Genomic DNA, 72,089 nt, shown 5'->3' on the forward strand with positions numbered 1-72,089 from the left:
GAATCCATCTAGCTACTAACTATGGACCCGAAGGTATGATATAAAGTACTCATACTTCATCGGAGGGGCTATGATGATGTAGAAGCCCTCCGTGATGACGGCCCTCTCCGGCGGAGCTCCGGAACAGGCCCCAAGATGGGATCTCGTGGATACAAAAAGTTGCGGCGGTGGAATTAGGTTTTTGGCTCCGTCTCTGTTCGTTTGGGGGTACGTAGGTATATATAGGAGGAAGGAGTACATCGGTGGAGCATCGAGGGGCCCACAAGGCAGGGGCGCGCCCTAGGGGGGCGCCGCCACCCTCGTGACCGCCTATCTGATGCCTTGGCGTAGGGTCCAAGTCGCCTGGATCACGTTCAATGAGAAAATCACGTTTCCGAAGGTTTCATTCCGTTTGGACTCCGTTTGATATTCCGTTTCTTCGAAACACTGAAATAGGCAAAAAAACAGCAATTCTGGAGTGGGCCTCCGGTTAATAGGTTAGTCCCAAAAATAATATAAAAGTGGAAAATAAAGCCCAATATAGTCCAAAACAGTAGATAATATAGCTTGGAGCAACCAAAAATTATAGATACGTTGGAGACGTATCATGCGGGCATGAAATATTGGATTTGCGGACAAGTATGTAGCACCAAGGTTGTCGCACCACAGACAAGGTCTTTCTTTGAGAGGAACTGTAACGCCCTCGAGGCGGCTATATCTCCCACGTGTCGAAGCACGACTTAGAGGCATAACTGCATTGAAAGCAATGTCGCAAGTGAGGTAATCTTCACACAACCCATGTAATACATAAGGGAAAGAGATACATAGTTGGCTTACACTCGCCACTTCACACAATTACATGAATAAAGCATTACATCATCTGAATACAATCAAGGCCCGGCTACGGAGCCAAAATAAAAGAAGACTACCCCAAATGCTACACAGATCCCCGATCGACCCCAACTGGGCTCCACTATTGATCAACTGGAACGAACAACACAAAGGACAAGATCTTCATCGAGCTCCTCCTTGAGCTTGGTTGCATCACCTGCTCGGCTCAACGGCACCTGCAAGCTGGTTTTGGAAGTAACTGTGAGTCACAGGGACTCAGCAATCTCACACCCTCGCGATCAAGACTATTTAAGCTTATAGGTAAGGTAAAAGGTATGAGGTGGAGCTGCAGCAAGCGACTAGCATATATGGTGGCTAACATACGCAAATGAGAGCGAGAAGAGAAGGAAAAAGGACGATCGAACAACTATGATCAAGAAGGGATCCTAGAACAACCTACGTCAAGCATTACTCCAACACCGTGTTCACTTCCCGGACCCCGCCGAGAAGAGACCATCACGGTAACACACGCGGTTTATGTATTTTAATTAAGATAAACTTTAGGTTTTCTACAACCGGACATTAACAAATTCCCATCTTCCCATAACCGCGAGCACGGCTTTCGAAAGTTCAATCCCTGCAGGGGTGTCCCAACTTAGCCCATTACAAGCTCTCACGGTCAACGAAGGATATTCCTTCTAGCGGGAAGACCCGATCAGGCTCGGAATCCCGGTTACAAGACATTTCGACAATGGTAAAACAAGACCAGCAAAGCCACCCAGATGTGCCAACAAATCCCGATAGGAGCTGCACACATCTCGTACTCAGGGCACACCGAATGAGCAAGACGTCGGGTGGGCCAGCCCAGAGTTTCCCCTGGTAGTTCCGAACATCACTCAGTTGGACCAACACTTAGAGAAGCACTGGCCCGGGGGGTTAAAATAAAGATGACCCTTGAGCCGGCCGACTCAAGGGAAAGAAAAAGGCTAGGTGGCAAATGGTAAAACCAATGTTGGGCCTTGCTGGAGGAGTTTTATTCAATGTGAACTGTCAAGGGGTTCCCATTATAACCAAACCGCGTACGGAACGCAAAATCCGGGAACATAACACCGACATGACGGAAACTAGGGCGGCAAGAGTGGAACAAAACACCAGGCATAAGGCCGAGCCTCCCACCCTTTACCAAGTATATAGATGCATTAATTAAGTAAAAGATATTGTGATATCCCAACAAAATATCCATGTTCCAAACATGGAACAAGCTCTAATCTTCACCTCCAACTAACAATGCTATAAGAGGGGCTGAGCAAAGCGATAACATAGCCAAACAACGGTTTGCTAGGACAAGGTGGGTTAGAGGCTTGGCTCAACAACATGGGAGACATGATAAGCAAGTGGTAGGTATCTCAGCATAGGCGTAGCAAAAGAGCGAGCAACTAGCAAGCAAAGATAGAAGTGATTTCGAGGGTATGGTCATCTTGCCTGGAATCCCGCAAGGAAGAAGAACGAGTCCATGAAGAAGACAAACAGACGAAGTTGAACGAATCCTCACAAACACGACGTTATCGGAACTAACCCGAAGAAGCAACACCGGAAAGGAGCAAACAACATAGTAAACAACCATCACTTGAACATGGCATGATGCACAATCAAGTATGATGCATGTACGGTATAATGAAGCATGGCATGGCAAAGTGCACAAAGCTCAATATGCAACTCTGTTGCATAGTGACGAAACACCACGTGACTTATTTAGTTCAATCTTGTTTATGTACTCAACAATATTAAATGTTGTTATCATGGCAAGAGGTGAAGCATAAGTAAAACTACCCATCTAGTCAAGTTTAAATGAGGCCGAAAGCAACGAACAACAATTCCGGTAAATCCCCATATGCATATATTAGGTTTGGTGCTGTTCTGCCCTAAACACAATTTTAGAGTTATTAAACATCCAAAACAAGTACACCATGTTAAACTAGGCATTTTTCTACCCCATTTACATATAAAGTTTGTTAGGTTTGGAGCTACGGTTATTTAGTTACGAAATAAATCATTTTAGCAAGTTAATTAAGCAAGTTTAAACAAACAACATCTTAAGCATTTTAAACATAGATGAAAGTTGGATATTATTAAACTAGACAGAATTTTAGATAAGTTTCATATATAAAGTTTTTACATGTGATGCTTAGTTTGTGAGATATTAAATGTATGAACATGAGGGTCTTTTCTGTAAAACTGACACCCTCTGGAAAAAGCTAAAATCACAGATCTGAAAAAAACAAATGGGCCAAATCTGGTGCAAGTGTGGGCCAACTGGAAAAAAACAAAAGGGACCTTGCTGGGGGGCGTCTCACCATGGCCAAGGGCCAGTTCGGGTGAGAGGACAGGCTTTAGCTGGGACTGGGAGAGGCCGCTGGGTCAACGCGAGGTGCAGCGGAGGCGCTGACTGCATGCGCTCTGTGCATCTCTGAAGAAAACGGTAGCAGCAGGTCGAGGCAGCCCGGCAGGGGACAGGCGCGGCGGCAGCTGGTCTCCGGTGACACTGCGCGGAGCCCTAGAGGTGGGGAGGAACTGCAGGGCCATGGCAGGGAGAATTCAGACAAGAGGCAGGGACAGAGAGAGAGAGAGAGAGCCAGAGTGAGAGCGAGAGGAGGCGAGGCGACCTGGATGCAGAGGAGGCACAGGGAACTTGGTGGCCGGCGGCGGGTCTTGCGGCGGCGCAAAATCCGGCCGGTGCCTGTCGTATCCGGCGCGGAGGAGGATGGGAATGGATTCCCTGTGGACCGAGGCAGGTCAGGGACGACAACAGAGGAGCTCCGGGGCCATGAAGAGGATGCAGGGCGCCATGAGGACGGGCGCGGGGACCTGGCGTCCATGGCGGAGGCAGCGGCGCTGGAGGGTCCTGGTTCAGACGAAGCAAGGCAGCAGCGGCGACGGGCAAAGCTGCAGAACTTGGCGCGGCGAAGGAGAAGGCTCTTGCTCCAACGAGAACGAGGTGGAAGCAGGGTCAGGCGACTTTCGGGAGGCTCGGCGGCTTCGCGTCCATGGTGGCTTCCTGTAGAGAGAGGGGAGAGGGAGTTGATGGAGAGGAGTGAGGACGGGGGAGAAGAGAAAAGAGGGAGCACGGGGAGCAGGGAGAGGCGATGGCCTGGCGGTGGTGCTCGTCTCCGGCGACTGGGAGCTGCTGCTCCAGCTGCTTGCAGGTGAGGAGGCCCGCAGGAGATCGGGTGCCGTGGTGATCTGCTCCCCGGCGAGCTCGGCGAGGTAGAGGGGATCCACGGGCGCGTGGGGACTGCAGTGGTTGGTCGGGGATGCAAATCGAGAAGGGGGTTAGGTCGGCCGGGTGGAGTGGATGGATTGGATCGGGGATCCCGAGGAAGATGCGGCGGCGGCTGAAGGGACAAGTCCCTAGATTTTAGGGTTGCTGATTTATATAGTAGGTGGGTTAGGTTAGGGGCTAATCCGGTCCCTCCGATCGTAATCGGACGGTCGGGAAAAATAGGCTAGGGAGCCCAAATGAGAAAAGGGAGATGTTTTGTAGATGTTTGGGGATGATCCGGACACGACGGTGACGACTGCTCGGGTCGGGTCCGGGACAATTTTTGGACGCGCGCGCGAGGAGGGCCTTGGGCTGACGAGAGAGGTTAGGTAGGACCTAGCGGTAGGTAGTGGGCTGTGTAGACGGTCTCGAGCTGAGAGAAGAGAAGAGAGGGAGGCCCGGCGACTGTTTTCGGAGACCGAAAACGTCCGACGAGTGTCCGGCTATAATGCCACTATAGTTGAACGGTTGGGCTATCAAACGAACTCCGAATGCGATGAAACTTGACAGGCGGTCTTTCTACACTAAAATAAGACCACACGTCAACTCTCATCCCATTCCGAGAACATTTTCTGGCCACTTATAAAATACTATTTCAGACATGCCGCGGGCGCGTGCAAGTGTGTTTGGGCTCATAACGGACAACGGAAGGAACTGGGGAAACCCGAACGGATGCAAGTTTTGAAAACATGATGATGCAATGCACATGATGACATGATATGAGATGCATGACACGCAAGCAATGACAAGGCAACAACAACGAATAACTGGACGACACCTGGCACATCGGTCTCGGGGCGTTACAGGAACACCAAGTTCTTTGAGCAAGGCCTCCACCCAAATTAGCTCAGTGGTGGCATTAGCCAGAGCTTTATATTCTGCTTCAGTACTAGATCGAGATATTGTTGCTTGCTTGCGAGCACTCCAAGAAATGAGGTTAGGACCAAAAAAAGTATAGAAAAACCACCTGTAGAGCGTCGGTCATCAAGACATCCTGCCCAATCCACATTGGAGAAGTCACTAAGAAGGGTAGAAGGGGCCTTTTCAAATGTGAGGCCAACTGACAAGGTGCCCTTAACATATCTCAAAATTCTTTTGGCTGCTATCCACTGAGTTGTTGTAGGTGCATGAAGAAATTGACAAACTTTATTGACTGAAAAGATAGATCAGGCCGTGTGAGGGTTAAATATTGCAAAGCGCCAATAATACTTCTATAGTGTGTAGTATCATCAGGACCAAGAGGTGTGTCATCTGTAAGTGACAATTTTTCTGAAGAAGATAATGGTGTAGGACATGGTGTACAATTATTCATGCCCACTCTTTTAAGCAAGTCAGCGGCATATTTTTCTTGTGTTAAGACCAATGTACCATGAACTTTCTTAACTTCCATGCCCAAAAAGAAGTGAAGATCACCTAAATCTTTGAGAGCAAAATCTTGGCTTAAATCTTTTAATAGAGCAGAGATCACCTGGTTTGAGGAACTGGTCACAATAATATCATCCACATATATCAACATAAAAATAGTGATGCTTGACTTGTTGTAGAGAAACAAGGATGTATCTGCTTTGGATGATATAAAGCCAAGACTGTGAAGTTTAGAGCTAAGCCAAGAGTACCATGCACGAGGAGCTTGTTTTAAACCATAGAGAGCTTTGTCAAGTCTGCAAACATGATGTGGAGCTCGAGGATCTTCAAAACCAGGAGGTTGTTTCATATAGACTTCCTTTTCCAGAACACCATGTAAAAACGCTTCTTCACGTCTAGCTGTCGTAAGCTCCAACCACGAGAGATTGAAATAGCCAACACAAGACATATAGTAGCTGCTTTGACAACAGGACTAAAAGTTTCCTCATAGTCAATACCATAACGCTGTTTGAAACCTTTTGCAACAAGGCGGGCTTTATACCTATCAACTGTACCATCTGACTTTTTCTTGATGCGGTAGACCCATTTGCAATCAATCAAGTTCTTGTTAGAACTAGAGGGTACAAGGTGCCAAGTTTTATTATGCATACGTGCCTGATATTCTTCTTTCATAACATGATGCCAATTTTTATCACGAATTGCCTCAGAAAGATTTTGTGGTTCTCCTGTAATAGTAAGCATTCCATAACGAACAGTACCATCGGTAAATATTCTTGGTTGGCGTATACCTTTTTTTATACGGGTGCAAGCAGCAATAGGAAGGTCTTGTGTAGCAACTGGAGGCGTTGCAGGGCTCGGTGGCGCAGAAGATCCTGTTAGGCTGCTGTTGTCGGACACCGAATCAGATCCGCTTGGAGCAAGGGATCCAGGTGTAGCAGTGTGGCCACCACGTGATGTAGAAGATCCGAAGGAGGGAGAACCCCAAGGTGTCATGTCTGATGACATGGAGACACTTGATTCACGTGCAGAGGAACGCATGGGCGAGCGGGACGCGGTCGGCCCATTGGATGCCGGGTGACGCGACGTGGCATCGCTGGACATATCAATCTGCTGCAGGGAGAATGTTTGCTCCTGATCTGAGGCAGAACCCAGAGCAGAATCATCATGAGGATCGTCAGGAGGCTGAAAAATGCTAGATGCACCCAACTCTTGGTCAATTTCTGAGTATGTTTGATCATTTCCTGTATTTTCATCACTGGGTTCTTTTGTATTTGTATCAGCGGATGCCTCAGACATTGTGAGCTGTGGATGGTTAGCAACAGTAGGAACAACAAACATATGGTCATTATTAGTGTGCACCCCCTCATTACCGGATGGACTGTTATGAGGTAATAAAAGGATTTCCTCACGAAGACGTGAACCAGCATTAGGATGAAGAAGAGCAAAGGGAAAAACATTCTCATCAAACACAACATCACGTGAGATGTAGACACGACCACTAGATATATCAAGACATTTGACCCCTTTATGTCGAGGACTGTAGCCTAAGAAAACACATCGCATGGAGCGAAACGAGAGTTTTCGTTTGTTATAAGGGCGAAGGTTTGGCCAACATGCACACCCAAACACACGAAGAGGTTCATAGTTGGGTTTGACATGGAGTAGAACTTCCGTAGGACTCATGTGATTGAGTATCTTGGTAGGGAGCAAATTAATGAGATATGTGGCGGTGAGAAAAGCTTCATCCCAAAATTTAAGAGGCATGCATGCATGAGAAACTAAGGCAAGGCCAACCTCAACAATATGTCGATGTTTACGTTCAGCTGAACTGAAAGTGCGTTATATCGACTAGAGGGGGGTGAATAGGCGATTTTATGAAAGTCTTCAAAACATGGAAGTTATGAAGACAAACAGTAGAGATATGCCTATCACTATGCAGCGAAAGTTAGATTACACTAGGCAAGCCATGGTCAAGTATTCAATAGAGTGAAAGCACAATGACAAGTAGCTGCAGTGTAATAAGGATCAGGTAGGAAGAAGTTATGAAGCCAAACAAATCATACAGTTACGTTGTGAAGACAAAAGATATAGCAAGCATGCAATGGCTTCACAATGAGTAACAGTAAGTAAAAGGAAGTGAAGATGAAACCAGTGACTCTTTGAAGACAATGATGTGTTGGACCAGTTCTAGTTGCTGTGACAACTGTACGTCTGGTTGGAGCGGCTAGGTATTTAAACCTTAGGACACCCAGTCCTGAACACGCAGCTCAGGACACCAAGTCCTCACCATATTATCCTTGAGCTAAGGTCACATAGTCCTCGCCCAATCACTCTGGTAAGTCTTCAAGGTAGACTCCCAAACCTTCACAGACTTCGTTCACTGGCAACCCACAATGTCTCTTGGATGCTCTAAACGCGACGCCTAACCGTCTGGAGGATGCACAGTCCTCAAGTGAAATAAGTCTTCAGATCACTCAGACAAGAAGACTTAAGTGATGCCCAATTTACTCTGGCTCTGGGTGGTTAGGGCTTTATCCTCGCAAGGAATTCTCTCTCTCAAAGGCTTCGAGGTGGGTTGCTCTCAAACGACAAAAGCCGTGCACTGAAATCTGAGCAGCCAACCGTTTATGGTTGTAGGGGGTGGGCTATTTATAGCCACTTGGCAACCCGACCTGATTTGTCCGAAATGACCCTGGGTCACTAAGGAACTGACACGTGTCTCAACGGTCAGATTTCAAACTCTCATGGCAACTTTACTTGGGCTACAAGCAAAGCTGACTTGTCCGGCTCTGGACAAGATTCACTCTCATTGTCTTCACTCGAAGACATAGGTTTTTGGTTTAGGCATCACTTCAGTCATTCTAACTGGTTCTCCTGGACCCCACTTAACAGTACGGTGGTTCCTATGACTCAACACAAAGGAAAAGAACTACAAAAGATCTAAGTCTTCGAGCTCCATAGGCTTCATAACGTGTCTTTTTTTGTCATAGTCTTCAATGTGAATATCTTCATATACCACCTTTGACTTCAATGTCTTCATACATTTTTAGGGGTCATCTCTGGTAGTAAAACCGAATCAATGAGGGACTTCTACCTATGTTATCCTACAATTCTCACAAACACATTAGTCCCTCAACTAGGTTTGTCGTCAATACTCCAAAACCAACTAGGGGTGGCACTAGATGCACTTACAATCTCCCCCTTTTTGGTGATTGATGACAAACTAGTTGAAGTTTTCAACGGGGAATATAGTCTGTGAAATTGTAAAGGATAAGGAATTGTCTTCATAAGTTGCAAGGGCTCCCCTGAAGATGTGTATACAAGTTAATTTACTTTTGGAATGCAAATGCACATGGCAGGTTGTACTTGTGGAGATCCACTTCAGCTTATGATGACAATCCACTATGCATGTGAAGATATATGAAGATAATGACATGCATAATGGAAAATGGACGTCTGCAGAATGAGATAAGTGCGGAATTCATCGTCGCACATGCAGAATTTATCTTCACAAAGCAGGGTGGCAAACAAGTAGCAGACAACCATCTGGTTTAAGTGCTACAACTCATAAGAACCAAATGTAGAACAAGAGTTGTAAGCACGAAGCAAAATATAACAAAACATAAAGCACCCGCCCATATGGACCCGCTTGAAGACTATCAACCCATATGCTTCTCCCCCTTTTGTCAGCAAGGAACAAAAAGGTTTGAAGACATAGAGTGTCTACTCGTTCTCAGGAGCAGCAGGGTCGTTGGAGGTGTTTGGCGGTGCAGAAGAGCTTGGAGGTGCTGAAGCAGGTGGCGGTGAGGTAGCATCGTCTTCTTCATCAATGATTCTGGCAGTGACTGTGGCAGCAGATGAAGAAAACTCAGAGTCTTCAAGTGATGGTGTGCTTCGCATCACAGCCCTTCTAGGAGGTGTGGTGTCAAACTTGAATCGCTTAGTGAAGCCATCCTCTTCAAGTTCAGCTTCAGTACATATCATTGATAGCCCTTTCCATGTGCGGCGACAGGTTTCATGGGCAACGAAAGCGTTCTTGGTGGCAAGATTTTGGATGCGATTGACATCCACCAAGAGGCTCTTCATTTGTCTCTTCAACCAGTCATGATGCCTATCCTGCTTTTGATGAAGGGCCACAAGAAGCTCTCGGTCATTGAGAACACGAGCGCGCTTCTTGGGTCTTGAAGCAGTTGCACTGTCAGTGGCTTCAATTGAAGCAGGGTGTGGCGCACGTGTAGTGCCAGCCAAAGGATACACCCTGGAGATGGCTTCAACACCTTCATCGTTCTGAGTGAAGCTCTGGTGTTCTGCATTCTGAAGACTCAAAGGTTGCTTGGCAGGCTCAGGATATATAGCTTCAGCAGAGGTATCCACATCTGGCAAGAAGATCCGATGGTTGCGGGCTGAGGGCTGATATGAGATCGCAGAGTGAAGCTTGATCAGTCTCATTACCCAAGGAGCATAGAACTTCAAACCAAGTAGATCTGAGCCTGATGCAGCTAGTTGGCGTATGAAGAAGTCCTGTGCGTTGAAGCATTTGCCATGAAGGATACAAAACAGCAGAGTCTTCATTGCACCCTCGATCTTGGCATTTGGAGAGTGCCCTTTGATAGGCCAGAGAGTCCGCCGGATAATGTGATAGATGGTTCTGGGCAGGTACTCAAAGTCTTCAACAAAGAACTCTGTTGGATAAGGAGCATCGTGGGGCAATGGCTTCATCATTGAGAGCATCTAACTCATATTCGGTCCAGGCCTCTGGAATATGCTCTCAAGAGCTTCAGTGTGTAGTGGACAGCCTTCCTCGAAGAATTCGCCAGGAGTGGGCAGGCCGGTGAGCTCAATGATATCAAATGCATTGGCTTCGTGATGGACATTGCCGGTCATCCACTCCAGGGCCCAAGTCTTCGGATCTCTGTTGTATCCTTTGATGTGGAGGGTGGCATAGAATTGCAGCAGAAGCTCTTCATTCCAGTGCTCTTCATCGGTTACAAACTTCAGCAGACCCACTTGCTTGAAGCAATCCAATGCTTCCTCTAAACAGGGCAGACCAGCAAGGGCTTCAATATCAAGGCGCTTGTGCGGGAAGATGCGACCTTGGTTGTATAGGATGCATGAATAGTAGCTGCACTGAGGATAGCTCCAGAACCTATCTGATGAAATCCTTTCCCTTGAATAGGGGTTCTTGGAGCTGTTGAAGAACGTATTATCTGCCTTGAAGCTATTGATGTTAAAGGAGCCAGGTGCTGATGCAGGACCTGGGAACCTCGGCAGCCTTGGGACTGGCTTCTGGACATAGGGCCTGTGCTCAACATGGTAATCAAATTGAGGACCTACAGCAGACTCAGGAACAGAAGTGTCTGGATCAGTAGCTTCGCTGTCTGCAGAAGCTTTTGGTGGGGAGGGCTCCACATTGGCTTCAGTGTTGGTTGTGGCAGCCTCAGTATTTTCAGCCTCCGCTTGACTAGCTGGAGGGTCGGTCACAAGCATGTTCTCCTGGAGAACTGCTTCTTGGTGGAGCAGAGGAGTGGGATCTTGTGGTACTTCTTCATTTTCTTCGGCTGATGCAGCCGTAATGTCTTCAGCATAGACTTGAGGCCTCGGACCTTTGCGAAGCCTGCGGAACGCAGACGACGCCTGTGGGGTTGGAAAGGGCTGGGCCTCAAAGTCTTCTTCCTCTTGAGGGCGATCCGCCGATGACACATCTTGTGCAATTGGCGTCAAAGGACGACCAATGCTGATGAGTTCGCTGTGTTCATACTGAGGAAGGGCTGCATCATCTTGTACATTGTCCTGATGACCAATGTCTTCAGCAGCGATGGGGTCGGCTGCTGGTATGTCTTCAGCTTCAGGAGCCTCTGTGGAAGCAGGCTCATGAACTATCAGTTGTCGTTCTGCGTCGGGATGGACGACAGAGAGGGGTTCAACCATCAAGGGCTCTGTGGGAGCAGCCCGAGCTTTCTTGATCTTTCGCTTCTTCTGAGTGGGAGCAGAAGGAGAGGCTTCAGTATGTTTCCGCTTCCTAGCTTCAGCCTCTGCAATTCGCATCTTCTTGAGCTCTGAAGCGGTTGACCGGCTCTTTGGCTTCGAGCCAGTCGTTGCAGTTGGGAAGGCAATTGGAACTGCTTCTTGCCTTGGTGCCTCTGGTTCAGCCATAGAAGGCTTCTTCTTCTTCTTCTTCGCGGCCATCCTGGGGTCGATGCCGGGACGCCCAAGTGCCTTGCGCTTCTCGGCCTCATTGTAGGCCTGCACACATCTGTCTGCCAGAGACTTCATTCACTCCCGCGAACCTTGAGCTTCTGCATGCTTCTTCAGAAAGTTTTCCTTTAGTTCGTGCATCATGACCTTGAAGCTCTTCACTTCTTGCACGCTGAGCTTGGCCATAAGCTTCTTGAACTGAGCCTTTTCATGATCAATTTTCTTCTTCAGTTCAAAAATGCGCTGGGCAATTGCAAGTTCTGAAGCAATAGCGCCTTGGAAGGCGACGCTGAGGCCAACGGGCAGCTGCAGATCTTCGAAGCTGATGTTTAGTGTGGCAAACCATTCGTCGAGGAAGTTGTGGATGATGGCGACATCAAAGAGAGGTAAATTGTTGAAGATTTCAGCTTCTTCTTTGCTCTTGATGAGCTGCTCGAGAGCGTCATCTCCAAGATCTTCATCACTTGACAGATCAATGGCTTCGCTGCGCAGAATGGCAGCAGCTGTGAGCTCTTTGCCGGTGTGTGGCTGAGGCATCTTGGCCTTCTGGGGCTTGGAGACGCGGGATACGTCTTCAGTCTGCACACTGTCTTCAAGAGGTGTAGTTGCCAATGGCTTCGCCCTTGAGATTTTTGATGAAGGGGCCGGCTTTGAAGCTTTTGGCTTCTTCTGCTGTTTTGGCTTCGGTACAACAGGAGCTTCATCAGACCCAGAGTCAGCTGGAGGGTCATTCACGGCAGTCCCTTGGACTAAGATGCGGGTGATGAGGCCCTCAAGGTTGGCATACGGACCAATGATATTGGGTTCTGCGTCGCGTGTGCCATCTGCCCTTGGTGCGGAGGGACCAGGGTTGAAGTCTAACCCCAACTTCTTCTTGTTCTGCTTCGCTGATTGTTGGGCAAACTGAAAGTTGCGCTTGAACAGATTGTCATCACGACACCAGAGTAGTGACGACGGATGTGCATCATCAGGCTGTGGCCCACGAACCATGCATGGATAGAAGCTTTGGGCAATAGCTTCATCTCTGGACCTGGGTACAAGGTTCTTGTATAAGATGTCTCCCCACGGTCTTTTGATGGCACTTTTCTCAGCATACTCTTGGGTTGTGAAGCGGTATTTGAACCATTGTTCTGCCCAGTAGCGTCGAATCCATTGGATTCGGGTCTTGTGCTGCCCATAATTCTCTTCAGGATCTGTTTTATACATTTCTGCCAGGTCTTCAGGCAGATCTTTGGAAGTTCCTCCACGTCGCTGTCTGCCCCCCTTCCTTGCTGCTGCTTCTGAAGCCATAAACTTTAACTTGAAAGGCTTCAAAACTTTCAAAGGCTTCAAAGGCTTTCTTTTGCTGGACCAACAGGAACTGGCTTCAGGAGAATTTATGTGATGCTGTAGGAATTCCGCAAATGAATGCAGACTATGAGAACCGAAGGATTCTCCCATGGACATGTACCTGTGACAGCATTAAGGTGCGAGGGAAGGGGAAGAGGTCATATGCATTCTCAGAAGGTTTTGAAGATTAATCAGTTTAGAAGACATTGACCTCATCGTGCGAAGACATTCACTCATCGATAAGAAGTTGGTTCCAGATTTGTACGAACCCACAGATCAGTACAAGTGAGGAATCTAACTACTTCATGAAGCACAAGTGAACATACTAGGCATGTTATGAGATGCAGATTGAGAGATCTAACTTGTGTGAAGAGAAACTTCTTATGGTAGAAAGTGACAGAACCATGAGATCAAAAGGGGCTGTAAAAAGAAGTTTTATTTACCACACTTGGAACTGCTAGACGGAGTGGGAGATGACGCCGAGCAGTTCAATCCTCCGTGCCCTAACTTGGCGACGGAAGACACCTGCGGCAACGGCGGAGAGGACGATGTCCGCGATCGGCGTGTAGACGGCGTCGGAGAAGTTGCGGCAGCGAAGCACTTCGTCGCCGGCGTCGTCGAGAGCTAGCGGTGGCACTAGGGTTCGTGCGAGGGTGGAAGAAGGAGATAATGACCGCAGTAAGTGTGAATTTATAGGCACAGGGGCGGCACTGTGCTGTTACACAGGTGCCCCTGGCGATTCGCATCTGAGGAACGCGTGGCCAGTTTGCTGAAGTTTGGGGTTTGTTCCACATCCCACGCACGCCTGGATTGTCAGGCGGTCGTTCCTGCTTCTCCGGATTTTATGTGGAGGAATGAGCATTGAAAACGGACTTTATGGTTATCTCTATATCTTCTGCTGACAAGGACGCAGTGAAGACATTCGACAGTTTCAATAGAATGCATATGACTTAGAGAGATAGAGTTTGAGATAGAAAGCATAGAGAAGTTTGGGGTCCAATCACATTCACTTAGTTCAAAAGATTCAACATGAAGACATAGCTATAAGTGAATGCTGTAGAGGACAGAACACTAGTATATATATATATATATATATATATATATATATATATATATACAATCAACATAGTGAAGATAATCATGAAGACATGTTGAGTTCGAAGCCAAACCAAATGTGAAGACATTGCAAGGTAACCACCATGAGAGAAATACTTCAGAATAGAACGTTTGGTGGTGGCGTTACCCACCGTATAGGAAGTATTAGACCCAGACACGGCGCACAATTATCGTGGCGCTCCGAAGTCAAATTCCATATTAATGTATTCACACTTAGAATGTATGTCTTCATTGATTGAAGATATACTTCACTTCGTGTGTTGCACATCTAAGTCATCAACATGCATAAGGGTTAGGATGTGTGCCTGATCACAGGACATTTGAGGATTCCAGGATATTTAGCTCACACCGTAACTTGCAAAACCTCTTCTCATCCATGGGCTTGGTGAAGATATCTGCCAATTGCTCTTCAGTGTTGACGTGTATGATATCAATGTCTTCCTTCACAACATGATCTCTGAGAAAGTGATGACTAATTTCAATGTGCTTTGTCTTCGAGTGCTGAACTGGGTTGTTGGCAATCTTGATGGCGCTTTCGTTGTCGCAGTAAAGTGGCACTTGCTTCAGATGAATGCCATAGTCCTTGAGTGTTTGCTTCATCCACAGAAGCTGAGCGCAGCAAGATCCGGCAGCAATGTATTCAGATTCAGCAGTGGAGAGAGATACACAGTTCTGCTTCTTTGAAGACCAACATACAAGTGATCGTCCCAGAAAGTGACATGTGCCTGATGTAGACTTGCGATCAACTTTGTCACCAGCATAATCAGCATCCGAGAATCCAACCAAATCAAACTCTGAGCCCTTTGGATACCATAATCCTAGAGTTGGGGTGTGAGCCAAATATCGAAGAATTCGCTTCACAGCTAAGTGATGCGACTCCTTTGGTGCCGCTTGAAATCGAGCACACATGCAAACACTAAGCATAATATCTGGCCTAGATGCACATAGATAAAGTAAAGAACCAATCATGGAGCGGTATACCTTTTGATCGAACTCTTTACCATTGTCGTCAGGACCCAGATGATGTTTGGTTGGCATTGGTGTTGTGAAGCCTTTGCAGTCTTGCATACCGAACTTCTTCAGGCAATCTTTGAGATACTTCTCTTGAGATATGAAGATGCCATTGCGTTGTTGTCGTATTTGAAGACCAAGGAAGAACTTCAGCTCCCCCATCATGGACATCTGATATTGCTCTTGCATCATATATCCAAACTCTTCACTGTACTTCTGATTTGTGCAGCCGAAGATAATGTCATCCACATATATTTGGCACACAAATAGTTCACCATCATATGTCTTCGTGAAAAGAGTGGGATCTAGGGAACCAGGTATGAAGCCTTTGCTCTTAAGGAAGTATTTGAGTGTGTCATACCAGGCCCTAGGGGCTTGTTTGAGGCCATACAACGCCTTGTTGAGCTTGTATACCATGTCAGGATGTTTTGGATTTTCAAAGCCAGGCGGTTGTGCAACATACACTTCTTCTTCAATCTTGCCATTGAGAAAGGCACTCTTCACATCCATTTGATATAGAAGTATGTTATGATGATTTGCATAGGCCAGCAGTATGCGTATGGCTTCAAGCCTAGCCACAGGAGCAAATGTTTCATCGAAGTCAATGCCTTCCACTTGAGTATATCCTTGAGCAATGAGACGAGCTTTGTTTCTCACAACTTGACCATGCTCATCTTGCTTGTTGCGGTATATCCATTTGGTGCCTATTATGTTGTGCTTCCGTGGATCAGGACGCTTAACCAGTTCCCATACATTATTCAGCTCAAACTGTTGAAGCTCTTCTTGCATAGCTTGAATCCATTCAGGTTCCATGAAGGCTTCTTCAACTTTCTTGGGTTCTGATATTGAGACGAATGCGAAGTGCCCACAGAAATTTGCTAGCTGAGTTGCCCTTGAACGAGTGAGTGGACCTGGTGCATTGATGCTATCAATTATTCTTTCAATCTGCACTTCATTGGCAACGCGAGGATGTACAGGGCGAAGACTTTGCTCTTACTGATCTGTGTTGTCGTTGGGAGGAATGTCTTCAGGCTGAGCATTGTCTTCATGTGGGTCAGGTGCTGAGATGATAAGTTCTTCTTCAGGATGAGCTTCAGAAGGTATAATCTCTCCAATTCCCATAAGCTTGATTGATTCACTAGCTGGAACTTCATCTAGCACATTTGGCAGTTGCTCTCTTTGTGACCCATTGGTCTCATCGAACCGCACATCCACTGTTTCAACCACTTTGTAATGAAAGAGATTGAAGACTCTGTAGGAGTGCGAATCCTTTCCATATCCAAGCATAAAACCCTCATGTGCTTTTGGTGCAAACTTTGAGGTGTGGTGTGGGTCCTTGATCCAGCACCTTGCGCCAAATACTCTGAAATAACTGACATTTGGCTTCTTGCCAGTTAGGAGTTCATAAGATGTCTTGTTCATAAGCTTGTGAAGATAAACACGATTGATTGTATGGCATGCAGTGTCAATGGCTTCAGTCCAGAATTTTCTTGGAGTCTTGTATTCATCTAGCATCGTTCTGGCCATCTCAATGAGTGTTCTGTTCTTACGTTCGACGACTCCATTCTGCTGTGGCGTGTATGGAGCTGAGAATTCATGTGTGATTCCCAAGGTATCAAGATATGTATCAAGGCCAGTGTTCTTGAATTCAGTGCCATTGTCACTTCTGATGTGCTTTATCTTGGCGCCGTAATTGTTCATGGCTCGATTGGCGAAGCGTCTGAAGATATCCTGCACTTCAGTCTTGTAAAGGATTATGTGCACCCAAGTATATCTAGAGTAATCATCAACAATGACAAAGCCATAGAGGCAAGCAGTAGTAGTAAAAGTTGAGTAGTGGGTGGGACCAAAAAGATCCATGTGAAGCAGTTCGAAGGGTCGAGTAATGGTCATGATTGTCTTCGAGGGATGTTTTGCCCTCGTCATCTTCCCTGCTTCACAGGCACCGCATAAGTGATCTTTCTTGAACTTGACGCCCTCGATGCCTATGACATGCTTCTTCTTCGCAAGGGTGTGGAGGTTCCTCATGCCAGCATGCCCAAGCCTCCGATGCCAAAGCCAGCATTCTGAAGCTTTTGCAAGAAGACATACTGCAAGTTGTGGTCCTGCTGAGAAATCTACCACATACAGATCATCTTTTCGATACCCTTCAAACACTAGAGACTTGTCAGATTCCATTAGTACAAGACAACGATATTTTCCAAACATTACGATCATGTTCAAATCGCAGAGCATTGAGACAGACATTAAGTTGAAGCCAAGGGATTCAACAAGCATGACTTTATCCATGTGTTGATCCTTTGAGATTGCAACTCTACCTAGACCCAATACCTTACTTTTACCAGTGTCAGCAAATGTGATGTGGCTCTTGTCGGGTGGACGTAAGGTTGAGTTCATAAAAAGGCTTCTTTTGCCAGTCATGTGATTTGTACATCCACTGTCAATAATCCATTCTGAAGACTTTGAAGACGTTGGTGTCGTACCCTACAGTGCAGTTAGGGGGATAGGCTTCACGAAGAGAATTGTGAAGCAAAAACATTTGACGAACCAGTGGGTTATGAAAGCTTAGATCCAGATTAGGACTAATAGGGAGAGTAGCATGCGATTCAGGAACGAAGTACATAATGATGCCATTCGGGCATTTTATCTTGCGCCCTACAAGATTTTTAAGGTCCCCAGCAATAGCGTCAGAAGATTTTGGTTTTCTGCTGGAGACCTTTCCCTGCAAAAAAAGAGTTAAGCCTTCTTAACCACCCACATCTTCAAGGGTGGCTTAGAAGCAATAAGTCTAAGTGCAGCATCTGAGAATTTTGGCTTTGAAGCCTTAGCAAACAGTCTTGCAGGTGGACAATAGTACTCATAAGAATAAGCAGAATAATTTTTGGTCATATGAACATGACGGTTTGATGAACCGCTCTCATATTCATATGCCTGAGTATGGTTTCCCTGCAAAACATTTGCGTTAGTGTGACTCAGGTGAGTCCTCTGTTCGTATGAAGCCTTTGGACCGTATGAAGCCTTTGGTCTGAGGTTTGTCTTCTTCAAGTGAGGTGTCATGAAGACATTCACATGAAGATTTTCCAGACACTTTTTCGGAACCCAGATCTTCTTCATACGTGGTCCATTTCTGCAGTTAGTACCAATGTACCTGGCAAACACTTCACCATTCTGATTCTTAAACAGTATATAGTTTGCATCAAAGGATTCATCAATGATAATGGGGTTAGCACAAGTGAAGCCAGATAAATTGGATGGATCTGCTGAAGGTTCCTTTGCAGCAACCCACTTGGTTTTGGGGTACTGCTCAGGTTTCCAGTAAGAGCCATCTGCATTTATTTTCCTTACGAACCCAACACCCTCTTTCCTAGGGTTTCGGTTCAGAATCTGCTTCTTGAGGACATCACATAATGTCTGATGTCCTTTAAGACTTTTGTACATCCCTGTTTCAAGCAATGTCTTCAACCTAGCATTCTCATCAGCAATAGCAGTGGTATCCTCAACAGAGGGGTTAGTTACCACATCAACAGTTGAAGATATTGCAACAGCAGTAGCAGTGGAACATTCAGCAACAAAAGTAGCATTATCACGCTCAATGCATTTAAGACATGGTGGTTCAAATCCTTCCTGAGCGGAACTGATCTATTCGGCGCGAAGTGACTCGTTTTCCTTTTGAAGATCTTCATGAGCCGCTCTCAATTTCTCAAGTTCTTGCTTCCTTTGAAGATAATCATAGGAAAGCTTTACATGAGTTGTTGAGAGAGTATCAAGACGATCTTCAAGTTCCTGATACTTAACGTGAAGATTTTGTATGTCTTCAATTAAGGATTCAAATCGAGTCATTTCAGCACCCAACAGATCATCGCTTCTGTCTAACAGTTTTTGAATATGTTCCATGGCCTTTTGTTGTTCAGTTGCAATTTTAGCAAGTGTTTTGTAACTGGGTTTTGAATCACAATCAGAGTCATCGTCACTGGATGTTTGATAGCGAGTGGTGCGTGTGTTTACCTTGGCACCGCGTGCCATGAAGCAGTAGGTAGGAGTGGAGTCGTCCTTGTCATTCGCATCGGTGTCGGTGATGAAGTCATTGTCTTCAGTGTTGAAGATGGACTTGGCAACGTATGCTGTAGCCAGACTTGCAATGCCAGAATCAGACTCCTCCTCAGACTCCACCTCTGCCTCCTCAGACGCGGATTCCTCCTCAGAATCCATTTCCTTGCCAACAAACGCACGTGCCTTGCCAGATGAGCTCTTCTTGTGTGATGAAGACTTTGAGGAAGACTTGGAAGAAGACTTTGAGTATTTCTTCTTCTTCTTGTCGTCAGAGTCATATTCCTTGCTCTTCTTCTTCCTTCTGTTCTCATTGTCCCACTGTGGACACTCAGAGATGAAGTGTCTAGTTTTCTTGCACTTGTGGCATGTTTTCTTCTTGTAGTCATGAGCAGAAGCCTCATCATTCCTTGAGCTTGATCGTGAAGACTTTCTGAAGCCTTTCTTCTTGGTGAACTTTTGGAACTTCTTCACAAGCATTGCAAGTTCCCTTCCAATGTCTTCAGGATCATCAGAACTGCTGTCAGATTCTTCTTCAGATGAGGAAACAGCTTTTGCCTTCAAGGCACGAGTTTGCCCATAGTTTGGACCGTAGATATCTCTTTTCTTAGAAAGCTAAAACTCATGTGTGTTGAGCCTCTCAAGTATGTGAGATGGATCGAGTGTCTTGAAATCAGGACGTTCTTGAATCATCAGGGCTAGGATGTCAAACGAACTATCAAGTGATCTCAGCAGCGTCTTGACGACTTCATGTTTGGTGATCTCAGTAGCGCCGAGGGATTGAAGCTCATTTGTGATGTCAGTGAGTCTATCAAATGTGTGCTGGACATTCTCATTGTCATTTCGCTTGAAGCGGTTGAAGAGATTGCGAAGGACACTGATTCTTTGATCTCTCTGGGTTGAGATGCCTTCATTGACCTTGGAGAGCCAGTCCCAGACCAGCTTGGATGTCTTCAAGGCACTCACACGGCCATACTGTCCTTTGGTCAGATGACTGCAGATGATATTCTTGGCAGTAGAGTCCAGTTGAGTGAACTTCTTGACATCAGCAGCAGTGACACCTTCTCCAGCCTTGGGAACGCCGTTCTCGACGACATATCATAGGTCGATGTCAATGGCTTCAAGATGCATGCACATCTTATTCTTCCAGTAGGGATATTCAGTTCCATCGAAGACGGGGCACACAGTGGAGACTTTGATTATCCCTGCAGTCTACATAGCTAAAATTCCAGGTGGTTAAACCGAATCACACAGAACAAGGGAGCACCTTGCTCTGATACCAATTGAAAGTGCGTTATATCGACTAGAGGGGGGTGAATAGGCGATTTTTATGAAAGTCTTCAAAACGTGGAAGTTATGAAGACAAACAGTAGAGATATGCCTATCACTATGCAGCGGAAGTTAGATTACACTAGGCAAGCCATGGTCAAGTATTCAATAGAGTGAAAGCACAATGACAAGTAGCTGCAGTGTAATAAGGATCAGGTAGGAAGGAGTTATGAAGCCAAACAAATCATACAGTTACGTTGTGAAGACAAAAGATATAGCAAGCATGCAATGGCTTCACAATGAGTAACAGTAAGTAAAAGGAAGTGAAGATGAAACCAGTGACTCATTGAAGACAATGATGTGTTGGACCAGTTCTAGTTGCTGTGACAACTGTACGTCTGGTTGGAGCGGCTAGGTATTTAAACCTTAGGACACACAGTCCCAGACACCCAGTCCTGAACACGCAGCTCAGGACACCAAGTCCTCACCATATTATCCTTGAGCTAAGGTCACATAGTCCTCGCCCAATCACTCTGGTAAGTCTTCAAGGTAGACTCCCAAACCTTCACAGACTTCGTTCACTGGCAATCCATAATGTCTCTTGGATGCTCTGAACGCGACGCCTAACCGTCTGGAGGATGCACGGTCCTCAAGTGAAATAAGTCTTCAGATCACTCAGACAAGAAGACTTAAGTGATGCCCAATTTACTCTGGCTCTGGGTGGTTAGGGCTTTATCCTCGCAAGGAATTCTCTCTCTCAAAGGCTTCGAGGTGGGTTGCTCTCAAACGACAAAAGCCGTGCACTGAAATCTAAGCAGCCAACCGTTTATGGTTGTAGGGGGTGGGATATTTATAGCCACTTGGCAACCCGACCTGATTTGTCCGAAATGACCCTGGGTCACTAAGGAACTGACACGTGTCTCAACGGTCAGATTTCAAACTCTCATGGCAACTTTACTTGGGCTACAAGCAAAGCTGACTTGTCCGGCTCTGGACAAGATTCGCTCTCATTGTCTTCACTCAAAGACATAGGTTTTTGGTTTAGGCATCACTTCAGTCATTCTAACTGGTTCTCCTGGACCCCACTTAACAGTACGGTGGTTCCTATGACTCAACACAAAGGAAAAGAACTACGAAAGATCTAAGTCTTCGAGCTCCATAGGCTTCATAACGTGTCTTCTTTTGTCATAGTCTTCAACGTGAATATCTTCATATACCACCTTTGACTTCAATGTCTTCATACATTTTTAGGGGTCATCTCTGGTAGTAAAACCGAATCAATGAGGGACTTCTACCTGTGTTATCCTGCAATTCTCACAAACACATTAGTCCCTCAACTAGGTATGTCGTCAATACTCCAAAACCAACTAGGGGTGGCACTAGATGCACTTACATGAACCATTTTGTTGATGGACGTGAGGACATGACACATGATGTGTAATACCAACTTTTTGGAAGAAGGCATTGAGTTTTCCGTATTCACCACCCCAATCAGTTTGCATGGTAATTATTTTTCGACCAAATTTCCGTTCAACAAGTTGTTGGAAATTAAGAAAGACCTGATAAACATCAGAACGCTTCTTAAGAAAATATGTCCAAGTAAATTTGCTAAAATCATCAATAAAGCTCACATAATATAAGTGTTTCCCAACATAAGCTGGAGCAGGACCCCAAACACCAGAGAATATTTGTTCCAATGGAACAGTAGACACACTAGTAGAGATGGGATAGGGAAACTGATGGCTTTTAGCTTGCTGACATGGATCACATACATAAGGATTTATTTGTGGATCATAAGAGAGTTTATTCTTCCGAAGTACTTGTTGAACAATGAAAGAGGATGGATGCCCTAGACGATTATGCCATATGGATGAAGTGGGTTTGATGGTGACGAAGGCACACTTGGGAGACCTCGTGAACAAGGGCATAATCGGGTAGAGACCACCATGGCAAGGACCTTTAAACAGTGTGTCCTTCGTGACCCGATCCTTTATCAAAAAGAAGAAAGGATGAATTTCAAGAAATATATTGTTGTCTAAGGCAAGTTGATGAGCAGATAAAAGATTTTTGGATGCACTAGGAACATGCAAAATATTGTTAAGAGAAAGAGAATTATGAGAGGTGTGCAAAGTAGAATGACCAACGTGTGTTATTGCCATACCATTTCCATTTGCCGTATGGACTTCATCACGTCCATTGTAATTTTCCCGAGTGGTGAATTTGTGTAATTCTCTGGTGATGTGATTTGTTGCTCCTGTATCAACATACCAGTTTGTATCCACTCCATAAGATGCAAGATGCGCACCATTGTCTTCCGAGTGAGAGTCATCATCATCACCATTGTCAGAATACCTCCACCAACAATCACGTGCTGGGTGCCCATATTTTTTGCATATCTGACATGTAATATCCTGGCGAGGAGAAGGTATGCGACCACGGCCACGACCACGACCATGACCACCTCTCTGTGGATTACGACCGTGTGTTGGATGTGTCTGCTGCGGACGACCACGGTATTGCCCATATCCACCACGAGAGTTTTGCCGATAATTATTATTGAAGGAACGTCCTCATGTAGCAGCATTAATTAGCGGAAGACTGAAAATCCCCAACGGTTTGATCTGACTCGGCAAGCATTTGCTGCCTGTAATCATATGTCGTAAGCTGTGCACAAACATCAGCAAGAGTGGTGGTAGGAATAGTGTTAATAGAGGCAACCACAGAGTTATATTCTCCATCAAGACCACCAAGGATATACTCCTTCAGTTCATCATCATCAATTAGCCGACCAGCTGCAGCAAGTTCTGAAGCAAAACTTTTCATCAAAGCAATATATTTATCTGCAGGCATATCACGCTTCTTTGTATTCACAAGTTTTCCACGCAACATATTGATGCGTGCCTTGGATTGTGAGGCAAACGAGGCTTCAATTGTAGCCCAGATTTCAGCAGCATGTTCTAACGCAAAAAATTGAGCAAGAACATCCTTATTGATTTTGTGAGATAGCTCACCACTTGTTGATCCCTCTCAATCCAGGCTTCGTAGGCCGGATTCGACACAGTGGTCCTCGTGCTTTCAGCTTCAACCTCCAATGTTTTGCAGGTGCTGAATCGGAACCATCAAGTAGCCCCATGACCCGAGCACCGCGAAAGGCAGGAAGAACCTGCATTTTCCAGTAGATGTGATTTTCCCGAGAGAGTTTCTCCGAGGGAGGAGATCCCAGAAGCGCCGCCAGTGTTGAAGAGGAGGTCGCCATGGGGAAGGAGGGAGGGAATCGATCGATGATCTTGACCAGCGATCAGGTTTTTGGCGTGTGTGTTTGGCTAGATCAGATCGCTAGACCTCGGAAGAGGTGGCTCTGTTATGACCGGCCAGGTCTATGGCCACCGGGGGCCCACTGGGCAGGCTTAAGGCCCAAGTTATCTTAGTTTATTTTCAGATTTATGATTATATATACAAGTTGTAAGACTATTTTGAGGATTAAGCAATAAGACTATTCTATTGCCCGGCTCCCAGAGGAGCCGGAACCCTAAAACCCTAGCCCTCTCTCTCCTGCGCCGCCGCCGCCCAGCCGCAAGGACGGCGCCCACGCCCACGCCCAACTCCCTCCTTTCCCTACCACCTACGTCCCAGAGGAGCCCGAACCCTAGCTCCTAACACCTTAGTATCAGCCAGCTCTGGTTCGACCATGTCATCCTCACCACCATCGCCGTCGCTGCCCGTGACCACCACCGCCGCGTCAGCGCCCCTCGCCACGGGGTCGCTGGTCCTCCCATCCGCGCCGCTGGACCTCATCCCCGGCGCGTCAACCGGCCATCCGCCGGCCCCCATCACCACTACGCCGCCGTCGCCATCAACTCTACCAGCCCACTACACCCCGGAGGCCATGGCGGGGGTCCTCAATGACTTGGTCGTCGCGGTCCAGGGCATCCGGCTCTTCCTGGCCAGCCCGTACGGACCGCCACAGCCGCCCCCGCCGCCTGCGCCCTCCAGGCCGCCGACGCTCCCGTGGTACTCGGTGCCCGCCACGCTCACCGGCGGCTACCCGGCGCTACAGCAGCAGGCCGCTCAAGCGCCGGCTGGGCCACACTGGCCCGCGCCAGCACCCGCGGCATTGGCCGCGTCCGCCCCAACCCCGTGGCCGGTCTGGTCTGTCCCCGCCCCCTCCGCGCCGGCTGCACCGGCCCCCACGCCGTCTCCACCGCCTAGCGCCGGCCTGAGTCAGGGCCCTTCCGGGGGGCTTCCGATCCAGCAGGTGCGGTTTCCACCGTCGCCCTCTCCGATTCCGGCTTGGCTCACCGGAACGTCGCCACCGCCGGTCTACACAGAGGCCGGCGAACCGGCGGTGCCCACGCTACAGTTCGGCGCGCCGTCCTCGGCCCTTCGCATCGACGAACCGGTGGGCACTGGCGCATCGACTCCGACACCACCTCGCTTTGCCCGGATCGACTTTGCCACGTATGATGGCTCGGAGGACCCTCTTAACTGGTTAAACCAGTGTGATCAGTTCTTCCGGGGGCAGCGCACACCCGCGTCCGAGCGCACTTGGCTCGCGTCATACCACCTCCGGGGTGCCGCCCAGACATGGTACTACGCCCTCGAGCAGGACGAGGGCGGCATGCCCCCCTGGGATCGTTTCCGCGAGCTGTGTCTCCTTTGCTTCGGACCACCACGGCGCGGCAGCCGCTTGTCCGAGCTGGGCCGCCTACCCTTCACCTCCACGGTCCAGGATTTCGCCGACCGCTTCCAGGCTCTGGCGTGTCATGCACCGGGGGTGACGGCACTACAGCGGGCTGAGCTCTTCGTCGGCGGCCTTCCCGACCACATCCGCGTGGACGTCGAGATGAAGGGACCCCAGGACCTGCAGACGGCCATGTACTACGCTCGGGCGTTCGAGCAGCGTGCCCAGGCCTTAACACGGCCCGCACCACCTCGGGGGAGCCGAGTGCCTCCACGACCACCGCCGGCCGCACCAGCTTCTGCAGCCGCCTCACTGACGGCCACTCCGGCCGCGACGTGGCCCTTCCGGCGCCTCTTGCAGGCCGAGTAGCTCGAGCGCCGCCGCCTGGGGCTGTGCTTTAACTGTGATGCGCCCTATGCCCCGGGCCATGTCTGCCCGCGCCTCTTCTACTTGGAGACAGTCGACGAGACCGAGGACGCTGCCACCGACGATGGACTCGGTGACCCAGCCGCCGCCGAGGTCGCGCCGGCACCCACGCCTGCGCCGACTACGGCCCTTGTCGTCTCCCTCCACGTGTTGGCCAGCATCCGCAATGAGCGGACTATGCTTATTCCGTTCATGATCCACGACGAGACTCTGGTGGCTCTGTTAGACACGGGCTCTACACATAACTTCCTTCCGGAGGCTACTATGCGGCGCCTTGCCCTACAGCCGACGGGAGGGGAGCAGCTGCGGGTCACCGTCGCTAATGGCGACCACCTCCGATGCCATGCGCTCGCTCGGGACGTTCCCATTACTATCGGCGACGAGCACTTCACCATCACGTGTGCCGGCATCGACTTGGGCTGCTTCGACTTCATCCTCGGCGTCGACTTTTTGCGGACTCTCGATCCCATCCTTTGGGACTTCGACGCCCTGACGATGACCTTCTGGCGCCTCGGCCGCCGCATCCGGTGGGAGGGGGTTGGCGGCACCCCAGCGTCGCCCCCACTCCAGCTAGCCGCGGCCACCACGGAGGCCGAGCATCCGCTACTGGATCACCTCCTGCAGCAACACGGTGATCTTTTTGCTGAACCCCAGGGCCTTCCGCCAGCTTGGGTCTACGACCACCGTATTCATCTCCTGCCGGGCTTGGCTCCGGTGGCAGTACGGCCCTACCGGTACCCTCAGTTGCAGAAGGACGAGTTGGAGCGGCAGTGCGCCATCATGCTTGCCGCGGGCATTATCCGTATCTTTACATCACCCTTTACGGCGCCGGTCCTCCTCGTACGTAAGTCGGACGGCACTTGGCGCTTCTGCATCGACTACCGCGCCCTTAATGCTCTCACACTTAAGGATAAGTTTCCTATTCCGGTGGTCGATGAACTCCTGGATGAGCTACATGGTGCGCGTTTCTTCACCAAACTGGACCTCCGGTCGGGGTATCATCAGGTGCGCATGCATCCTGACGACATCGCCAAGACAGCGTTTCGGACCCATCACGGCCACTTCGAGTTCTTGGTGATGCCCTTTGGCCTCGCCAACGCCCCGGCGACATTTCAGGCCTTGATGAACGATGTCCTCCGGCCCTACTTACGTCGGTTTGTGCTCGTTTTCTTTGATGACATTCTTATCTACAGCGCCTCTTGGGCAGAGCACCTCCAGCATGTGGCCATCGTCTTCAATGAGCTTCGGGCGCATCATCTTCATCTTAAGAGCTCGAAGTGCTCGTTCGGGACACCTTTGGTCGCTTACCTCGGCCATGTCATCTCGGCCGAGGGTGTGGCCATGGACGCCGACAAGGTGGCGACCATCGCCGCCTGGCCCATTCCCCAGTCTCCGCGGGCTCTTCGCGGCTTCCTTGGTCTTGCCGGGTACTACCGGAAGTTCATCCGGGAGTTTGTCCTTATCACGGCCCCGCTCACGCGTCTCCTCCGCCGCGACGCCTTCTCTTGGGATACGCAGGCCACTTCAGCGTTCGAGGCCCTCAAGGGGGCCCTCACGATGGGACCCGTACTGCAGATGCCGGACTTCGACCTTCCCTTCACCGTCGACTGTGACGCTTCCGGTGTGGGGTTTGGTGCGGTCCTGCACCAGGGCGATGGACCCCTCGCCTTCTTCAGCCACCCCTTTGCTGCTCGCCATCTTAAATTGGCGGCATATGAGCGTGAGCTCATTGGGTTGGTGCAGGCAGTACGCCATTGGCGGCCCTATCTTTGGGGCCGTTCCTTCCGGATCCGCACGGACTACTACAGCCTCAAGTTCATGCTGGATCAGAGGCTCTCGACGGTTCCCCAGCACCAGTGGATCAGTAAACTCTTTGGCTTTGATTTTACCGTCGAGTACCGGCCAGGTCGCCTCAACACCGTCGCCGACGCCCTATCTCGGCGTGACGCCGATGTGGACGATGATGCGGCGGAAGGGGCTGCCTTCTGCATCATCATCGGGCCCTCTTTCGCCATCTACGCCGACATTCGCCGGGCGACCGCTGCCGCGGCCGACGCCCTCCTCCTGCAGCAGCAGCTGGCGGCGGGCGAGCTAGAGGAGCCGTGGCGTCTAGCCGACGGCCTGCTTCTCCACGGGCGCCGCGTCTTCGTTCCGGCCCACGACGATCTTCGTCAGCAGGTGCTGCGTCTCGCCCACTCGGCGGGCCATGAGGGCGTGCAGAAGACGCTCGATCGCCTCCGCGCCGACTTCTACATTCCAGGTGATCGTGCCCTGGTCCGCGACTGGGTACGGTCTTGTGTGACGTGCCAGCGCAACAAAACGGAGACCCTGCGACCAGCTGGTATGCTTCAGCCCTTGGAGGTCCCGTCTCAGGTTTGGGCGGACATCTCCATGGACTTCATCGAGGGCCTTCCCAAGGTGGGCGGCAAATCCATCATTCTCACGGTGGTCGACCGCTTCTCCAAGTATGCTCATTTCATCGCCCTTGGCCATCCATATTCAGTGGCATCTGTCGCGCGGGCCTTCTTCGATGGCATTGTCCGTCTCCACGGGTTCCCTTCTTCGATCGTCAGTGATCGGGATCCTGTATTCACGGGCCATGTATGGCGCGACCTCTTCCGACTGGCGTGCGTGAAGCTCCGCCTGAGTACCGCCTTCCACCCTCAGACAGACGGCCAGTCTGAGATCGTTAACAAGGTGATTTCCATGTATTTGCGTTGTGTTACAGGTGATCGCCCTCGCGCATGGGTGGACTAGCTCTCGTGGGCAGAGTACTGCTACAACACCTCTTACCACTCCGCCCTCCGTGCTACGCCCTTTGAGGTGGTGTATGGCCGGCCGCCCCACCGATTCTGCCGGTTGATCCGGCCTCGGCGCGGACCGAGGCAGCCGGGGCTCTTTTGAGGAGCCGTGATGAGATGCTCGCGGAGGTTCGGCAACGACTCCTCCAGGCCCAGCAATTGGCCAAACGATACTATGATGGCCACCATCGCGAGGCGGAGTTCGCGGTGGGTGATTGGGTCTGGCTGCGTCTACTTCATCGCTCTACGCAGTCGTTGGACCCACGCGCGAGGAAGAAGCTCGGTCCTCGCTATGCCGGTCCCTTTGCTATCCTGGAACGCATTGGCAAAGTGGCGTACCGTCTTCAGCTTCCGGCAGGCGCACGGATCCATGATGTCTTCCATGTCGGGCTGCTCAAGCCATTCCGCGACGTTCCACCCGCGGCACCGCCGGCGCTTCCGCCGCTCACGGACGGGCGTCTCCTTCCCGCACCGGAGAAGGCGCTGAAGGCTCCGCTGCGCCGAGGCTCCTGGTACGTGTTGATTCGGTGGGCTGGACTACCAGAGGAGGACGCTACTTGGGACCAATGCGAGGAGTTCCGCCAGCACTACCCCGACTTTCAGCTCGAGGACGAGCTGTTTGAGCAGGCGGGGAGAGATGTTATGACCGGCCAGGTCTATGGCCGCCGGGGGCCCACTGGGCAGGCTTAAGGCCCAAGTTATCTTAGTTTATTTTCAGATTTATGATTATATATACAAGTTATAAGACTATTTTGAGGATTAAGCAATAAGACTATTCTATTGCCCGACTCCCAGAGGAGCCGGAACCCTAAAACCCTAGCCCTCTCTCTCCTGCGCCGCCGCCGCCCAGCCGCAAGGACGGCGCCTCCCCGCCAGCCGCCGCGTTCTAGCCCACGCCCAACTCCCTCCTTTCCCTACCACCTACGTCCCAGAGGAGTCCGAACCCTAGCTCCTAACAGGCTCTGATTTCATGTGAAATTGCAGGAAACGGGATGCTTTCTCGGGTCCCGGTTGCGTGTTAATATAGATGGGAAGAGCCCCCATCGTGGCGTTACAAAGGAGACCGATCGTTGGTGTACTACACCATACGAAAGGTTCAGAAACAGACGCTAGGTTCAGTTACAAGAAGTCCAACACGGAGTTCTCTATCTGATTGGGCCGGCGTTTTCCCCACCTCAGGTGGTCTGTTCGCCTGGGGGCAAGCCCACAATGGCACTCGGCGGCGGCGGGTGGTGCGCCGGGGCACGCGCGGCGGCGACGCAACTGGCAGCGAGGCTCAGCGCGTGCGGCGGAAGCACGACGACCGACGATGCAGCGTGCAGCGCAGGCGTTGCGAGCGGCAGCACGGTGCTGCGTTGCGGCGTCACGGCGGACGGCGCCTCGTCGCGTGCCCGCGGTGATGCGGGACCGTTCGAATAGTTGGCCCGGGCATCGCGCGGTGGTTGCGACTTGCGAGTCGGTGCGCACGGGCATGGACATGCTTGCACGTTGAACACGTTTAGGCGACGTGAATGGCGCGACTGCAGCGCGTGCAAGCACGATCGCGATCTTTTGGTGGGGAAACGAGCTTCCATTAATCACAACTGGAGTCCTTCCTGATACGATCCACATACAAGAAAATCAGGAATGATCCTGATATGCACCCACTTCTCCAGCTACACGAAATCAATCATACATGATGTCCTACAGTCAAGTAAGGGGCACCGCCACCTCGCCTTGCTCGCCTCATCGCCGGCTATATAATAGTCGGCCTCTGGCCAAGACCCCCACCCCCAACCACAGCGAACAGAGTGAGATTTAGACAGAGAAAAGGCTACGGATACATACGGAGAGAAAATGCAGATTACTGGTAAGGTGAAGTGGTTCAACGAATCCAAGGGGTTCGGCTTCATCACCCCCGACGACGGCAGCAAGGACGTCTTCGTCCACTTCAGCGCAATCCATGGCAACGGCTTCAAGACCCTCGCCGAGGGCCAGCGTGTCGAATTCGAAATTCAAGACGGCCAAAAAGGCCCGTCCGCCGTCAATGTCAAGGCCCTAGAGCTAGAGGAGGATAAAAGGATTTCGAGCAAATTGTAAGAGGATGCTCCACCCATCCACATCGTGCGATGCGTGATATCCTATGCTGCGTTCGGAAGGATTTGCTATTGTTTGTATTCTCTTCTCACCTGTGCACTAAAATCTGTACCGTTTCTCCTTTTCTTTTTTACATCAAGCTACATGGGTTAACTACTGCTCTGTTCGGGCTTGCAAGGAATATGGTTTTTTGTTTGAGTCAAATGTTTTTTTTTACTTTAAATGAGTGTATACAACGAAATATTGATAATTACAGTACCAAATCAGTATCAATAGAATTATCATGAAATGTGTTTCTGTAACGTATTTGTTGGGTATTGTAAATTTTGATAATAACTATTTATATAAACCTGGTCCACTACTGTGGAAATTAGTCTCTTGATACCCCTCATTGCACACGGTGTTGACCAAACGGTATGCGCGACCGAGAGATTTTATAAGCAACTACATATGTAGCGATGAAAAATTTCAGTGGCCGTTATATGACAAATCAAGTTGTCCGAAGAAATTCCCCGCAAAAGAAAAGTTGTCCGAAGAAAATGATACCAAACCTCATCGAAGTTGGACACAGACTCTGTTGCCCTAGCACGCATGTATGCAACGTAGTAGGCAAGTTTTTTATATATACTAGACCATGAAGACGCGTTGCCGCGCCCGTCCCTGCATTGTAAATATAGGTTGACTTCGGCGTCTATTTGACATGTAAACTTTGCACCATACAGCCTCTTTGCAGTAACTTGTTTTCAACAATTTCTTGATCACCTTCATTAAGAAGAGATAAACACAAAGCATATACTCCCTCCGTCCTTAAAAGAGTATACTTTCAACTTTGTTGGAAAGTCAAATTTTATTATGTTTGACCGTATTTATACAATAATACATCAACATTTATGCCATCAAATTAGTAGAATTAGATTCATGACACGATATATTTTCATCATATACCTATTTGGTTTCATAAACATTGATAAATTTTTCCACAAACTCGGTCAAACTTAGAGATAGTTTAACCCTCCAACAAAGTTGGAAGTACAATCTTTCAAGGACAGCGGGAGTATGTTACAATAGTACTGCAGAAACATGAAACCAAAATGCAAGTCTCATAGCAATGAGTGTGGCACAAGATCCTAGGCATGCACAAACATAGTTATTTTATCATTGTCAAAGAATTTGAGACATAATTTCACAATGACAAGTGTATATATGAATTGGCCTCATAATTTCTTGTATTTATCTACATGTGTAACATCACTTCAGAAGAGACCAACAAAAGATACACCCAGGTTAAGCAGCTTTACTCAATAAAAAATACAAAAAGAGAAGACTCGACCGATGCATCTACTCTTACCAGCAGAAAAATGCAAAAAGAACATCTGTTTTAACCATGAGCCAGAAAGAAACGCATTCAGCATGTACCTATTCTTATTAGGAGGACAAACGAGGAAGAAATGATTATGTGAAGCATCTGTTCTTACCAGTAGCACAATTTTCCTTACCAATGTTGAATCGATGAAATCATCCCTTTTTGGTAGTGTATAATCTCAACAAGAACAAGAAGTGCATATACGTTCTCATGAATGGGCTACACTATAAGAAGTCATGAACAAGAAGTGTCAGAGCATTTGCACATGATATCAGGCAAAGAACAAATACAAGTGGTAATCTGATCAATTCAATCAGTTTTCAAGCACAGATTTATACATATAGAGCAAAACTAAACATCTAGCATCAACATCACTTACAGGTCGATGGATTTGCATCCACCGATAGCACTACTTCCAAATCTATTGATTTGCAACCGAAACAGAGAAATATCACACGCAAAATAAAAGAAGATAGAGATAGAAATAGATTATATCACCTTGGGAGGAATCATGGAAGATCCACGCAGCTCTTTCAACAAGCACCAAAAAACTGATATTTGTGTTGAAGAAGTAAATGATAAAAATTACCCCATGGCACCATTGTGTTTTTGGAGCTGTGATGTGCGATCCCTGGTTGCTCGATCATAACATAAGTTGGTTTATACATTCCCATGCTTAACTTTTTCTGAATTCACTTCTCTTCTGCAAATTGAGAAGAAACAGATTGATAGCTGATCAATGACAACATGCTTGAAAAAAAAATGGGATAAGAACCAATACTCTAAAAATAATAATGATCAGGCATCAATTTTTTTTCTACTATAAAGTGTAAAGCAGAACAACAATTTACCTTTAAAGGCATTGGTATATTTGTTTCATTGTTGCCATCGTGGTCATAGCAGAATCATATGGACCCGTGACATTGGCAAGCGATTTCTTCTAGAATTCATTGATTTCTTTCTCAATTATCAATCCATGCACAAGAGTCAACATGACCTGAGGGAAGAAATAGAAGCATAGGACTCACAAGCTCACAAGAAGAAAAAAAATTCAATGGAACCAGGGCACGAACCAATCTGTTACGCGATTCCTCAATAGTCCAAATAAAGGGTAGGTGAGATGTGTTTACCTACAGAAGATGAGATTCGTGAGGATGCATCACGCATGCGAATTCATCGGGGGAATAGGGCTCCTTCAGAAAAAGAAGGATCAATCCATGCATCAAGAATTTCTTCTACGTGGGCGGACTGTACAACAGTACAACTTTGTAGGCTAATCTGGTATGCCGATCGGGGGAATAGGGCTCCTTCAGAAAAAGAAGGATTAACCATGAGGGATGAAGACGACAACGCACGTCTAGGAGGACCGCTGAACTGCGAGGAATGAAGCCGACGGCGCACGCCGCCGCCTTGGGAAGAACCGAGGCAATGTGACGGAAAAGTCATGAGATGATAGAAAGCACGGAACGGGCATGTGTACTCTACTTTCCTGGACCTAACCTATGTTTCTCAGGACTAGTCAGCCCGATTAAGGACAGAATGCCTAGGTCCATCAGCGGAGCAGCAGCCCGTTTATGGTGGGTAAGTGGGGCGCGATGACGGAGCGAAAAACGCGCAGGCGCGGCCGAGGGAACGAACGGCAGATTTGTAGCGTCCATTAGCCTGATCCGACGGCAGAGGACGTCAAATTGCTGTGAAGGGGCGTGGGTAGCTCCGTTTTACTGTTTTGTAATGTGATGATGCCATTATCACAAAAGGATCAAAATTTCCAGCATTTAACAACCCCCCCGACCCCCACCCCCCCTTCCCACTCTCCTCAACTGAAATCCTTTGGGGCAACTAGCTTCCCGCTCAAAAAAAAAAACCAACTAGCTCCAACTAGCACCGCCATCATCCTTTGTGTTCACTCAGTATAAGTGACTATTCTTTTTTAGAGAAAAGACGCAGCCGAGTCCAAGAGGATTCGCACCTTGCCCGACTTTGAATTAACAAAACTATCAACCGGCTAGGATACAACTGCAACAAACAACCGTCAAGAGCAAATAGGAAACGGAAAGATACAAAGGCGCTGGAAAGCACCTAAGGCCTTGTACAATGCAAGGTGCTGAGGAGAGGTGCTTGAAGAAATAAACCAGGCTTTTCTTAAGCATCAATGCTTATTTGTACAGGGTAGATGCTTAATTAGGCGTCTCTTCTATAGAAATAGGCACTGGTGCTTCAGAGAAAACCCGGTTTATTTTTCTAAGCAGCTTCCTAAGCACCTAGCATTGTACAAGGCCTAACAAGGCCCCAAACGCTTCGCACAGGAAGGATATACAAAGAAACTAAGAGCTTAAAACGTCGAGGTCCTCTTCCACAGCAGAACCATAACAAGTAGCATGCCAACACTGGAGAAGAAATGAGTAAGCATCAACATGGCGTGCCATCACCAAACACTAAGGACCCCGGCGCAATCCGTCCATCCAAATCCATCTCTGAAGGAGGCCACAACCTCCTCGCCTGGATCGCAAGGCGTCGCACCGTCGGAAGTTCGGAAAGTTCCAAGGACATGGATGAATGCCACCGGGGGTCACTTAGAGAGGGTTAGCGCACACCGGATGCGCCGTCTTGGCACTCCAAGAGCAAGCAGAGGCCACGTTGCACATGGCGAGACCACGTCGGAGGAAAAGCACATGTTTGGACAAAGAAGAGCACACCAGTTGCCGCCTCGAACAAACCCAATAGTGCCCATCACCGCAAAGCTCCCAAGGCAGCGCCTTCAAGAAGGAAACGACGCAGAGCACCGCCGCCGCCCACCGCTGTTAGGATTTTCACCTGGGAGGCTCTGGGCAAGGAAGAGGTGGAGCAGACTTGGCCAACGTCTCCATGAAGAACTACGACACCCTCGGGCGTCATCGTCGTCACGGCCGGCCGAAGCCGACCAGGGATTTCTCCCAGTCTGGATTCCCACCACCAGCTCCCACCGCAACCCGGACGAAGGTCGACTAGCACGCCAGCGAGACCGATGTGCCAGGTGTCTTTCAGTTATTCGCTGTCGTTGCCATGTCATTTGCTTGCGTGTTGCATCTTGCCATGTCATCATCTGCATTGCATCGTCATGTTTTCAAAACTTGCATCCGTCCGAGTTCTCCTCGTTCCGTCCGTTGTCCGTTCTGAGCCCAGACACACTTGCACGCGCCAGCGGCATGTCCGAAATATTATTTTATAAGTGGCCGGAAAATGTTCTCGGAATGGGTTGAAAGTTGGCATGTGGTGTTGTTATGTTGTTAGTAGGTCGCCTGCCAAGTTTCATCGCATTCGGAGCTCGTTTGATAGCCCAGCCGTTAAACTATAGCGGCAATATAGCCGGTCTAACGTCGGACGTTTTCGGTCTCCGAAAACTGTTGCTGGGTCTCTCTCTCTCTCTCTTCTCTCCCGCAGCCCTCGGCCTTCTACACAGTCACAATCATCCCACCTAGGCCCACCTATCCCCCCTCCCGATCGGATCCATCGGTCGCGATCAGAGGCTCCGAAACCCATCCTAACCCGCCCTTGCCTCCGTGGCCTTTTGTCGGAATCCCTCTTTGCACAGTGCATCGAAACCCTTCGCAACCATGTCCGAAACTTCCCCGAACCCGAATCCGCACGGTCATGACCAGTGGGTCCGGAACAATCCCGAGTTATCCTAAACATCATCTGTTCTTTGTTTAGACCACCCGAAGCCGTTCGATCAAAATCTAGAGGCTCTAATCCCCTCTCTTTTTAGCCACCTACTATATATAGTGGGCAACCCCTAACAAAATCAGACCAAAACCCTAAATTTTAGGGAGATGTCCCATCCATCCTTCTCTGTCGCCGCCACCCCGTGTCTCATCTTCCACATCGGGATCCCCTCACTCAAATCTCCCTCGATCCCCTCGCCCAACCATCGAGCTGCTGTGTCCCGCACCCACAGCCTCGTGCGCCCGAGGCCTCGCCTCTTCCCGATCCCGCCTGAGTTCAGGGAGACGAGCTCCTCCCAAGGCAAGCCCCTCGACCCTGCCGTCTGTCGCGCCGCCGGCAACCAACTCCCCGTAGTAGAGCTCCGCCTCGCCACTGTTTTGCACCCATTCCAGCAGAGAAACGGACGGATCTGTCTTCCCCGCATCCGCCCTCTGCCTCTTCGCCTCACCGAAGTCCAGCACATCGCCGGCAGTGCCACCGCAGGACCTCCTCGACCCTCCTTCTCCTGCCCGAGCTCGTGGAGGCCCGTCTCCTTGTAGCGCCCTTCGCCGCCTAGTTCGTCCGCGCCTTGCCCGCCAGACTCCCTCACCGTCCTCCCGCGGCCGGAGAGCACCACCAGCAGCGCCGCGAGGCCTCTGCTCCCTTCCCTTTCCTTTTCCTTGCTGAACCTCTCCCTCTCCTGTCGCTCAGCTCTCTTTCTCTCCTTTTTTTGTTTTTTTCATGGACAGGGGATCAAGCCGCCACCACTATGGTCTTCCTCCGCCACGGGACACCGGCGCCCCGACCTCCATCCCCGCCCGACGCCCAGTTCCGCTCGCCTCCTCTGCTTCGGCGTCATCCCCGTCGCCGGAGGATGCGGCACCCGGCCGCCTCGAGCCCCGACGCCGACGAGCCATCACCTCCGCCGCCCTTGCCCGTTCCCGACCGGCGTCGCTCTGAAACCCGTCGCTGTCGTTTGTCTTCAAAAACGAGCAGAGCAGTTCCCCCGCGCCTGGAACCGCCCGATCCCGTTGACCGCCCTCTGCTTCGCGTTCCTGGGCCTGCATCATGCGCGTGGCCTCTTCGCCTTGGGCCGCTTCTACTGCACCGCTCCAGGGCCACATCCAGATCCGGCCTCGCCGTCCTGGGCCATGGCCCGCTATGTGAGCAGCCGCCCGAGATCCCCTGTGCACTATCGGGGCAGCTAGTTTCAGCCTGTTCTGTTTTTTTTTTCTGCTGCTGCGATTTTAGCAATTATCCAGAAAACTGCATATTTACAGAACAGTCCTTCATGTTCATGCATTTAATATCTCACAAACCGTGCATCGGTTTAAAATGTTTTAAATAGGTAAAATGTTTAGAATTGCATCTAGTTTCATAATATGATGTTTTCATTCATGTTTAAGATGTTTAAATTAATGTTTGCTTAAATTTACTCAAATGCCATGTTAAAATGATTTATTTCATAAATAAATAACCGTAGCTCCGAACTTAACAAACTTTATATGTAAATGGGGTGTAAAAAAGCTTAGATTAACATGGTGGCATGCTTTGCATGTTTAACAACTCCAAAATATGCTTTAGGGCAGAACAGTACCAAATTTAAAATATGCACATGAGGATTTTTCCGAACTTGTTGCTTGTTGTTCCGGCCTCATTTAAATTTGCCTAGATAGGTAGTTTTCATATGCTCTACCTCTTGCCATGTTTAACAATATTTAATATTGTTGGGTACATAAATGAGATCGAACTAAATAAATTGTTGTGGTGTTTCGTCAATATGCAACTCGTTGCATATTGATCTCCACTTAATTTGTAGAATTGTTTGTGCACTTTGCCATGCCATGTATCTTTAAACCGGACATGCATCATACTTGGTTGTGCATCATGCGATGGTTATGTGATGGTTGTTTACCATGGTGTTTGCTTCTTTCCGGTATTGCTTCTTCGGATTAGTTCCGTTAACGTCGCGTTTGTGAGGATCCGTTCGACCACGTCCGTTTGTCTTCTTCATGGACTCGTTCTTCTTCCTTGCGGGATCTCAGGCAAGATGACCATACCCTCGAAATCACTTCTATCTTTGCTTGCTAGATGCTCGCTCTATTGCTATGTCTATGCTACGATACCCACCACTTGCTTATCATGTCTCCCATATTGCCATGTCAAACCTCTAACTCACCTTGTCCTAGCAAACCGTTGTTTGGCTATGTTATCGCTTTGCTCAGCCCCTCTTATAGCGTTGATAGTTGCAGGTGAAGATGAAGCTTGTTCCATGTTTGGAACATGAATATTTGTTGGGATATCACAATACCTCTTATTTAATTAATGCATCTATATACTTGGTAAAGGATGGAAGGCTCGGCCTTATGCCTAGTGTTTTGTTCCACTCTTGCCGCCCTAGTTTCCGTCATACCGGTGTTATGTTCCTTGATTTTGCGTTCCTTACACGGTTGGGTTATAATGGGAACCCCTTGACAGATCGCTTTAAATAAAACTCCTCCAGCAAGGCCCAACCTTGGTTTTACCATTTGCACTAACAACCTACCACCTTCCCTTGGGTTCTGCAGACTCAAGGGTCATCTTTATTTTAACCCCCCGGGCCAGTGCTTCTCTAAGTGTTGGTCCGAACTGAGCTGCCTGCAGGGCCACCTCGGGGAAACTTGAGGGCTGGTTTTACTCGTAGCTAGTCTCATCCGGTGTTGCCCTGAGAACGAGGTACGTGCGACTCCTATCGGGATTTGTCGGCACATCGGGTGACTTTACTGGTTTAGTTTTACCATTGGCGAGATGTCTTGTAACCGGGATTCCGAGTCTGATCGGATTGTCTTGGGAGAAGGAATATCCTTCGTTGACCGTGAGAGCTTGTGATGGGCTAAGTTGGGACACCCCTACAGGGTTTTGAACTTTCGAAAGCCGTGCCCGTGGTTATGGACAGATGTGAATTTGTTAATGTCCGGTTGTAGAGAACCTGAAGCTTGACTTAATTAAAATACATCAACCGCGTGTGTAACCGTGATGGTCTCTTCCCGGAGTTCAGGGAGTGAACACGGTGTTGGAGTTATGCTTGACGTAGGTTGTTCTAGGATCACTTCTTGATCATGGATTCTCGAACGTGCTTTGCCTTCTCTTCTCGCTCTCATTTGCGTATGTTAGCCACCATACATGCTAGTGCTTGCTGCAGCTCCACCTCATACCCTTTTACCTACCTATAAGCTTAAATAGTCTTGATCGCGAGGGTGTGAGATTGCTGAGTCCCCGTGACTCACAGATTCCTTCCAAAACCAGTTTGCAGGTGCCGATGAAACCGTGCAGGTGACACAACCGAGCTCAAGGAGGAGCTCGATGAAGATCGTGTTCGTTATGTTGTTCCGTTTCCAGTTGGTCAGTAGTGGAGTCCAGTTGGGACGATCGGGGATCTGTGTAGCATTTGGGGTAGTCTTCTTTTATTTTGGGTTCTGTAGTCGGACCTTGATTGTATCTGGTGATGTAATGCTTTATTCATGTAATTGTGTGAAGTGGCGATTGTAAGCCAACTATGTATCTTTTTCCCTTATGTATTACATGGGTTGTGTGAAGATTACCTCACTTGCGACATTGCTTTCAATGCGGTTATGCCTCTAAGTCGTGCTTCGACACGTGGAAGATATAGCCGCATCGAGGGCGTTACAGGAGCACACCGAACAGGGGAAGATAAGCAACAGGCAGATCTAGCACCGCCAGCCTCCAGGGCTGCATGCCGAGGCCATAGTCCACCGAACCCCCGCCGCATGGCCAGGCCACTGGTACCACGCCTACTCCATCTCTCACTGCAAAGCAAATGGAGTCTCACCGGAAGGGCCGCCGCCCAAATCCAGAGAGCCACGCTCACCCGTCTCCGAAGAAACGAGCAGCTCACGTGAAGCCGGCCGGTCCATCCACCGCAGCGAGCACCACTCCAAGGCCCCACCTGGAACGACCTCCTTCAAGCACCCCAGCACCGTGATCTAGATCTGGCCGCTCCAAGCACAAGGAGCGACCCACCGGACGGGGCAGCAGTCAGCAACGACCATGCCTGCTCCCCATGTCGGCTGGCGGCAAGAGGCAAGGCCCCAGCCCGCAGGGAGGCCACCTGAACGAGATCCAGCGGCGCCGACCTCCACGCAGCCCCCGTGCCACCGAGCACGAAGCGGGCGAGCAGGGACGAGGCCAACGCGAGGATGGAGGGAGGAGGAGGAGGTGGAAGGAGTCTCGCCGCCGCGGGCCGGTCGGAGGCCGCCGGTGACGGCGGCAAGGGGAGGTAGCAGGGGTGGCGGCGCTTGGGGTAAAAAACCTAATCGCCCCCGAGTCGCCTGCGCGAGACGATGCAGGGGACGTGACTTCATATAAATGACTATTCAAGCTACTCAAAGAGGAATATGTTTGGCAAGAAGTACTTCGTAACAAATACCTACACGCAAAAGACTTTATCCCAGGTGACGGCTAAACCAACAAAGTCGCCCTTTTGCAAGGGTCGGTTGAGGATGAAGGTTGATTTTTTTAGCTGAGGGGATTTCGTAATAGGCAATAGTCAAACTAAACAATTTTGGGAAGATACTTGGATAGAGATGCTCGGGTAGGCCTTAAATACCCAAACCATTATACCATCAAGTAGCGAAATAACAGCGAATCAACCTGTGGTTGAGTTGGTTTGGTGGGCAGTGGTATTCCCAACCCACCAGGGTTCAAATACTAGTGCTCGCATTATTCCTGGATTTATTTTAGGATTTCCCGCGATACGCTTTCAGTGGGAGGAGACGTTCCTGTCGACGACGAGGCGCCTACGGTTATGCGCGTGTATATGAGCGCTTGTGTCTGTACTGATGCTAAAAAAAAAGTAGCGAAATAACATGTTTGTGGCTTTTGTGTTAGAGCCACGTTTGTTGAATATTATGTTTCAACAAGCACTTATTGGGGATAAGTGGATCGTTTGGGTTCATTTGCTCCAAATGTTGACGGCGGATAACCTCCCGCTTGATGAAGACTCTTTCCGGTGGAAGCTCACCAATTTGGGTGCTTTTCTATTAAGTTTGCGTACGTTGGTATTATAAAAATTGGATCGACATTAAAAAACAAATGTTTCTTAAGTTGATGGCCCCATTAAAGATAAAGAATTGTATGTGGTTCTTATACAAAGGTGTATTTTCTAACCAAAGTAAAACAAGTTACATGCTTAAAAAGTGTGTAAACATTCTATTTAAAAAGCATGATTTTTGGAAAGTTCATCGTCTATTTAATAAATGTGCATGACATATTTAAAAATTAACGTGTATTAAATTTTTCTCATATTTTAAAAAATGTTCAATGTGTGTTTAAAAAATCATTGTGTGTTTGAAAATTGTTCATCAGGTATTAAAAATGTTCAACATATTTTGCAAAAAGCATTCACCGCATATTAGAAAAATGTTCATGTATAAAAATGCCCTAAAAAATATTAAACGAGAATAAAAAAATTCACCGTGTTTAAAAAAGTTCAATGTGCATTTTCAAAAATCTTTGATAAAGAAATGCAAATTTAAATTATTCGCAAAAAATGTGATTAAAAATAAGGGAGAAAAACGTAATAACAAAAACCGGAGTGAAAAACCAAATCGGAAACAGAAAAACAAACAAGAAAACGTTGTACTGGAGGAAAGCCCCCCGACTGGGCCGGCCCGATTTCCATCACTGTCGGCGTGCCACACAGTTCTCAAAAAAAAAAAGCGTGCACGTTGGAGCACGTGAACGGCGCGACAGTATCTGGGCAGGTTTGCGTGTGTGATTTGATCCTGATATGCACCCACCTCTCCAGCTACATGAAATCAATCGTACATGACATCCTGCACTAAAATACCCGGTCGCACCACCACCTCTCCTCGCCTTGCTCGCCTCACCGCCGGCTATATAACAGTCCACCTCTGGCCAAGACCCCCACCCCCAAGCACAGGCACAGCGAACAGGTTGAGATCTTGAGAGAGAAGAGACTGCAGAGATACATACCGAGAGAAAATGTCGCTTACTGGTCAGGTGAAGTGGTTCAACGAATCCAAGGGGTTCGGCTTCATCACCCCCTCGGACGGCAGCAAGGACGTCTTCGTCCACTACTCGGCAATCGCTGGCCCCGGCCTCCGGAACCTCGCCGAGGGCCAGAATGTCGAATTCACCATCGAGAACGGCCCAAAAGGTCCGACCGCCGCCAATGTCAAGGCCATATAGGAGGAGCAATATCGGCTCCTTTTGTAATTTGCTCCACCCGGTCGAGCAAATGGAGTCCAAGGGTATGCTGCTTTCGTAAGGACTGCTGTTTGTTTGTGTTCTATTCTCACCAGTGCACCAAAATCTGTACTGTTTCTTTCTTTTCTCTTTTTACACCAAATCTACACGGGTTAATTACTGTTGCGTTCGGGTTTGCAAGGATTGTGGATTTTGTTTAAGTCAAATATTTAAACTTCGAATAAGTTTGTACAAAGATGTATCAACATTCACAGTACCATACCAAATCAATATCAATAATTTGTCATGAAATCTCTTCTTATTATGTATTTCCGGGATATTGTAAGATGTTATTAATACGGACGCCGATAACTGGCGAACGTTCGGTCTAGGGAGGGACCAGACCGAACGACTCGTTCGTGCTGGAGTAGTGAAGGACCGAACAAACTCGTTCGGTGGAAAAGAACCTCCAGCCCGAACGCCTCACCCCCCCTAACGATCAAACTTGTCGTTACGCAAAACACACGATCCAGTAGAGAAAGTGGGCCTACAGGCCTTTTTCCTGTGAAAAGAAAAACGAAAAATAAAGCCCATATTGAGTTATGACTAGTAAAAAGCTCAGTTTCCTGTGACTAATAAACACTGGTCTTTTGCACGACAAAAATGTCATTGACTATTGGCATTCTATGAAATAAATTGCCATGTTCAAGTTTATGTTTTCAAAAATGGCACAAAAAAAGGAAGAAGTTCATGGCAATCTGCATCGCTACGGTATGAAAAGTTGCCATCACTACGAAATTTACAAAAAAACAAAAAAGTTGCCATGAAGTGATATGATGAAAAAGGTTCTGTGTAGACACATAGAAAAAATTCAGAAAAAATATAAAGAAAACATCTTAAGTTGTAATGATATCGTTCATGTAATCCCCATGGCAAAACAAATTTCAAAGGATCAAAACTTTTTGCCATGGCAAAAACAAATTTGAAAAAACAAACTTGCCGTATTCTCAAACTAATTTGTAAAAATGGCCATGACTAACATTCTACGGATGGACATAGCAAAAAGACACAACGAACCATGGCAAAAAATGCATTTAGTTGCCATGGAAAAATTCGCATCTATAAACAAATACTGATTTTAGTTGCCATGGCAAGTTTGCCATGGGTTTGAACATCTTAGCTTGCCATGTTTTTTAACATCTTTAGTTGTCATAGCAAGTTTGTCATGTTCATGTTTGCCATCTATTTGTACAAACTTAATTAAAACAGAAGTTTGCCTTGTTTTTGCACATCTTAAGTTTGCCATGGCAAGTTTGTAAAATGTATTTGACATCTTAAATTGCCATGTTTTTGAACATCTTTTGTTGCCATGGCAAGTTTGCATGTTTGTGAACATGTTAATTAAAAAAAGTTTGCCATGTTTTTGAACAAACTTAATTAAAAGAAGTTACCATCTTTTTGCACACATTAAAGTTTGCGATGTTTTTGAACATTTTAAAATGCCATGGAAAATTTGCCATATTTTTGAACATCTACAAAGTTTGCCATGTTTTTGAACATCTAAAGTTACCATGGAAAAGTTTGCCATGTTTTTGAACATCTATAACTTTTCCATGGCAAGTTTGCATGTTTTTTGACAAGTTAATTAAAGAAGTTTTCCATGCCATAAATGGAGTCAAATTTGCCATGGCAAAAATGTAGTACTTTTGCCATGGAAATAACTTAAAAATATCATGGCTACACAATTATACATAGTAAAAGTTGCCATGTTCTATAAACGCAAATTTGCCATAATATTTAAATAAAAATTGCCATGCTCTTTACAATAAATTTGCCATGGCAACTTAGAAGAAAATTTGCCACGGCGACTTAATCCAAAATTTGCCATGTGAAAATGAAAGTATTTTTTTCCATGGCAAAAAATCAAGTTAAATTTGCCATGGCAAAAATGGAGTAAAATTTTGCCATGGTAACTTAAAATAAAATTTGCCATGGCAACTTAATCTAAAATTTTCCATGTGAAATACAAGTATTTTTGCCATGGCAACTTAATCTAAAATTTTCCATGTGAAATACAAGTATTTTTGCCATGGCAAATATTGATGTTTGCGAAGCACAAAACATGACAAAATTGCAGTCGGGGTGCATATCAACTTGCCGTCACTGGAAACAAATTTGCCATCATTTTTAGGGGGAGGGGGACATTTTAATCTGTAACTTTCCATGTGCTCCCGAACAAAACCACAAAAATGGCAGCCTGCAACAAAATGTTGCAGCAAAAATGTGCCATGGCAACATCTACCCACATTTGTGCAAATTAGCAGGACACAAATTATAGAGGATTCATCTCCTGCAGCTAATACATACGTTCCAGTCCCCAAAGTACTACACTAAGCAACACCCCATGTTGATTATCTTCTAAAAATCCAACAATCGGCAGGACGACAACTCGTCTCGAGAAAACTCACACTAGTTAGTAGAAGAACTGGAATGGGAGAGGCGTGGGCACGATTCATACCTTAGACACGAGCTGCACAATTTGTAGAAAACGCGGCGAGCGGTCGGCAGCGAGCGCCTCGACCCGGACGTAACCACGCCGCCGCCCGGCCTCTGGCGAGCCGCCGCTCATGGAGACGGTCGCGCGTGGAGGGCCTCGTTCTCCGCTTCCAGGCGCGCGTGGTCGGCGACAAGCGGCTCGACCCGGTCATACACACGCCACCGCCCGGTCTCCGGCGAGCCGCGGCTCATGAAGACGGCCGCGCATGGAGGGCCTCTCGTTCTCCGCTTCCAGGCGCGCGCGATCGGCGGTGAGCGCCTTGACCCGGTCATACCCACGCGGCCGCCCGGCCTCCGGCGAGCCGCCACTCATGAAGACGGCCGCACGGTTCGTCTCCGTGCCCTGGCGTGCTTGGGTGGGATCCAGCCATCTACCGCCATCCGGGGCTCTCCTACCACGCATCTAGCGCGGGCTACTCGCCGGGAGTCGCCGGGATCCGCGGGCCTCACCGTATTAGAGGCAGCCGGGGGAGGATAGGGGAAGAGTGGGGAAAAGGAGTGAGGCAGAGGAGTGGACGGCGTTCGGGAGAGTTCGTTTCATCCCGAACGAGTTTGTGGGCTGACGTGGCGACTTTGTATGCTCCAAAATTCGTGCGACACGATGGACGGCGATGAGGACGTTCGGGCCGGGACGCCCAGAAACCGAACGTTCGGAGGTTATCGATTCCGCAATAATAACTCCTATAAACTCGGTCCACTACTATGGAAACTAGTCTCTTGATACCCCTCATTGCACACGGTTTGGACCAAACTTTATGTGCAACCCAGAGATTCGGTGAACAATTGAATGTGTGGCGATGAAATTTTCCAGTGGTGATTGTATGTTAAATCAAATTGTTTTGAGAAAATGATAGCAAATCCCCATTTACGTTGGACTCTCACGCGGTCACCCTAACATGTGAGTATGCGGTGTACTAGGCAATATTCTTTCCGAAATGATAAGTACCTGATGCCATGTACGAGCAAATGGCAAATTGAACGTTTTTTATGGCAATTCTAATGACGCAAGAATGACAAGTTAGTTAACACACACGACAATTTTCTGTCAAAAAAGAGACTAAAGCATGAAGTGGCCGTGCTTGCCAACTCCTCATAAAACTAAACTCGCCATAAAAAACGTTCAATTTGCCATGTGCTCATACTTGAGGTCCGGGCGTTATTAGATTCCTATTATTTTGTGTATCATGTGGCTATTAAGCCTATTATCACAAATGGGTAAAAAATTCTAGCATTTGAAATACTTCTTGATATATTTAGTTGTTCTATTTAAGCGTGGCATGTAAAATCTAAAAAACCTATACCTATGCAATTGTCGCCCTCACCCTGTCTCTCCCCCAAATCTCCCTCTTCCCCCTCCGCTGAAATCCCCGTCAGGGATTCCTCAGGTGCCAAAACCACGCATCTCTCCCCCATGCCGCTCCCTCCCCGGGGCGACACGGGCGGTGCCCCCGTCCCCGCAGCCTCTTCCCTCCCTCCGCCTTCTATCCCTCGCCGTCGCCGGCGGCCTCCGGCAGGCAAAGCCTACGAGGAGCCGGCGGCGGCGGGGCGCTCTCTGGCTGCCGCTTGCGCGTGAGATGGGGATATCGCGTGCGGACGGCGGCTAACCGGCCCTTGGCTCTGGGGTGGTGTCCTGGCTCATGGCGAAGATGGTCTCCGGCGCTCGGCGCGGGATCCGGTCGCGGCGGTCGGTGCGCCGCTGCGGGCGAGTGGTCGTGGTCGTGGCGCCCATGAGGGCCCGATCTGGATCCTCGCATGCTACGGCCAGCGCGGTCGGTGGTGCTGGGGTGGAGGGAGGCTCGGCCCCCTGTTGTGCGTCCAGGAAGAGCCCTTGCTGCGTTCCTCTGGCCTGGTGCCGTGGTGGTGCCGGCTGGTGTTTCGGCTGGCGGGTTGCGGATCTGGCAGCCTGTCCGGCGAGTTGAGGTGGGGTGGCGGCCCTCCCTCCCTGCTCGGGCTTCTTCTCTGTTGTGCAGCATGCGGCGGCCGCGCGGTGGAGGTCTGCGGTCTGGATCCTAGGGCGGCAGCCCTAGGGCGATGATGGGTGACGACGGCTGCGGTGTTCGTTAGGGTGAAGCAGTGGCCGTGGTGTGCCGGTGGATCAGCCGATCTTTAGTCATATGGTGCGGCTGTTGGTGAAAACCATGCTTGTCTATGGACGGGGCGACGATGGCGGCGTCCACGGGCGCCATGACCCCATTGAGGGCGTCCTCGCTGCAGCTTGTCTCCCTGACTGAGTTCCGGTTGTGGGGACTCGTGGCTAATGGTGTTGCCGGGGCGGCGGCCCCGGGTTTTGGTGGTGGCAGCTTCGGTCAGGGGGCGGTGCGTGCCTGGGCGTGGCGGATCGAGGGATCCCGCGGCCAGATTGGAGTCGGCTTCGGCAGGGGTGTGGTGATTGGTGGGCGGCGGTCGGTGGCAGTAGGTGGTCGGCGCACCTCTGAGAGAAATCCTTGTTCCGGTCTGCATCGGAGCCGGCGACGGCACCCGCGGGTGTCGCACCCTTTATTGGAAGCGTCGTCGTGGAGGTGTTTTCCTCCTCTCCACGTCTTGGGTTCTGGAGGGAAACCTCAGATCCGCTGGATCAGGCGAGGAAGACTTCTTCGCGTCTTTCTCCTCCTTGGGGGCATAGTATTGGAGCCGGCTACGACTGGGAGACCGGTGGATGGCGGCATCTTCGCCGCGTGGTTAGCTGAGGCGGGGCGCTGGTTTTTGTTTTGGCAACGATCATGGCGTCGAGAGGAGCTCGGGTCGCGGCATGCACTTCGGTAGTCGGTGAGGGAGTCCTGGACTAAGGGGTCCTCGGGCGTCTGGCCTGTTATTCATGGGCCGGACTGATGGGCTGTGAAGACATGAAGGCCGAAGACTGTACCTATGTCCGGATTGGACTCTCCTTGGCGTGGAAAGCAAGCTTGGCGACCAACTATGAAGATTCCTTCTTATGTAACCGACTCTATGTAGCCCCAGATTCCCCCCCACGGTGTCTATATAAACCGGAGGGGTTAGTCCGGAAAGGATATACTCATTACCATAGTCATACAGGCTAGGCTTCTAGGGTTTAGCCATCACGATCTCGTGGTAGATCAACTCTTGTAATACTCATATTCATCAAGATCAATCAAGCAGGAAGTAGGGTATTACCTCCATAGAGAGGGCCGGAACCTGGGTAAACATTATGTCCCCCGTCTCCTGTTACCATTGATCCTAGACGCACAATTCGGGACCCCATACCCGAGATCCGCCGGTTTTGACACCGACATTGGTGCTTTCATTGAGAGTTCCATTGTGCCGTCGACAAAAGGTTCGATGGCCCCTTCAATTGTCTATAGTAACGTTGTCCAAGGCGGAACTTTCCTTCCCGGATAGATTTTCGCGTTCGGCGGCTTCGTACTGCGGGCCAACTCGCTTGGCCGTCTGGAGCAGGTCGATAGCTATGCCCCTGGCCATCAGGTCAGAATTGGAAGCTTGAACTATGTCACAGATATCCGTGGAGACTTGATCTTTAATGGATTTGAGACCGCGGCGATCTCTCCCCCTCGCTCCGATGAACGTGACCTAAATCTGTCATCGGACCAGGTTCTGGGGATGGTTCCTATAACTGCTACGACCTTAGATCCGGAGTAGTTTGCACCATCCGAAGCCACAGAGTCCTCGGCGTTGGAGCCGCACACAAACTCAACACCAGGCAATATCAGCGTCAACGGAATTTCGGACTTGTTTCCGACTATAAGTTCTGAACCTTGCGCACTCCCGGACACCGAGCTGGATCGGTTATCAATCATCAAGTTCAGCGCCGCTGATGTCTTCCGACACTCTCCCTTTGGCGATGTGCTGAATTCGTTGAAAAACCTGTCCCCGATGGGGGACTCACGGCCGAACTATGTACGGTTCGAGCTTGAGGCTGACAATGGAGAATTTTGCTTCCCACCCGCCACCCACTTCATAGCCACTGTCGAGGACTTCACCAACATGCCCGCTTCTGGATCCGAAGACATTGACGGCATAGACGGCGATGCCGATAAGGAGCAAGGCCAAGACCCGCCAGTCAGCAGGCGTGGAACGACCACCCCTTCATATGACGTGTACATGATCGATACACTTAAAAAGCCTCACGGCAAGGACAAGGGAGATCCAGTTAAAACTCCTGAGACACAGTTTAAGTTCCGGTGCCCAAAACGCCGCCCCAAGTCATGCCGCAGAAACGATGGCGCTGGATAAAATAGTACTCCGGACGATGCCGAAAGCAATGAAGACCCTGTGGGAGCAATATCCGAGCAGGAGGAACAGGAAAACCGACAAGCCATCCCCAATGAACAGGACCCGCCCAGCGACGGTTTAGAGGACGACAACTACCTTCCGCTCTCCGAAGATGAGGTAAGCCTCAGCGACGAAGACTTCATCGTACCCGAAGAGCCCCTGGAGCAGGAGTGCTTCAAGCACAGGCTGATAGCTACGGCAAGGAGCCTGAAAAAGAAGCAGCAGCAGCTTCAAGCTGACCAAGACCTACTCAATGACAGATGGACCGAAATCCTGGTCGCCGAAGAATACGGCCTTAGTGGCCTAGCCAAAGCACAGATCGCTATACCAGTCCGATGACGGGGCGTTGGAGCCCATACCATAGTCACACAATGCGGCAGGTCGCCGACAACTCTGTCTGGATAAAGAGGCAACTCAAGCCGAACACCAGACCGCCCCACTTCGCCGTAAAGGCAAGAACAACGCAGGTCATGATTACCCAGACAACCTGCAGAGGGACTTGGACAATAGAGTAGGAAACGCAAGACCGATCTACGGATCGTGAAAGCATGCTTCGACATGCGACGATGGCTACCTATTTGGACGTGTCAAACCTCGCCACGCCCGATCCGAAAACCGCAAAGGGACTCTTTCGGAGTTACGTCGCAGTGTGGCCCAACATAGAGGCACCGCACACCCGCTTTGCTTCATTGATGAAGTAATGGATCATGAATTCCCTGAAGGATTCAAACATGTCAATATTGAATCATACGACGGGACAACCGATCCCGCGGTATGGATAGAAGATTTCATCCTCCACATCCACATGGCCCATGGGGACGACCTCCACGCCATTAAATACCTCCCACTAAAACTAAAAGGGCCGGCTCGGTACTGGTTAAACAGCCTGCCCGAAAACTCCATAGGCAGCTGGGAGGACTTGGAAGAGGCCTTCCTCGATAACTTCCGAGGAACACGTGTCCGGCCACCGGATGCCGATGACCTAAGTCACATTGTCCAACAGCCCAGAGAATCAGCCAGGCAGCTCTGGACTCGGTTCTTAGTCAAAAAGAACCAAATCATCGACTGTCCGGACGCGGAAGCCCTTGCGGCTTTCAGACACAGCGTCCGGGACGAATGGCTTGCACACCACCTCGGCCAAGAAGGACCTAAATCCATGACAACCCTCACTGCTCTGATGACCTGCTTTTGCGCGGGAGAAGACGGCTGGCTCGCTTGTAGAAGCAATAGCGCCAGCAACCAGGGCACCTCCGAAACCCGAGACGGCAACGACAAGCCACGAGGAAGCAAAAACAACAGTCGCAATGACAATCAAAGATCAGGCGACACAATGGTCAACGCCGGATTCAACAACCCCAAGCCCGGTCAGTGGAAGAAGCCATTCAAGGCGGATCGAGACGAACCATCCAACCTGGACATGATATTGGACCGACCCTGCCAGATTCATGGCCACCCCGATAAACCAGCTAATCATACCAACAGAAACTGCTGGGTCTTTAAATAGGCCGGCAAGCTCAACGCCGAACACAGGGGGAGGAGGCTGCCAAGCGACAGGGATGATGGAAAGGTTCACCAACGAAACACCGGGGGTCAGAAGCAGTCTCCACCTGAGGATCAACTACTCCTATAACGGAAATAGCAACCCGGCTTCCGCCGCCCACTCCGTACACCTACAAAGTTTGTACCACGCATACATCATTACGCACTCAAGATACCATGGGCATTAGCGGAAGCACAATACGGACAAGCCTGCAAGAACTCCAGTAACTTTTATTATTATAATTTATTTTCTTTTTATTTCTTCCTTCGCTATCCTTTAAAAACAGGTGACGAACAAGATAAACATCGGAAACTGGCTCTATCAGAGTCCGGGTCCGTACACTCACCTAAGGGGCTATTTCCATCAAGGATTCCCCCCACCGAGGACTGGCGGCGCAGACGTGCGACAGGAGGTCCAAAATAACTTTTCGTAGACCGCACTCTCTATTTCTCGAGTCTGTACTATGCATGTTCCTCCGCCTCCAACCCCGAGCATGTCAAATAGCCGGGAGTATATATCATAAGTAATCATTGGCATATCGCTCAGTTCCCATTAAACAATATCCAAACTAATCACCTGCATTGTTTCCCCAACAAATATGGCTCCTACGGTTATTTCACATAAATTCCTTGGCATAACCTGCCAGGGGCTTGGTGTGGGAACAAATGAGTTGCCAGTAAAAGTCCGAATAGCTCTATAGCATACTTCAGCGTTGCAAGTTTGGCCTTATATGCATCATCTCTGAATCATTGTCTTGGGTCAATAGTTGGGTTGCCCGGCTCCTGTGCTTGCTATCCTACATTTCGCTCTATCGGCTAGGGTAGTAAATGGAGAACTACTGCGATTGTGCCCTGGTCTAAACCAGATGGGCACATCAGTAGAGAAAGCCGAAAACTGACTGTCATGATGCGGCGTGAGCTGGTCAACCACTTGACGACTTCTTGGAATCTTTAGCGATTCTCCGTGTCACACGAGGGATCTTTTTCAAATCAAATATGTAAGGCACCATATGCCACATACATACCATGGGCTATGTCGTAGCCCCACAATAAAACTCCTATGGATAAGTGAAAGCGTTAACGCCCTATAGTCCGATTGCCTGGTTCACCGCATTTATCACCTCCTTCATGGACCAAGACGTTGGATAAAGAATGATTTAATGCCTTTCCGAACACCCCTGTACTTCCTACGAGGGGGTTGAAGCCGACGACTGGAAAACTTTTAGATTATATCAAAACGGCCTCACAGGAGGAATTCAAGCTTTCAAGCAAAACATAAATAGATTAACTATAAAATTGTCTTTTACAATTTTCATACACCTCACTCGAACATTATGTCTTTTGAGCACTGACCCTCCATAAAGCGGGCAGCCTCTAGGACGTCTTCAAAATAATGCTCCGGTTTTGGGCGGTCCTTGCCTTTGGGCGGACTCTTCGTCGCAACATCGATGTCCTTCATCTTCCCCCGGAATGTTTTGACTCGGGCAAAAGTCATTCACGCACCCTCAATGCACGATGATCGCTTCACAGCATCGATACGCGACACCGCATCAACAAGCCTCTACACCAAACCGGAATAACTATTCGGAACAGGCTCGGTTGGCCACAACTGAAGGAAACATGCCCTAGAGGCAATAATAAAGTTATTATTTATTTCCTTATTTCATGATAAATGTTTATTATTCACGCTAGGATTGTATTAACCGGAAACATAATACATGTGTGAATACATAGACAAACAGAGTGTCACTAGTATGCCTCTACTTGACTAGCTCATTGATCAAAGATGGTTAAGTTTCCTAACCATGGACATGAGTTGTCATTTGATTAATGGGATCACATCATTAGGAGAATGATGTGATTGACTTGACCCATTCCGTTAGCTTAGCACTTGATTGTTTAGTTTGTTGCTATTGCTTTCTTCATGCCTTATACATGTTCCTATGACTATGAGATTATGCAACTCCTGTTTACCATAGGAACACTTCGTGTGCCACCAAACGTCACAACGTAACTGGGTGATTATAAATGTGCTCTACAGGTGTCTCCGAAGGTACTTGTTGGGTTGGCGTATTTCGAGATTAGGATTTGTCACTTCGATTGTCGGAGAGGTATCTCTGGGCCCACTCGGTAATGCACATCACTATAAGCCTTGCAAGCATTGCAACTAATGAGTTAGTTGCGGGATGATGTATTACGGAACGAGTAAAGAGACTTGTCGGTAACGAGATTGAACTAGGTATTGAGATACCGACGATCGAATCTCGGGCAAGTAACATACCGATGACAAAGGGAACAACGTATGTTGTTATGCAGTCTGACCGATAAAGATCTTCGTAGAATATGTAGCAGCCAATATGGACATCCAGGTCCCGCTATTGGTTATTGACCAGAGAGGTGTCTCGGTCATGTCTACATAGTTCTCGAACCTGTAGGGTCCGCACGCTTAACGTTCGTTGACGATATAGTACTATGAGTTATGTATGTTGGTGACCGAATGTTGTTCAGAGTTCCGGATAAGATCACGGACATGACGAGGAACTCCGGAATGGTCTGGAGATAAAGATTGATATATGGGATAATAGTGTTTGGACTCCGGAAGGGTTCCGAAATTCACCGGAAAGGGTTCCGGATGTTTCCGGGAATGTTTGGGTACGAGAACACTTTATTTGGGCCAAAGGGGAAAGCCCACAAGGTTTTTGGAAAGCGCAAAAGGAAGTTTTGCGGAGTCCAGGGGCCAAACGCCAGGGTCCCTGGCGTGTGGGTCCAGACACCGGGAACCCTGGCGTCTGGCCCTGGAGTCCGAGAAGGACTCTTGCCTTTTGGGTGAAACCGACTTTGTGGAGGCTTTTACTCCAAGTTTCGACCCCAAGGCTCAACATATAAATAGAGGGGTTGGGCTAGCACCCAAGACACATCAAGAAACACCAAGCCGTGTGCCGGCAACCCCATCCCCTCTAGTTTATCCTCCATCATAGTTTTCGTAGTGCTTAGGTGAAGCCCTGCGGAGATTGTTCTTCACCAACACCGTCACCACGCCGTCGTGCTGCCGGAACTCATCTACTACTTTGCCCCTCTTGCTGGATCGAGAAGGCGAGGACGTCATCGAGCCGAACGTGTGCAGAACTCGGAGGTGCCGTGCTTTCGGTACTTGGATCAGTCGGATCGTGAAGATGTACGACTACATCAACCGCGTTGATACAACGCTTTTGCGAACGGTTTACGAGGGTATGTAGACAACACTCTCCCCTCTCATTGCTATGCATCACCATGATCCTGCATGTGCGTAGGAATTTTTTTTTAATTACTAACAGTGGCATCAGAGCCAGGTTTTATGCGTTGATGTAATATGCACGAGTAGAACACAACTGAGTTGTGGGCGATATAAGTCTTACTGCTTACCGGCATGTCATACTTTGGTTCGGCGATATTGTTGGATGAAGCGGCCCGGACCGACATTACACGTACGCTTACACGAGACTGGTTCTACCGACGTGCTTTGCACACAGGTGGCTGGTGGGTGTCAGTTTCTCCAACTTTAGTTGAACCGAGTGTGGCTACACCCGGTCCTTGCAAAGGTTAAAACATCACCAACTTGACGAACTATCATTGTGGTTTTGATGCGTAGGTAAGAACGGTTATTGATCAGCCCATAGCAACCACGTAAAACTTGCAACAACAAAGTAGAGGACGTCTAACTTGTTTTTGCAGGGCATGTTGTGATGTGATATGGTCAAGACGTGATGAGATATAAGTTGTTGTATAAGATGATCATGGTTTGTTGAAGTTATCGGCAACTGGCAGAAGCCTTATGGTTGTCTCTTTATTGCATAAGATGCAAGCGCCAAATAATTGCCTTACTTTATCGCTATGCGATAGCAATAGTTGCAAGAGAAATAGTTGGCGAGACGACCATGTGACGACACATTGATATAGATCAAGATGATGGAGATCATGGTGTCATGCCGGTGATGATGGAAATCATGACGATACTTTGGAGATGGATATCAAAGGCACACGATGATGATTGTCATATCATGTCACATATTTTGATTGCATGTGATGTTTATCTTTTATACATCTTATTTTGCTTAGTTCGACGGTAGCTTTATAAGATGATCTCTCACTAATTATCAAGGTACAAGTGTTCTCCCTAAGTATGCACCACTGTGAAAGTTCTTCGTGCTGAGACACCACGTGATGATCGGGTGTGATAGGCTCTACGTTCAAATACAACGGGTGCAAAACAGTTGCACACGTGGAATACTCAGGTTAAACTTGACGAGCCTAGCATATAACAGATATGGCCTTGGAACACTGAGACTGAAAGGTCGAGCGTGAATCATATAGTAGATATGATCAACATAGTGATGTTCACCATTGAAACTACTCCATCTCACGTGATGATCGGACATGGTTTAGTTGATATGGATCACGTGATCACTTAGAGGATTAGAGGGATGTCTATCTAAGTGGGAGTTCTTAAGTAATATTATTAACTGAACTTAAATTTATCATGAACTTAGTCCTCGTAGTATTAGCATATCTATGTTGTAGATCAATAGCTCGCGTTTAGCTCCCCTCTTTTATTTTTGATATGTTCCTAGAGAAAACTAAGTTGAAAGACGTTAGTAGCAATGATGCAGATTGGATCCGTGATTTGAGGTTTATCCTCATTGCTGCACAGAAGAATTATGTCCTTGATGCACCGCTAGGTGACAAACCTATTGCAGGAGCAGATGCAGATGTTATGAACGTTTGGCTAGCTTAATATGATGACTACTTGATAGTTTAGTGCACCATGCTTAAACGGCTTAGAATCGGGACTTCAAAGACGTTTTGAACGTCATGGGCCATATGAGATGTTCCAGGAGTTGAAGTTAATATTTCAAGCAAATGCCCGAGTTGAGAGATATGAAGTCTCCAACAAGTTCTATAGCTAAAAGATGGAGGAGAATAGCTCAAGCAGTGAGCATGTGCTTAGATTGTCTGGGTACTACAATCGCTTGAATCAAGTGGGAGTTAATCTTTCAGATAAAATAGTGATTGACAGAATTCTCTAGTCACCATCACCAAGTTAGTAGAACTTCGTGATGAACTATAATATGCAAGGGATAACAGAAACGATTCCCAAGCTCTTCGTGATGCTGAAATCGACGAAGGTAGAAATCAATAAAAGCATCAAGTGTTGATGGTAAACAAAGCCAGTAGTTTCAAGTAAAGGGACAAAGGGAAGAAAGGGGAACTTCAAGAAGAACGACAAGCAAGTTGCTGCTCAAGTGAAAAAACCCAAGTCTGGACCTTAGCCTGAAAGTGAGTGCTTCTACTGCAAAGGGACTGGTCACTGGAAGCGGAACTACCCCAAGTAATTGGCAGATAAGAAGGATGGGAAAGTGAACATAGGTATATTTGATATACATGTTATTGATGTGTACTTTACTAGTGTTTATAGCAACCCCTCAGTATTTGATACTAGTTCAGTTGCTAAGAATAGTAACTTGAAACGGGAATTGCAGAATGAACAGAGTCTAGTTAAGGGTGAAGTGACGATGTGTATTGGAAATGGTTCCAAGATTGATATGATCATCACCGCACACTCCCTATACTTTCGGGATTAGTGTTAAACCTAAAATAAATGTTATTTAGTGTTTGCGTTGAGCATGAATATGATTGGATCATGTTTATTGCAATACGGTTATTCATGTAAGTTAGAGAATAATTGTTGTCCTGTTTACATGAATAAAACCTTCTATGGCCATACACCCAATGAAAATGGTTTGTTGGATCTCGATCGTGGTGATACACATTTTCATAATATTGAAGCCAAAAGATGCAAAGTTAATAATGGTACTGCAACTTATTTGTGGCACTGCCGTTTAGGTTATATTGGTGTAAAGCGCATGAAGAAAATCCATGTTGACGGGCTTTTGGAATCACTTGATTATGAATCAGTTGATGCTTGCGAACCATGCCTCATGGGCAAGATTACTAATACTCCATTCTCAGGAACAATGGAGCGAGCAACAGATTTGTTGGAAATCATACATACTGATGTATGTGGTCCGATGAATATTGAGGCTCGCGGCAGGTATCATTATTTTCTGATCTTCAGAGATGATTTGAGCAGATATGCGTATATCTACTTGATGAAACACAAGTCTGAAACATTTGAAAAGTTCAAAGAATTTCAGAGTGAAGTGGAGAATCGTCGTAACAAAAATAAAAGTTTCTACGATATGATCGCAGAAGTAAAATATTTGAGTTACGAGTTTGGCCTTCAGTTAAAACAATGTGAAATAGTTTCACTACTCATGCCACCTGGAACACCACAGTGTAATGGTGGTACGAATGTTGTAACCGTACTTTATTAGATATGGTGCGATCTATGACGTCTCTCACCAATTTACCACTATCGTTTTGGGGTTATGCATTAGAGACAACTACATTCACATTAAATAGGGCACCATCTAAATCCGTTGAGACGACATCGTATGAACTATGGTTTGGTAAGAAACCAAAGTTGTCGTTTATTAAAGTTTGAGGTTGCAATACTTATGTGAAAAAGTTTCAACCTGATAAGCTCAAACCCAAATCGGAGAAGTGCGTCTTCATAAGATACCCAAAAAGAAAATGTTGGGTACACCTTCTATCACAGATCTGAAGGCAAGATATTCATTGCTGAGAATGGATCCTTTCTAGAGAAGGAGTTTCTCTCAAAAGAAGTGAGTGGGAGGAAAGTAGAACTTGATGAGGTAACTATACCTACTCTCTTATTGGAAAGTAGTTCATCGCAGAAATCTGTTCCTGTGACTACTACAGCAATTAGTGAGGAAGCTAATGATGATGATCATGTAACTTCAGATCAAGTTACTACCGAACCTCGTAGGTAAACCAGAGTGAGATCCGCACCAGAGTGGTACGGTAATCCTATTCTGGAGGTCATGTTACTTGACCATGACGAACCTACGAACTATGAGGAAGCGATGATGAGCCCAGATTCCGCGAAATGGCTTGAGGCCATGAAATATGAGATGAGATCCATGTATAAGAACAAAGTATAGACTTTTTGATTGACTTGCCCAAAAGATCGGTGAGCCATTGAAATTAAATGGATATTCAAGAGGAAGACGGATGCTGATAGTAGTGTTACTATCTACAAAGCTAGAATTGTCGTAAAAGGTTTTCAACAAGTTCAAGGTGTTGACTACGATGAGAGTTTCTCACTCGTATGTATGCTTAAGTCTGTCTGAATCATGTTAGCAATTGCCACATTTTATGAAATCTGGCAAATGGATAAACAAAACAACATTCCTTAATGGATTTATTAAAGAAGAGTTGTATATGATGCAACAAGAAAGTTTTGTCAATCCTAAAGGTGCTAACAAAATATGCAAGCTCCAGCGATCCATCTATGGACTGGTGCAAGCATCTCAGAGTTGGAATATACGCTTTGATAAGTTGATCAAAGCATATAGTTTTATACAGACTTGCAGTGAAGCCTGTATTTACAAGAAAGTGAGTGGGAGCACTACATTATTTCTGATAACTATATGTGAATGACATATTGCTGATCGGAGATAATGTAGAATTATTCTGCAAAGCATAAAGGAGTGTTTGAAAGGAGTTTTTCAAAGAAAGACCTCGGTGAAGCTGCTTATATATTGAGCATCAAGATCTATAGAGATAGATCAATACACTTGATAAGTTTTTCAATGAGTACATAACTTGACAAGATTTTGAAGTAGTTCAAAATGGAACAGTCAAAGAAAGAGTACTTGCCTGTGTTACAAGGTGTGAAACTGAGTAAGACTCAAAGCCCGACCATGGCAGAAGATAGAAAGAGAATGAAACTCATTCCCTATGCCATGGCCATAGGTTCTATAAAATGTGCCATGCTGTGTACCAGATCTTTTGTATACCCTACACTGATTTTGGCAAGGGAGTACAATAGTGATCTAGGAGTAGATCACTGGACAACGGTCAAAATCATCCTTAGTGAAATAAGGATATGTTTCTCGATTATGGAAGTGACAAAAAGGTTCGTCGTAAAAGGTTACATCGATGCAAATTTTTACACTGATCCAGATGACTCTTAAATCTCAATCTGGATACATATTGAAAGTGGGAGTAATTAGCTAGAGTAGCTCCGTGCAGAGCATTGTTGACATAGAAATTTGCAAAATACACACGGATCTGAATGTTGCAGACCCGTTGACTAAACTTCTCTCACAAGCAAAACATGATCACACCTTAGTACTCTTTGGGTGTTAATCACATAGCGATGTGAACTAGATTACTGACTCTAGTAAACCCTTTGGGTGTTGGTCACATGGTGATGTGAACTATTGATGTAAATCACATGGCGATGTGATCTAGATTATTGACTCTAGTGCAAGTGGGAGAGTGAAGGAAATATGCCCTAGAGGCAATAATAAAGTTATTATTTATTTCCTTATTTCATGATAAATGTTTATTATTCATGCTAGAATTGTATTAACCGGAAACATAATACATGTGTGAATACATAGACAAACAGAGTGTCACTAGTATGCCTTTACTTGACTAAAGATGGTTAAGTTTCCTAACCATAGACATGAGTTGTCATTTGTTTAACGGGATCACATCATTAGGAGAATGATGTTATTGACTTGACCCATCCCGTTAGCTTAGCACTTGACCGTTTAGTTTGTTGCTATTGCTTTCTTCATGACTTATACATGTTCCTATGCCTATGAGATTATGCAACTCCCGTTTACCAGAGGAACACTTTGTGTGCCATAAAACGTCACAACGTAACTGGGTGATTATAAAGGTGCTCTACAGGTGTCTCCGAAGGTACTTGTTGGGTTGGCGTATTTCGAGATGAGGATTTGTCACTCTGATTGTCGGAGAGGTATCTCTGGGCCCACTCGGTAATGCACATCACTATAAGCCTTGCAAGGATTGCAACTAATGAGTTAGTTGCGGGATGATGTATTATGGAAAAAGTAAAGAGACTTGCTGGTAACGAGATTAAACTAGGTATTGAGATACCAACGATCGAATCTCGGGCAAGTAACATACCGATGACAAAGGGAACAACGTATGTTGTTATGCGGTCTGACCGATAAAGATCTTCATAGAATATGTAGGAGCCAATATGGGCATCTAGGTCCCGCTATTGGTTATTGACCAGAGAGGTGTCTCGGTCATGTCTACATAGTTCTCGAACCCGTAGGGTCCGCACGCTTAACGTTCGTTGATGATATAGTACTATGAGTTATGTATGTTGGTGACCGAATGTTGTTCGGAGTTCCGGATAAGATCACGGACATGACGAGGAACTCTGGAATGGTCCGGAGATAAAGATTGATATATGGGATAATAGTGTTTGGACTCCGGAAGGGTTCCGAAATTCACCGGAAGGGGTTCCAGTTGTTTCCCAAAATGTTTGGGTACGAGAACAATTTATTTGGGCCAAAGGGGAAAGCCCACAAGGTTTTTGGAAAGCGCAAAAGGAAGTTTTGCGGAGTCCAGGGGCCAGACGCCAGGGTCCCTGGCGTCTGGGTTCAGACGCCGTGAACCCTGGCGCCTGGCCCTGGAGTCCGAGAAGGACTCTTGCCTTTCGGGTGAAACCGACTTTGTGGAGGCTTTTACTCCAAGTTTCGACCCCAAGGCTCAACATATAAATAGAGGGGTAGGGATAACACCCAAGACACATCAAGAAACACCAAGCCGTGTGCCGGCAACCCCGTCCCCTCTAGTTTATCCTCCGTCATAGTTTTCGTAGTGCTTAGGTGAAGCCCTGCGGAGATTGTTCTTCACCAACACCGTCACCACGCCGTCGTGCTGCCGGAACTCATCTACTACTTTGCCCCTCTTGCTGGATCAAGAAGGCGAGGATGTCACCAAGCCGAACGTGTGCAGAACTCGGAGGTGCCGTGCTTTCGGTACTTGGATCGGTCGGATCGTGAAGACGTACGACTACATCAACCGCGTTGATACAACGCTTCCGCGGACGGTCCATGAGGGTATATATGTAGACAACACTCTCCCCTCTCATTGCTATGCATCACCATGATCCTGCGTGTGCGTAGGAATTTTTTTGAAATTACTATGTTACCCAACAACAACCGGATTATGACATCCTTCATAGCAGCGCCGGATATCCTATGAAGTTCGGCCCATTCGGACATCTGTTCATTGAGCAACAAAGGGCGTTGTCGGTGTCAAAACAGGCGGATCTCGGGTAGGGGGTCCCGAATTGTGCGTCTAGGCCGGATGGTAACAGGAGGCAGGGTACACGATGTTTTACCCAGGTTCGGGCCCTCTTGATGGAGGTAAAACCCTACGTCCTGCTTGATTGATATTGATGATATGGGTAGTACAAGAGTAGATCTACCATGAGATCAGAGAGGCTAAACCCTAGAAGCTAGCCTATGGTATGATTGTTGTTCGTCCTACGGACTAAAACTTCTCCGGTTTATATAGACACCGGAGAGGGCTAGGGTTACACAGAGTCGGTTACAATGGTAGGAGATCTACATATCCGTATTGCCAAGCTTGCCTTCCACGCCAAGGAAAGTCCCTTCCGGACACGGGACGAAGTCTTCGATCTTGTATCTTCATAGTCCAGGAGTCCGGCCGAAGGTATAGTCTGGCCATCCGGACACCCCCTAATCTAGGACTCCCTCAGTAGCCCCTGAACCAGGCTTCAATGACGACGAGTCCGGCGGCAGATTGTGTTCGGCATTGCAAGGCGGGTTCCTCCTCCAAGTACTTCATAGAAGATTTTGAACACAAAGGTAGTGTCCGGCTCTGCAAAATAAGTTTCCACATATTGCCATAGAGAGAATAATATTTACACAAATCTAATCTGCTGATGTATTCCGTAGCGTGACATCACACCACGGCCAAGTCTTTATTCGAATCGTTTTACTGTCCCACCTCAGCGCATTTAGCGAGGCGGTTTCCTTGGCACGTCTTGTTAAAGCAGAGATCGTGTCCCCTTATTCCGGGATTCTCATAAATACGGGTGTGGGTAACCCAACCGCGCCATTGACTACAGCGCTTGGGAGATAAGCGAGTTTTACCAGGCTGGTGGGGGCGCATAGTCGCGTCCGCCCATATAAGGGGATAAGGATCCACCTTTTCATCCACGCCTTCTTCCTCCTTTGCCTATCCATTTCCGTGCACTCGAGATCCAATGCCCAAGTCCGCACACCCCACCTCAACCTTCTCTAGCCATGTCCGGAGCGGGAGGCAAGTGGATGGTCTCCTCCGTCATGGAGGGACACATCAAAAAACCGAGGAAGGCCGGATACTTGTCTAACGACATTGCGCACCGGCTTCTCGAAGAGGGGCAGCTCATCCCCACCCCTAGGCCCCATGAGAGGGTGGTGTTCCTCCCCCATTTCCTCCGCGGACTGGGCTTCCCTCTCCATCCATTTGTCCGGGGGCTCATGTTCTACTATGGCCTGGATTTCCACGATCTGGCCCCGAACTTTGTCCTCAATATCTTGGCGTTTATCGTCGTGTGCGAGGCTTTCTTCTGCATCCGCCCCCATTTCGGCCTATGGCTCAAGACTTTCAACGTCAAGCCGAAGGTGGTGCGCGGCACCCAGGCGGAGTGCGGAGGCGCCATGGTGGGCAAGATGCCCAACGTTCTATGGCCTGAGGGCTCCTTCGTGGAGTCCCTAAAGGGGTGGCAATCGGGGTGGTTTCACATCACCAAGCCGCGCAACCCTGAATGGGTCGCAGCCCCCGAGTTCCGATCCGGACACCCTACGCGGCTCACCTCCTGGAAAGAGACGGGCCTGTCGTGGGGTAAAGAAGGAGAGCTGACCGGACTCCAAACATGCGTCCAAACCCTGGTGGACAAGAAGCTCAAACTTGTCAAGGTAGTCCAGGTTATGCTCATCCGCCGGATCCTCCTGTGTCAACAACGGGCTTTCAACCTGTGGGAATTTGACCCAGCGCAGCACCAAACTCTGAGCAGGCTCTTCGACATGACGTACGAAGATGCCTGGAAGGTGCTTTTCAAGGGCGCCGAGGCCCCCACATCCGCTACCGAGGATCGCAGATTCAGCACGCAGCGTCGCGATCGTGCGGTAAGATGTTTTTACCTTTTATAGGGTATTAGTTTTTCATAGTTTGACTCCATGCGGGATCTTAAGCTCCCTTACCTGTGACAGGATTGGCAGGAGATGTCCGGACAGATCAACTGTCCGGCTCCTTTGCCCGAAGGCCCAGCGGACGCTCGCTTGGCGAAGCTGCTGGTTCCAGCACCCTATGTGGTGCCGGAGAAGAAGGCCACGAGGACTCGGAAGAGTGACCGGCGCCTGGGGGTGTCAGATTCATCATCCAACGACTCCAAGACGCACTCCTCCCGTGAAGACGAGGAGGAGGAAGAAGAGACCTCTCCCCATCCAGCGGGGAGAGAAGAAAAGGAATGCCGCCCCAACTGGGGAGGCCGAAGGGTCCAAGAAGGGGAAAACCCTTCCTCCGGACGGCTCCACCAACACCGACGACGGCGAAGAGGAGTGGCCGCACAGGGCCAAGCCCCTGGCGAGATCGTAAGTGTCCGGATACCAGAGTGATTCATACTATTCCTCCATTGCACAGCTTTTCCTTATGTTGAACATGTTTATGCAGTCCACCCAAAGACCGCCTCGACGTGTCATCGAGCGGTTCCCTAGATTCGTCGGATGTGAATTCGCTTCCGACGGCTACCTCCCCCACCCTACAGACGACGCCGAGGTGCTGTCCCAACAGGTTCCAAGCCAGGAGGAGGTGGTCCTGGAGGCGCCGCAAGGCGACCTCCCGGACTCCAGGCACAAAGGGGATAAAACCCCCAAGGGCTCCGAGTCCGGCCTTGAGCCGGACACCGCGCCGGAACCTTCAATGGTTCCGGACTCCAGTAGGTAGCCTCCTTCCAAGAGGAGCAAGCCTACCGAGCCGGTGACCTCCGTCCAATCGGAGGCACCAGACAATTTGCTGGAGACGCTTAACAGCGCCTCCATCGACGAGGAGCACTGCACTATTATGAGTGCGGTGATCCAGAAGGTTCAGTCCGCCAAGAGCGGACTGACTGAAGCTTGTGCTAGCCTTCTAACAGGCTTTGAGGTAAGTAAAGAATATGTAAAAATATTACCGCATAGACAGTAGCCCCTGATGCTCTGTTCGGCGTTCGGAAAGAAAAGCCGAATAGAGGATCTAATAACATTCCCAGGAGTCTAACATAATCAAGTCAATATGCGTATGCAGGCTTCACTGCTGGCCTCCGCCGCACTGACTGCAGAGGTGGATACGCTGAAGCAAAACCTTGCGCGGTCCGAGAACGAGCTCGGCCATGCCAAGAGGCAACTCGAGGAGAAGGAAGGTAAGTAATACCTTGCGCAAGTATATAGAGAAGATGTGGTTGCAAAAAATGAAAGGATCAACGTGGTATTATAGGGGCCACGACCGAGGTGGAAACCCTTAAGCAAGCGCTATCTGAGGCCGAAAACAGAGCGGCCGCGGAGCGCGCGGAGAGAGGGAAGAAGGAGGCGCGGGTGGAGGAGGTGCAGAAAGAGCTCCAGGCTCTCGTGAAAAAACACGAGAGTTTGGAGCTTAACTCAAAGACGCAAGCGTCCGAGCTTGCGGCAGCCCTTAAAAGCGCGAAGTCTGCCAAGGCCGAAGCCCAGAAAGCCCTCAAAGAAATTGAAGAGATGAAGAAGATAGCGGCGGGTGAGGCATTCATTATGCAAAGCAAGCACATGAAAGTGAATTACTTGTTACTTACCCGAGTCCGGAGCTCTCCTGGAGCATTCACAGATTTGCCCCGCAGTGCGTCGGATGCCGCCGCCTACTACCGTGCCGAAGAGGGGAGCTCGACAGAGAAGGTGTTCTGGTCTCAGTATGCTGAGGCCGGACACCTGGTGCCTTTGAGCGACCAGCTGAAGCAAATGGTCGAGCTCCACAAGGTTGCCGAACAGGCCATAAAGGGCCTCATAGTTTGGCTGTGGCCTCGAGAGGCTCTGCCTGGGAGCTACTTCGGGCTAGTGAGGCGGCTGGTGGATGCCTGTCCACGGCTTGAATTAATCAAGTGCTCTGTCTGCATCGATGGTGCCTGTATGGCGCTTGCCTGTGCTAAAGTGCACTGGGGCAAGATGGATGTGGAGAAGCTGGTGAAGGACGGGCCGCCGCCGGGCAAGGAGCATCGCGTCCCGGAAGCGTATTATGAGGGCGTCCTGAAGGGTGCCCGCCTTATAGCGGATGAATGCTCCAAAGATGTAATTTTTGAGTAAACTCACATTTGTGATCCTGTACGCTGAAAACTTGTTCATATGCGCTAAGCAACGCTTTTGAATTTAAAATATTACCTTCTGTGCGGCCGTTTATCAAATTTGAGAGATGGCGAGTCGTTGGCTTTTGCCCCCATGCCATGAGTGCTGGGGTGTTCGGGATAAACATGAGCGCTCTTTTTCCCATTCTTGGGTCCTTCGAGGGAGGCGCTCAACACAACAAACAAGGCAATCAGACTATAATGCTTGAACACTCTCACTTAGCCATAGAATTCTGTAATTTTAAATTTCGGCGAAGCCCCTAGTGTTCGGAAGACCGAGTTCGGGGCGCTATCCACGCCTAGGCCGGACAAAGCCGACTCCTCGTTCTAAGCGGCATAAGTCTTTAGGGACTCGAAAACCTCTCGAACAGCGACCAGCTCTCACCTTATCATCACAGTCAGTTTTAGCTTTCTCTACTGAGGTGCTTAGCCCAGATCAACTGGGGCACAATCGCAGTAGTTCTCCTAGTGCTACCTTAGCCGATATAATGGAACGTAAGGTACCAAAACATAGGAGCCGGGCAAACCCAACATTTGACCCAAGACATGATTCGGAGCCGATGCACATAATGCTATAAGTTCGGGGTGCCACACTTGTGAAAGTGTTCGGATTTCTCACGCCGTATTGTGGGGTACTTGAGCCCCTGGCGTATTGGCCGTACCAAAGTGTACGGGTGCAACATGTCATTAATGAACATATATTCGTAAAAAAAGGTAATGCAATAATAGACGGAAGCTATGCATTGTTTATTTTAAAAAAGCTGCGATCAAAGCAGAATGATACAAATAGTGCAATAAGCAAAAGATGGGACTATTTAACATGTCCTTTCCAGGGGCGAGCTGCGGAATGGTATGTAAAACAGGTATACTGCTTGTTATAGAGACCACCTTAGAGCTCCATAGTGCGGCGTAACTTTCTGCTTCCCTGGTTGTATCGTTTGTGCGGCGATTGTACTACGGGACAAGCCTTCCGAAGAATGGAGTCCTGAAAATAAGAGAAAATTAAGAAATCGGCAGCCCCTAGTGCGGTTTAAGCCGTGTTTCAGGCATGCCATGATGGTGCCCCTCCCCCTGTGCCCATGGTATTTCCAGAGCGCAATTATGTACGCGCAACACTGGTTTCACAAGTTCGCGAGGGCTGGGGTTGGGGACACATTGCTACGCTTGCTCTGAACGTGCCGGGCGGTCTTGGTGTAGGTTACTCCGGGCGCACTTGACGGTGTCCAGACTTTTAATGGCCGGACTAGAGAATTGCCTTGAGAGGCTGCTTTGTACTTTCGCTGCGATAGCCGCCGTATGCTCCTCCGTTCAGAGAGAGCGTTCGGTGTTTCCATTGACCGTGATGACGCCTCGAGGGCCTGGCATCTTGAGCTTGAGGTATGCGTAGTGCAGCACCACATTGAACTTGGCAAATGCGGTTCGCCCGAGCAGTGCGTGATAGCCACTGTGGAACGGGACTATGTCGAAGATTAACTCCTCGCTTCGGAAATTACCCGGAGATCCGAAGACCACTTCAAGTGTAACTGAGCCTGTACAGTTGGCTTCTACACCTAGTATGACGCCTTTAAAGGTCGTTCTAGTGGGTTTAATCCTCGAGGGATCGATGCCCATTTTCCGCATTGTATCCTGATAGAGCAGGTTCAGGCTGCTGCCGCCGTCCATAAGGACTCTAGTGAGGTGAAATCCGTCAATAATTGGGTCTAGAACCAATGCGGCGAATCCGCCATGATGGATGCTAGTGGGGTGGTCCCTTCGATCAAAAGTGATCGGGTGGGAAGACCATGGGTTGAACTTTGGGGCGACTGGCTCCATCGCGTATACGTCCCTTAGCACACGCTTCCGCTCCCTCTTGGGGATGGGGGTTGCGTATATCATGTTCACCATCCGCACTTGCGGGGGAAAACCTTTCTGTCCACTGTTGTTCGGCGGCTGAGGCTCCTCCTCGTCATCGCTATGCAGCCCCTTGTCTCTGCTTTCGGCATTTAACTTGCCTGCCTGCTTGAACACCCAACAATCCCTGTTGGTGTGATTGGCTGGTTTTTCGGGGGTGCCATGTATCTGGCATGAGCGGTCGAGTATTCGGTCCAAACTTGACGGGCTCAGAGTATTTCTTTTGAATTGCTTTTTCCGCTGACAGGGTTTAGAACCTCTAAATTTGGCATTAACTGCCGTATCCTCAGCGTTGTCGTCGTTAATGCGGCACTTTTGCTTCTTGCGACGCGACCTGCCACTACTGTCCTTGGTATCTGAATTACCAGGGCTCTTGGTCATGTTATTGCTGCGAGCTAGCCAGCTGTCTTCTCCCGCGCAAAAGTGGGTCATAAGTGTCGTGAGGGCTGCCATAGATTTCGGCTTTTCCTGTCCTAGGTGCCGTGCAAGCCACTCGTCACGGATGTTATGCTTGAAGGCTGCTAGGGCCTCTGCGTCCGGACAGTCGATAATTTGATTTTTCTTGGTTAGGGACCGTGTCCAGAATTGTCTGGCCGATTCCTCTGGCTTCTGAATTATGTGGCTTAGGTCATCAGCATCTGGTGTCGCACATAAGTGCCCTGGAAATTGTCGAGGAATGCGGCTTCCAGGTCCTCCCAACAACCAATTGATTCTGCTGGCAAGCTGTTAAGCCAATGCCCAGATGGTCCTTTAAGCTTGAGTGGGAGGTATTTGATGGCGTGTAGGTCATCACCGCGGGCCATGTGGATATGAAGGAGATAGTCCTCGATCCATACCGCAGGATCTATTGTGCCATCGTATGATTCAATGTTCACGGGTTTGAAACCCTCGGGGATTTGATGATCCATTACTTCATCTGTGAAGCATAGTGGGTGTGCGGCGCCTCTATATTGGGCTATATCACGACGCAGCTCAGACGAGCTTTGTCTACTGTGTTCGGCCCGGCCGGATTTACTGTATCCGGCGTGACGAGTACCGTCTCGTGCCGTGGGGCGCCCACGTGATCCGTAGATCAATCTTGTTTGCCTTGCCTTGTCCTCCAATATATCTCACAGGTCTGGCGCATTTTCCCATGCCTTGGTATTTTTTGAGCGGCGCCGGGGTGCGGCTTGAGTGGAGGGCCGAGAGGCCTCTCTGTCGCGGCCACGGGGTGGCCGGTCGGCCGCATCATGTGCTGGTGATGTAGGTTTAGGTGCTTCCTCCTCTAATTGGGGTAGCAACCTGCGCTTTGGGTAGCTCTTGGAGGGACGTTCGAGTTCATACTCTTCGGCCGCAAGGACTTCAGTCCATCTGTTGGCTAGCAAATCTTGATCAGCTCTAAGTTGTTGCTGTTTTTTCTTGAGGCTGCTCGCCGTGGCCATAAGCCTGCGTTTGAAACGCTCTTGTTTGACGGGATCCTCTGGCACAACAAATTCGTCGTCGTCGAGGCTTGCCTCGTCTTCGGAGGGAGGCATATAATTATCATCCTCGACCTCTCTGTCTGCCACTCTCTCATGAGGGCTGGCTTCTCTATCCTCCTATGCTGAGTCTTGCTGGAGGTGGTTGTCTTCGGCACTGTCCGGGGTGTTATTATCTCCCGTGTCGGAATCACCATTTTTGCTTTGGCGAGATTTAGAGCGGCGCCGTTGACGCCGGCGCTTAGGTTGCTTCTCGTAGGGGTCATCCTCCGTTGTTCCATCGCCATTGCCTTCTTTTGGGGTGTCCACCATGTATATATCGTATGACGAGGTGGCTTTCCAGTGCCCTATAGGCGCTGGTTCTTGATCGTCTCCTGCATCGGCATCCATACCGTCGATGTCTTCGGAGTCGAAGTCGAGCCTGTCGGTTAAATCATCGACAGTGGCTATGAAGTGGGTGGTGGGTGGGCTTTGAATTTATTCATCATCCGCATCCCAACCTTGCTGACCATAGTCCAGCCAGGGCTCTCCTGACAAAGAGAGAGACTTTAGTGAATTTAGAATATCGCCGAAGGGCGAGTGCTGAAAGATGTCCGCGGCGGTGAACTCCATGATCGGTGCCCAATCGGGTTCGATCGGTCGGGGCGCGGAGGGCTCGGAGTCTGGAGAGGAGTCCGGCTCCTTGGAGTCACGGGCTTCGCAGAGAATAGGGCTGGTGTTCGGCTCGATCGCCGTAGAGATTGCAGCCTCCGAGGCGGTGTCTAACCACCCATCCTCGATTGGTGTGATCAGCTCCGAGCTAGGGGTAAGAGCGGACACAGGTGCGGCCTCCAGGGCACTGTTCGGCGGCAGAGCTAAATCATGCCCATCGTGACAGTGCGGCGCGCTCGGCTGTGGCTCAAATCCGTCGAAGATCAAGTCTCCGCGGATGTCGGCCGTGTAGTTCAAACTTCCAAATCTGACTTGATGGCCAGGGGCGTAGCTTTTGATCTGCTCCAGATGACCAAGCGAATTGGCCCGCAGTGCAAAGCCGCCGAATACGAAGATCTGTCCGGGGAGAAAAGTCTCACCCTGGATCGCATCGCTGTTGATGATCGGAGAAGCCATCGGGCCTAAAAGTGACGACACAGAGGAACTCTCAATGAAAGCACCAATGTCGGTGTCAAAACCGGCGGATCTCGGGTAGGCGGTCCTGAACTGTGCTTCTAGGCCGGATGGTAACAGGAGGCAGGGGACACGATGTTTTACCCAGGTTCGGGCCCTCTTGATGGAGGTAAAACCCTATGTCCTGCTTGATTGATATTGATGATATGGGTAGTACAAGAGTAGATCTACCACGAGATCAGAGAGGCTAAACCCTAGAAGCTAGCCTATGGTATGATTGTTGTTCGCCCTACGGACTAAAACTTCTCCGGTTTATATAGACATCGGAGAGGGCTAGGGTTACACAGAGTCGGTTACAATGGTAGGAGATCTACATATCCGTATCACCAAGCTTGCCTTCCACACCAAGGAAAGTCCCTTCCGGACACGGGACGAAGTCTTCGATCTTGTATCTTCATAGTTCAGGAGTCTGGCCGAAGGTATAGTCCGGCCATCCGGACACCCCCTAATCTAGGACTCCCTCAGGCGCTTTGATGCGCCAAACTGCGACCAAAAAAGCTTCTCCGTTGCATATCCATCTCGCGCTTGGTAATACTGTGCCGCATCGGCAGAACTCCTTGGCAAGTCCAAGAACTCGTCCGGAGAACTCCATACTTGGTTAAGCTGGTCATAGTTCGGGTCACCGAACTTAGTTTGCATCACAAAGGGCTTTCCAGACGCAATCTCCCTCGCATGTCGAACCTCCTCATGGGCTGCTCTAGATTCCGACCGTGCTGATCTAGCCTCTTCTAAGGCCTTGTCAAGATCAGCCATTAAGGCTTTACTCTCCTTCTCTAGAAATTCACAGCAGCCGGTAGCATTCTCCAGTCCGAGAATCATAGTGGATATCTTCTCCTCATCTTGGCGCCGTGGAGCTTGTTCGGCTTTTAATCCAGCTGATGCCTTTTCGGCAGCAACATTACTACGACGGGCCTGCTCCTTGGCCCGGGCCTACTCCGCTCGAAAAACTTCAACGGCGGCAGCACCATCTGCAGCCATGCATATTCCAGCATCTAAATCTCAGCATCATGCTTATACCACAAAAATGTATGAGGATTACCCCGAATACAAACCTTGTGACTCGTCAAGATGCATATTGATTAAAGCAAGATCATCCCCTGCCACATCAAGCTTCCGCTGCAAATTGGCAATTTCCATAGTTCGGGAAGCGGTCAAGGGGGAAGCTGTTGGGGAACGTAGCAGAAATTCAAAATTTTCTACGCAACACCAAGATCAATCTATGGAGTAATCTAGCAACGAGGGAAGGAGAGTGCATCTACATACCCTTGTAGATCGCTAAGCGGAAGCGTTCAAGTGAACGGGGTTGATGGAGTCGTACTCGCCGTGATCCAAATCACCGATGATCCTAGTGCCGAACGGAAGGCACCTCCGCGTTCAACACACATGCAGCCCGATGACGTCTCCCACGCCTTGATCTAGCAAGGGGAGAAGGAGAGGTTGGGGAAGACTCCGTCCAGCAGCAGCACGACGGCGTGGTGGTGGTGGAGGAGCGCGAAACTTCAGCAGGGCTTCGCCAAGCACTACGAGAGACGAGGAGGGAGAGAGGTAGGGCTGCGCCTTGGGAGAGTCCATCTCTTCTCTTGGGCAGCCCCAAAACCTCCACTATATATAGGGGCAAGGGGTAGGGGAGGCGCCCTAGGGTTTTCCCTAGGGGGGGCGGCGGCCAGGGCAGATGGGATCTCCCCCTTGGGTGACTTGGCCCCCAAGCCAGGAGGTGGGAACCCTAGATGGGGCGCCCCAAACCCCCTGGTCACGTGGGAATAGGTGAGGGGGGCGCACAGCCCCTTAGTGGGCTGGTTTGCCCCCTTCCCTTGGCCCATGAAGCCCCCCAACACTTGCCGGGGCTCCCGAAACACCTTTCGGTCATGCTGGTCATCACCCGGTACCTCCGGAACACTCCCGGACTCCAAAACCCTTCGTCCAATATATCAATCTTTACCTCCGGACCATTCCGGAACTCCTCGTAACGTCTGGGATCTCATCCGGGACTCCTAACAACATTCGGTAACCGCGTACATACTTTCCCTATAACCCTAGCGTCATCGAACCTTAAGTGTGTAGACCCTACGGGTTCGGGAATCATGCAAACATGACCGAGACATCTCTCTGGTCAATAACCAACAGCGGGATCTGGATACCCATGTTGGCTCCCACATGTTCCACGATGATCTCATCGGATGAACCACGATGTCAAGGATTCAGTCAATCCCATATACAATTCCCTTTGTCTAGCGGTATTGTACTTGCCCGAGATTCGATCGTCGGTATCCGATACCTTGTTCAATCTCGTTACCGGCAAGTCTCTTTACTCGTTTCGTAACACATCATCCCATGATCAACTCCTTGGTCACATTGCGCATATGATGATGTCCTACCGAGTGGGCCCAGAGATACCTCTCCGTCACACGGAGTGACAAATCCCAGTCTCAATTCGTGCCAACCCAACAGACACTTTCGGAGATACCCGTAGTGTACCTTTATAGCCACCCAGTTACGTTGTGACGTTTGGCACACCCAAAGCATTCCTACGATATCCGGGAGTTGCACAATCTCATGGTCTAAGGAAATGATACTTGACATTAGAAAAGCTTTAGCATACGAACTACACGAGCTTTGTGCTAGGCTTAGGATTGGGTCTTGTCCATCACATGATTCTCCTATTGATGTGATCCCGTTATCAATGACATCCAATGTCCATGGTCAGGAAACCGTAACCATCTATTGATCAACGAGCTAGTCAACTAAAGGCTTACTAGGGACATGGTGTTGTCTATGTATCCACACATGTATCTGTGTTTCCTATCAATACAATTATAGCATGGATAATAAACGATTATCATGAACAAGGAAATATGATAATAACTAATTTGTTATTGCCTCTAGAGCACATTTATAATAGTCTCCCACTTGCACTAGAGTCAATAATCTAATTCACATCGCCATGTGATTAACACTCACAGGTCACATCGCCATGTGACCAACATCCAAAGAGTTTACTAGAGTCAATAATCTAGTTCACATCACTATGTGATTAATACTCAATGAGTTCTGGGTTTGATCATGTTGCTTGTGAGAGAGGTTTTAGTCAACAGGTCTGCAACATTCAGATCCGTATGTACTTCGCAAATCTCTATGCTATATTTGGAGCCATTTCAAATAACTGTTCTACTTGGAGCTATTCTAAATTGTTGCTCCATTATACGTATCCTGTATCTCTACTCAGAGCTATCCGGA

The 72,089-nt window shown here is 48.7% G+C and overlaps 1 protein-coding gene, 1 long non-coding RNA gene and 1 pseudogene across 5 annotated transcripts; 1 reads left to right on the top strand and 2 right to left on the bottom strand.

Moving 5' to 3' along the window:
* Positions 1 to 23,109: 23,109 nt before the first annotated feature.
* Positions 23,110 to 23,245, bottom strand: LOC119359933 (annotated as a pseudogene).
* A 6,889-nt stretch (positions 23,246 to 30,134) lies between these two features.
* LOC119353598 (cold shock-like protein CspC) lies at positions 30,135 to 30,622 on the top strand. Its single transcript, XM_037620221.1, has one exon. The coding sequence runs from the start codon at positions 30,206 to 30,208 to the stop codon at positions 30,446 to 30,448; it is 243 nt and encodes an 80-aa protein (XP_037476118.1). The 5' UTR covers positions 30,135 to 30,205; the 3' UTR covers positions 30,449 to 30,622.
* Positions 30,623 to 30,848: 226 nt separating this feature from the next.
* Positions 30,849 to 44,818, bottom strand: LOC119353599. Of its 4 annotated transcripts, none has more exons than XR_005170475.1 (3): positions 44,215 to 44,818; positions 32,660 to 32,938; positions 30,849 to 32,511 (listed from the first exon to the last, which is right to left on the bottom strand). It is a non-coding gene; the product is annotated as an uncharacterized LOC119353599 (long non-coding RNA). The 4 variants fall into 4 exon arrangements; XR_005170474.1 differs by having other exon boundaries at positions 32,660 to 33,001; XR_005170473.1 differs by lacking the exon at positions 44,215 to 44,818 and having other exon boundaries at positions 30,849 to 32,032; positions 32,307 to 32,511; positions 32,660 to 33,582.
* Between the last annotated feature and the right edge of the window lie 27,271 nt (positions 44,819 to 72,089).

The sequence above is a fragment of the Triticum dicoccoides genome, chromosome 2A (assembly GCF_002162155.2).
Source record: "Triticum dicoccoides isolate Atlit2015 ecotype Zavitan chromosome 2A, WEW_v2.0, whole genome shotgun sequence".
Taxonomy (NCBI): Eukaryota; Viridiplantae; Streptophyta; class Magnoliopsida; order Poales; family Poaceae; genus Triticum; species Triticum dicoccoides.

What these genes read in the sequence shown, in the direction of transcription:
- LOC119353598 (XM_037620221.1), top strand. Translation starts at nt 30,206, where the DNA reads ATGCAGATTACTGGTAAGGTGAAGTGGTTCAACGAATCCAAGGGGTTC.